Here is a 72089-nt window from a genome sequence, read left to right on the forward strand (position 1 = left end):
GTGCTTAATACCAAAACACTCTATAACTTCCCTCTATCTAAAAAATAAAATAAAAATGGTGAAGGGTAGTGTGCATGTGGTATCTACGGCCCCTAATAAACATGGATCATAAAAACACGAAATACTAAATGAACACTAAACCCTTTTATTAACCAAAAACTAGACCAATTTCATTTAAGGAAACAACGGCTCTTACAGACGTTAGGGAACTGGATAAGTGCCCTATATTTGTATAAGAACTGATAATGGGAAAACCTCTAGTTCTTGGGTTTAAAACAGACGTTAGGGAACTGGATAAGTGCCCTATATTTGGATAAGAACTGATAAAGGAAAAACCTCTAGTTCTTGGGTTTAAAACAACGTCTTTTCTTTAGTATAGGTTTAAGGTTAACTTTTTCATTTAAACCTGGGGTGACATCTGCCTTGCATCTAACTATCCACCTTAACTCACATTCTAATGTGTGGTTGATTAAATCACCACCTCTTGAGCTAGGAAAAATCTGTTGAATAACACTGTATAAAAAACTATGTGATGGACCCTTGATCTTAACATGCTTGGCTAAAGAATTGACATCGTTCCTATCCTTATGTGATACTGGTGCTCTCTGATTCTCTCACGTAGTGCCCTATTGGTCTTGCCGATGTAAAATGAATCGCATGCAGTGCATCTAGCTAAATATACAACATTACTGCTCATGCAATCCGTACCAGTATCAAACCTATACTCAAAACCATTGTGTGGATTTACAAAGCTGACCCTATTATCAATCCAACAGCACTGGTTGCATCTGCCACATGCAACCGTATTAAAGCCGTATTCACGCCTTACATGAGGCGAAATGTTTTTATAGCATAATAGATTCCTCAAATTGGGTTTATTTCTGTATGTAATAAGAGGGGATGGTCCTACTACATCACTAATATCCTTATCAAGGCCTAAAACATCCCAATGTTTATTCATTAATCCTTTCAAATAAAAAGCATCACTACTAAAAGCTGTAACTGCTCTCACATAGTCAGGCTTAACAGACGTTGTAACCCTTGTGTCAACAGTCTGTTCCGCAAAATACGGTCTTGCTAAAGTCTCACGCAACAAACATATCTCATCTACTGTTTGGTTGAATTTGGACGGTTCATATCCTCTCTCCAAAAACATATGTCTTAATCTCTCAATTTCTTCACCAAAACCAACGGCGCTCGGATTTAGTCTAGAAGCACGCATCAACTGCCCTTTCATGACATTGCTGAACACATAACGTGGGTGCATGCTGTACCTATGCAAAAAAGTGTTCCTGTAGCATAGCTTACGATGTATTGAGGTGTTAAGGAGACCAGAAGAGAGTCTCTCTATATTAACATCTAGGAAGGAAATGCTTTCACAAGAGGAAGCATGAGTAAACTTCAAATAACTCGTTGAAGCATTTATTTCAGTAATAAAACAGTCCAATCCCTCAATGCTACCATGCCAGATCATAAAAAGATCATCTACAAAGCGCTTGTAAAAACCCACGCTGTTGTTAAAAAAGGTAGACTTAAACAAAAAGGTATCCTCCCACTGTGCCATAATTATATTAGCATAGCTATTGGCACAGGGGGTTCCCATTGCTACGCCATCCCTTTGGGAAAACACAGAATCACCAAACATGAATACATTGTTGGATAGTATTGTTTCCATAAATAGCGAAATCAACTCAACCATCCTAACAGGAAGAGTGGACTTACACATCAAAAACTCTTGGAAATTTATTACTCCCGTATCATTCGGTATAGTGGTAAACAAATTGACCACATCCAAGGTTACTAGTAAGTAATGGGCATGATCATCCAAGCTCTGAGTATATTCATATAGTTGAAGCAAAAATTGCTTACTATCCTTGAGAATGTGTGTGGTAGCATTAACAACAGGTCTAGTGTAGTATTCTACAAAGTTGGACATGGGTTCTGTGAGCCACCCTTGCCCAGCTACAATTGGCCTCATAGGTGGAGCCAACACAGATTTATGGACCTTGGGGAGCCCTTGAATTATCGGAATCCGAGGGTTTATAACCTTCAAATATGAGTGTAACTCACAGGTAATGTCATCAGACCTTAAAAGGTCATCCAACAATTTATGGATTTGAAAAACTTTCTCAACAACTAAATCCATCTGTATCTCCTCATAAAACCTGTTCTCATTCAACAAGTTCATCATACTCTCTTTATACCATTCAAAATCCATCACCACTATAGGCCCTCCCTTGTCCGCGGGCCTAATCATAATCGTATTATCAGACTTCAATGTTGCTAATGCTAACCTTTGATTGTAATTCAGATTCCGCTTACTTCTGTTATACACTTCTTCATTATTTGATTCATAATGATTATATATTCCTTTCTCAACTAATTTCAGAAAAGTGTCCAAAAGAGGATGTAACTGGGGAGTATATGTACTAGTGCCCCTGAATCCTATGTTATTCTCATTCAAGGTTTGTTTCCCAAACTCTAGCTTAAGTTGTATGTTCCTAACAAACATACGAACATCTAACACAGAATCCACCAAATCACTGTTTGATGTAGGGATAAAGCTTAGCCCTCTATTTAGTACTTGTTGTTCAAATGTAGACAATTCCCTTTTAGAAATATTCACAATCAACGATTTCCTACATTCTCCCACATTTTTTTCAATGTTGGGCCTCGTTGCTCGCTGTCCGATACTTTCCTTTTGTATCGTCCCCTGCTCTGGGACCGTGACCTGCCCATGCGTTGTTGTGCTATAGGAAAAGGGTTAAAATTACCACTAGCATTCCCTCCTATACCTAAGTTGGTGGAGGGGGTTTTCCTTCTAACAGAAGTATCTGGGATAGATGCAGATGCAATGTGGTCCGGGATCCTAGAATTATCAGGGCCTCCCCCATTCACATTGTCCACCCGAGGGACAAGCAAACTTTGTCCTACTCCCCTCTGTGTCCCGGCAGTAACAACGTTATCACTATTAACATGCGTCTCACCTACTGAGGCAACCCCATCAGTACTGTTGCTGATGGGTATAGAGGCAACAATGTCATGTGTACGTAGGGCTGTTTGAACGACCGTGCTATATTCCCTGTTAATAACATTATTGCCAGCTCCGGTCGAATTCATAGCCCTATTGCTATTTGTGACTGGGGGTCTGTTAGTATTATTCACATTACCTAACACCCTAGGCCATGTAAAAACTTGATTGGTTTTAAAATCCTTAGTGTCCCTTAGGATCTTACTCTTCTTCTGTTCTAAAAGTCTCTTTTCAAATAAGGAGACATTATCAATCAACTTTTCTAATCTAGCATCCAACATTACACTGGCATATTTTGTTTTCATAGCATTATATACACAGTTTACAGATGCTCTTAAACAATCCTCTTCTTTAGAATGAAATTCATTCAATAACTTCATGTACTTAAAACTAATGTCCAAATTCAGTTGTTGCCATTTATAAAGCAACTCAGGATATGTATTACCTGACGTGGGCATTTTTAAGACTCTGAGTCCACGTGGAACAATCTTTTTGAAGATACAGGCTTCAAAGTATTGGCGTTCAATTTGCAGTTTTTTCAGCCTTAAAAAATCCAGTTCTAAGTGGTTCAGTTCATCAGTCAAATTAGTAGCCAAAGAACTCTCAATGTCATTTGTATCCGATTCCAGGCTTGGTTCATACCCCAGCAATAGATTATCCGCTCCTCTGACACAGCGTTCAAACCGTTCGGTTCTTTGCAGTCCCACATCCAAATGTGGCGTGTACGGAAGTTCAACATCATTCACGTTGTTTACGTTGGTTTCCGCCATGCTCCTCGGCGTGTGTGTAATAAAAAAGAAGATCCCAAACAACACACAAGTAAACACACAGAGCCAACGGAGCTTAAACTCTGCACAAAAAGAATAAATCACTGTTTCAACTCTCAAAAGCATATGCAGAGTCACAGCAGAAAACGAACCAATAAATGTGACCACAATAAAGTGAAGTAATCCACACAGTCAACGATCCTTAGGAATACGTATTTATTCAAAGAGACGTGAGCGCTTTCACCTTTCGGTTTCCTCAGACGTTACAAAATACACCATTCACATAACATTTAAGTAATGCTTGAATACATCTCATTGGTGTTAAAAATCACATGTCATGTCTTACTAATAAGGCATAGTACTGGCATTTCCTTCTCTATACCTTCTCCATTTAAGGCATGTTTTTCAAGTAATATGCATACATAATATAAAAAGTTTAAAACATACTATAAAATGCTAACTGTGGCAATCAAATGTATAGCGCAGATAGCAGAATGTACAGGATGTGTAACGAAACACATTTCTCATGACATAGAGGATACGGGTGGATTCTGTGTTAGATGTTCGTATGCTTGTTAGGAACATACAACTTAAGCTAGAGTTTGGGAAACAAACCTTGAATGAGAATAACATAGGATTCAGGGGCACTAGTACATATACTCCCCAGTTACATCCTCTTTTGGACACTTTTCTGAAATTAGTTGAGAAAGGAATATATAATCATTATGAATCAAATATTGAAGAAGTGTATAACAGAAGTAAGCGGAATCTGAATTACAATCAAAGGTTAGCATTAGCAACATTGAAGTCTGATAATACGATTATGATTAGGCCCGCGGACAAGGGAGGGCCTATAGTGGTGATGGATTTTGAATGGTATAAAGAGAGTATGATGAACTTGTTGAATGAGAACAGGTTTTATGAGGAGATACAGATGGATTTAGTTGTTGAGAAAGTTTTTCAAATCCATAAATTGTTGGATGACCTTTTAAGGTCTGATGACATTACCTGTGAGTTACACTCGTATTTGAAGGTTATAAACCCTCGGATTCCGATAATTCAAGGGCTCCCCAAGGTCCATAAATCTGTGTTGGCTCCACCTATGAGGCCAATTGTAGCTGGGCAAGGGTGGCTCACAGAACCCATGTCCAACTTTGTAGAATACTACACTAGACCTGTTGTTAATGCTACCACACACATTCTCAAGGATAGTAAGCAATTTTTGCTTCAACTATATGAATATACTCAGAGCTTGGATGATCATGCCCATTACTTACTAGTAACCTTGGATGTGGTCAATTTGTTTACCACTATACCGAATGATACGGGAGTAATAAATTTCCAAGAGTTTTTGATGTGTAAGTCCACTCTTCCTGTTAGGATGGTTGAGTTGATTTCGCTATTTATGGAAACAATACTATCCAACAATGTATTCATGTTTGGTGATTCTGTGTTTTCCCAAAGGGATGGTAGCGTGAATGGGAACCCCCTGTGCCAATAGCTATGCTAATATAATTATGGCACAGTGGGAGGATACCTTTTTGTTTAAGTCTACCTTTTTTAACAACAGCGTGGGTTTTTACAAGCGCTTTGTAGATGATCTTTTTATGATCTGGCATGGTAGCATTGAGGGATTGGACTGTTTTATTACTGAAATAAATGCTTCAACGAGTTATTTGAAGTTTACTCATGCTTCCTCTTGTGAAAGCATTTCCTTCCTAGATGTTAATATAGAGAGACTCTCTTCTGGTCTCCTTAACACCTCAATACATCGTAAGCTATGCTACAGGAACACTTTTTTGCATAGGTACAGCATGCACCCACGTTATGTGTTCAGCAATGTCATGAAAGGGCAGTTGATGCGTGCTTCTAGACTAAATCCGAGCGCCGTTGGTTTTGGTGAAGAAATTGAGAGATTAAGACATATGTTTTTGGAGAGAGGATATGAACCGTCCAAATTCAACCAAACAGTAGATGAGATATGTTTGTTGCGTGAGACTTTAGCAAGACCGTATTTTGCGGAACAGACTGTTGACACAAGGGTTACAACGCCTGTTAAGCCTGACTATGTGAGAGCAGTTACAGCTTTTAGTAGTGATGCTTTTTATTTGAAAGGATTAATGAATAAACATTGGGATGTTTTAGGCCTTGATAAGGATATTAGTGATGTAGTAGGACCATCCCCTCTTATTACATACAGAAATAAACCCAATTTGAGGAATCTATTATGCTATAAAAACATTTCGCCTCATGTAAGGCGTGAATACGGCTTTAATACGGTTGCATGTGGCAGATGCAACCAGTGCTGTTGGATTGATAATAGGGTCAGCTTTGTAAATCCACACAATGGTTTTGAGTATAGGTTTGATACTGGTACGGATTGCATGAGCAGTAATGTTGTATATTTAGCTAGATGCACTGCATGCGATTCATTTTACATCGGCAAGACCAATAGGGCACTACGTGAGAGAATCAGAGAGCACCAGTATCACATAAGGATAGGGAACGATGTCAATTCTTTAGCCAAGCATGTTAAGATCAAGGGTCCATCACATAGTTTTTTATACAGTGTTATTCAACAGATTTTTCCTAGCTCAAGAGGTGGTGATTTAATCAACCACACATTAGAATGTGAGTTAAGGTGGATAGTTAGATGCAAGGCAGATGTCACCCCAGGTTTAAATGAAAAAGTTAACCTTAAACCTATACTAAAGAAAAGACGTTGTTTTAAACCCAAGAACTAGAGGTTTTTCCTTTATCAGTTCTTATCCAAATATAGGGCACTTATCCAGTTCCCTAACGTCTGTTTTAAACCCAAGAACTAGAGGTTTTCCCATTATCAGTTCTTATACAAATATAGGGCACTTATCCAGTTCCCTAACGTCTGTAAGAGCCGTTGTTTCCTTAAATGAAATTGGTCTAGTTTTTGGTTAATAAAAGGGTTTAGTGTTCATTTAGTATTTCGTGTTTTTATGATCCATGTTTATTAGGGGCCGTAGATACCACATGCACACTACCCTTCACCATTTTTATTTTATTTTTTAGATAGAGGGAAGTTATAGAGTGTTTTGGTATTAAGCACCCTGATTTTTTAGGTTCCCGTATCCTCTATGTCATGAGAAATGTGTTTCGTTACACATCCTGTACATTCTGCTATCTGCGCTATACATTTGATTGCCACAGTTAGCATTTTATAGTATGTTTTAAACTTTTTATATTATGTATGCATATTACTTGAAAAACATGCCTTAAATGGAGAAGGTATAGAGAAGGAAATGCCAGTACTATGCCTTATTAGTAAGACATGACATGTGATTTTTAACACCAATGAGATGTATTCAAGCATTACTTAAATGTTATGTGAATGGTGTATTTTGTAACGTCTGAGGAAACCGAAAGGTGAAAGCGCTCACGTCTCTTTGAATAAATACGTATTCCTAAGGATCGTTGACTGTGTGGATTACTTCACTTTATTGTGGTCACATTTATTGGTTCGTTTTCTGCTGTGACTCTGCATATGCTTTTGAGAGTTGAAACATTTGCTAATTAGACTACATTCATATGAAATTAAGGCAACTATTATAGCATAAAATATACTTATAGTACTTATACTTTTAGTAGATGATCACTGAGCATTTGAAGAGATGTATTTTTAGGTTTGTCAAATAGATAACAGATGATGTGATGTTTAGAAACTGAAAGAAATGAAAGTCAAGGAAGGAGCTAAATAGGGCAGAAAATGTTAATATTATAGTCAAGGGGGGGGGGGTTTAAATTAGGTTCATAGAGAATATATATAAATATGTATGGCTATCATAAGTTATTTGCATTGCACATAATCCTGGGTGTATATATATATATATATATATATATATATATATATATATATATATATATATATATATATATATATATATATATATATATATATATATATATATATACACATACATACATACATACACATACATATACATATATTTATTTTTTGTTCTTGTATTTTATTTAGTTTTCCAGAATTCATTTACTAAGAAAGACAGGAAGAACAATTACTGCATCCATCCATTCACCCACAACCCCTTTTTCCATTTTTGCACATGGGGTATGGGTGTTACCTGAACAGTGACAATCATCTAGTGCCAGGTTTCACATCACTGGATGGCTAGCCCTGCTGTGTCTGTTCTTCTGTACCACACACTTGCACACACACACACACACACACACACACACACACACACACACTCACTCCTATGGCCAATTTACAGTGTCCACTCCACCTACTGCGTGTCTTTGGAATGTAGAAGGAAAGCAGAGCACCCAGAGAAAACCTAGGCGAACACAGGGAGGACATGCAGATTCTGCACAGAAGGTGCTCCAGACGAGAATCAAACCAGGGAACCTCTTGCTGTGAGGTGACAATGCTATCTGCTGCACCACTGTGCAACATTTAAAAATTACTTTCCAGACAGATGTTCAGGAAGAAAGATGGTTAAAAAGATGTAAAAAATACATAACATACAGTTTTACAGGAAAAGCAATTATAATAAACTTTTAAAGTCACAATTTAATTGTTCTTACTGCAAAACTATCACTTAAAAATGACATACCAGGAAGGTTTACAGGAACAATAGAATCAGGTGAATAAAACAAAATCAGTGCATTCAGCAGCATGTTTAAACAGTTATAATACAGGCAGTACAATAAGTATAATTTGATGCAAAGCATGTTTTGCATCAGTCATCTTTATGAATGTACATATTTTTGTGAAGCTACAGTACAGATGCAGAGATTTAACCAATTACATGAATTCCAATTGACGGTAGTTTCTTAAAGAACATATGCTCAGGAGAAAAACAGCGTTTATATATAATTTAAGATAGATTTTCTTTGTAATTCTATACTCTTTATTGCATGCATTTTTTTTTAATTTCCTGCAAGATGCTTGTGCACATATTTGTATTTTGTAGTGGTTGGTAAGTGATGCAGTGGATAGCATTGCTACTGCTCAGCATTTGGTTTGCCCTGTGCTTGGGTAGTCTGGTTTCCACTCTCATCTCAAAAACACGGCCTAGGTGAACTGGCATCCTCTGTATCACCTGTAGGAGTGAATGACTGTGCATATGCACCATGCAGTGTGCCGGTGTCTTGTTAAGAAATAGTTTCTCAGTCTTTGACTGTGTGCACAGATAGGCTTTAGCTCCCTAATGGACATGAAATGGACAAACGTGTATCACACAATGAACAAATGAATGGCCATACTCACTTTTCCTGTTTCAGTCATGGAATAACATTACCTAGATGTAGTCAACTCACAGGCCTAGTTTCAAGGTGTGAACCTATGCCACTGATGACCTGGAAACCATATGTGATGTGGGAGACTAGAAGGCCAACTGGGGTGGTAGGATCAAGCCACCAGTAGCAAGTTTGCCGACCTTAGATAAGAGGGGAAGACCCCCAATTCAGTGGCACTCTCAGGCAGCCTGGGGAGTGATACAGCACTGTAAGGCATTTTCTTCTAATTGGTAAGTCAAATGATGTCATATCTGGAGTTGGTGTGTTTACATAAATGCTTAATACATTACTGCACACCAACTCCCAAAGGAATACATCACCATAAGCTTAAAGGAGAAAAGAAAAACAACACAATAGGGCCAGCCTACACTTTCTCCCCTTCCCAGCAAGGGGTAACCCTTGCCAAAGTAGCTTATAGACTCATTTCTTAAATGGTAGAAATCCAGTAAAGCAATGTCACTTGTGGATATTGCCTCCACTAAACAAAATACTGAAAATCGGTGGAGTATGGAAAAGTAGACAAAGGAGCTTGGAATCAGTGGCAAGTTATGGGGAAAAAAAATTTAGACATCATCATTCCTATAATCCTCAGCATCACATCGCTGTGGTATGACATCATGAGGACATCACAGTGGTATGACATCATGAGGACTGTATCTTTCCTTGTAACTAAAATTCACCCCATCCATCAAGTTTTGTACTGGCAATTTACTATGCTCTGCTAAGTTAGCTGTAATTTTGTAGCTGATCTACAATGTATACTACACATTTCCAGCAGTTCTGCATTAGTCCATTTTCCTGCATCCAGCATATTGGAATATTCAGGTAATGGTATAGGCTATTACACTGACTAGCTTCCAAATGGATTTAAACTTTCACATCCTAACAAGGGCAAGGATTCCTTCTCTTTACCAAGAAACTACCAGTAATTAACTGCTGTGTTTATGCATTGTCGGACATCATTTCTTGGGCATTCCTTTTTTTCTTTTATAACCTTCATAAATTATAAATTATCCCAGCTATTTCATCATACTGGAAAACAGGTTAGCTAACAAACTAAAACTGAGTCTCTGACTTAGAAAAAAGATGCCTAGATGCACCATTGGTGGTCCGGGTTTATTAAGCAGAGTATCAAAAGGCTTTCCAGGAAAACATGGGATCAAGAGGTCAGATTCCAGAGGATAGCCAAGGAACCTAGCACTCTAGAGTACCTGTTAGTGATTTCTGAGGGAAGTAAAACTGAAAAACCTACATACAACTCACCACTTTTGGCAGATGTATGTTTTCATTAATGTCTCCTCCAAAGCAAGTGTGCACCTCTGTTCAGCATCATTGCATGCAGGAATTGACACTGAAGATCATCTCCAGCCTTCAGGAAACAGCCAGTGATGTGCATCCTGTACTCCTTCCTGTACTCCTCCCTTATCAGATCCATTCGGCATGTACTCCTCCCTTATCAGACCCATTCGGCATGTACTTTTCCAAGCACATACAGCAGCTACAGAGACTACAAAGGTTCCTGACTAGGAAAATCCAGAGCCTCAAACACCTGTCCTATACAGATAGGCTAAAAGCCCTGTCCCTCTACTCATTTTCATACAGACTGCTCAGAGGTGACCAAGGTCTGGCATACAAGGCCATATCAGACCCAGCCTTGATAGCGTTGCTGCATATCCGTAAGTCAAACGGCACTCGCGCAGCCAACATGCAAGGCCTTAACCTGGTCTGTGACATTAACAGAACTTGTTGGCAGGATAGATTTGTGTCCCAAAGACTCCACCATCTGTGGAATAGACTCCCTCTCCATGTCAACCAGAGTACCTCTCTAGCCCTCTTTAAGAGGAACTTGGATGACTGGATGGGAAACAGAAAATACACCCCTGGGATCCCACCTGTGTTCCTGCTGGACAGGGGAAACAGGTGCTGACTTTGAGGGAACATGGGTGAAATTCTTGGCTAGGCTTATAAGGGCCTCTGGGCCAATAGCCTAGTATCATCCTACGAACCTCTGAAGCTATGAACTTATCATGTGACACAAACTGCTGCATTTAGGGAATGGTGGAGACAAGACATCAGACACACAAGAACATGGTTTGTACATTTGCACCTATTTGGGGTGGTGGCACATGCAAACACATATCCCGTCCCAGTGGTGGTGGTAAGGATTTCTAGCCCTTAGAAAAGATCCGAAACAATTCAGTCCATTTTTATACCACCTATCATGAAAGGGAAGCTGCTTACATGCTCTTTCCATCTCTGCCCTCCACTGCTAGCCCAGCTATGGTCTAGGTTCCTTGTATCACAGATGGAAACACAGCATTTACAACAGTGAACCAAATTACTTTAACTTTCAAAAGCAAAAGCGCTATTCTTCAATGTGAACCATAGCCCATCTTTGTAAGTTTAAGAGCCAGCAATATTTTACATATTATACCAGTGTCCAGAAAAGGTACTCACTTATACTTCAATGTACATATATAGCCATTCTCCCTGAAGTGCACACTGCTTCTTAAGAACTAGCAACTTATGCACTATGTCAAATGTTCTCTTCCACTGACGGGGATTGTTTGCCATTTATGTGACTGCAATAATATCTACTAACTTTACTGATATGCTCAGGATGTCCCTATAGCAAGAAATGGGTCCAGAATACTTTTCTAGATAGTTCTAAAATATATTAAGGTCCAGACCTATGGCTAGGTGCAGTAAAAGAGAAAGAACTATAGCTTGTAGTTTAATTTTGTGTGATATAGCAAGCACTGGTTGGAGCACATAGAGAAAAGTGTACATGAAATATTGGTTAGGTAAGGAAAAAAGAAGCCAAATACAGGCAGCTAGGCATCAGAAGGTATCTGCACTGGTGATGCATTCAGCAGCAGTATGGGTACCAGTGAAGTATACGGACTAGGCAAGACATAATATTTTGTATCCCTTGTTATGCAGAGGTAAGGTGGACACTGATATGGCAGCAAGTTAAGTAGTTTACTTAAGGGTAAACATGACTGGGGAGTTAAGAAAGTATTTTTCAATGATCTACACCATAAATCCTTTTAATCAATAAACTGCTTCCTAATGCATGTCATATTGCTACCTCCCTCCTGCTTTACTATATGGTACTGCACCTTTCAAATTGTCTAATCTTTCTCCATCCATCCATAACCCTTTTTTCCTCATTTGTTGCACATGGGGTTAGGGTATCACTTTACCAATGACAATCATTTAGAGCCAAGGATTACACCGCAGGGTGGCTAGCCCTGCTGCCGTAGTTCTTCCACACCTCACACTCACACACACCTCACACTTATGGCCAATCAAGTGTGAGTGTGTGTGAGTCTTTCTAATGGAAGTTTTTCATATCTTAAAAATCTATACTTCACAACCTTGTCTCGACCAACAAAATCATTCCATAGCCACTTTAAACAGTTTAATCATAGTTACAGCTTCAAAACACAGTTTGGGCAAATTCAACCTCACCAAGATGGCATTCAGACTGAAAAGTTCAAAAGCATTTTTGGTGGACAAAGCACTGTACAAACCACCTATGCAAAAGGCAGGGTAGCCTATAGTGTCTTAATTCTATAATTAATGCTAAAATTGTTGTAATCTTTGAGTGCCTACCAATTTTTAGATTTTTGGTTCTGAGTACCAAAATTCAGAATGTCAACTCCTTTGGCAGAAATGCTATCAATATACTGCCTTACTGTCTGCTCTCTATCCAGTTCCAATTAACTCCACAGGACATCTAAGTAGATGAGATGCCATACCCTGACAAAATAAACGCAATTTAGGCACACACCAGTAACAGTTATTTGGACAAAGAAGCCTGTCCACCAACTACTGGAGAAACAATATCTAATTTCGTAAACTCTAATTATACACTGACTTAGGAATGGAGTCCATTCCCATCATGGTATTAGAAACACAAAAGACTTGGAGAAATTAAAAAGGGAGAACCATTCCTAAGTCATATAGAATAAAGGCTCACCTATTGTTAAACAAAGTCATAATAAAGAGCTGCGAAAAGGAGAGGAATCCAAGTATGGCATGGGTAGATTACAAAAAAGCATTCGACAGCATTACACATTCATGAATAATGGAATGTTCGCAGGTGTATAAAATACACCTGCATTGATCAAGTACATTGCAGTAACCACAAAACAGTCCCAAACCACTTTGCAAATGAACCATGAAATAGGGCAAATTACTATCCTAGGGATAAAAGGTCAAAGAGGAATATTACAGGGTCATTTTTTGTCAGCACTGCTGTTTTATCTTGCCGTTTATGTAATCAACTAGATTATGCTTACAGCCTAAGTTCCAGAAACCAACCTTGTGGAAAGATATCTCGTCTACTGTTTGTGGACGATTTAAAACTGTATAAACCAACCTTGTGGAAAGAGATGTTGTCTACTGTTTGTGGATGATTTAAAACTGTATAAACCAACCTCGTGGAAAGATATCTCATCTACTGTTTGTGGATGATTTAAAACTGTATAGTTCATTAGCTGAGAAAGCTGAAGCGCCAAGAAAATATCAGCTGGGGAGTGGGGAGAGGATTATAATATAAAACAACATAAACAGGAGGGAGTGTGTAAATATTTGGGAATAGATGAAGGCTTGGCAGAACAAAGGCTGGTATGGAATACTTCAGAAGACTAAAGCTAATATTGACAATTGCTTTGACATCTAGGAATAAAGACCAGGCTATAAATCAACTGGCTCTTCCTGTAATAACTTACAAATTTGGTGATTGGCCCTAAACAGCATTAAATCAGCTGGACAAGAAAAGAATGATTCATGCTTATCAAATGGTACATAGAAAACGGTGAATAAAATATTACATATCTCTTGCTCTAAAGGAGATATAAGCCTTCTCAAAACTGACTACATGTATAGGTCTTCAGTCAGAGGACTACACAAATATTTGCTGACCTCATCATATTCCAATATAATGAAAGCTCTAAAGCATGAAGAGAAGTTATCTAAGATGACATCTTTGCTTAATTTATCAGAAGTATTTCAGAAAGGAGCAAGATTGGAAATCAAACCAGCTATAGGCAATAATCAGTGCTAAAAACAAAATAAAGAATATAAAGAAAAGGGCCAAAAGAAAAGGAAAGAAAATTGGAAAGCCAACAGATGTGGTGACAAATACAGAAAACTCCTAGAACAATGGTTAAGGAGATGTGAATTTAAACCGAAACATGAAAGGACAAAAAGCCCTGAGATAGTGGGCTACATACATACTGGTTTACAAAGTCTTTATAAAAAGTAGGAGAAACAGGCAAATGCATATTTTATAAAACAGAAAGGGAAACAGTCGCACACCTTGTTGCTGGATTTGATATACTCATGGCTCTGGGTCGGTATATTGAAAGGCAAAATAATGTGTGAAGACTGTTACACTGGGACATACCTCTCAACCTCTAAGAGCAAGACATCTGGACAAAGACAGAATAACGGGGAGGAACAAAGGCCCAAAAATAGGGACACATTTTAAATATTACTCTTCTAAACTTATAAAGTTATTAGAGTAACAGGGTTTCTATTAGCATGCATTTTCTGAAGGATATGAAGTCAAACTCAAATTTATGTCATTATTTAGAGACGTCAGTCCTCAATGATTTGCCAGAAAGCTACAAATTTTAAGAGGAAAAGAAAAAAATGTGTAAAGAATTTCGACATTCTGCGAAAATCTGGACAGTTTTGAAGTATGCACTGAGGAATGCATGAACAGTACAACATTGAGTAGCTGAGAAGCATTGGAAACATTACCCACAAAGCATTATTAACAATGAAGTTCAGATCACATAGCATCACCCAATAGCAATGGTTAAGAAAACAGATGCAAGCCAACTAGATGAAGTCCCAGAAAAAAGACAAAAGTAGTGCTAATCATTGAAATTGCTAAAGCCAATAATTATTGTGCTGTACATACTGAGAGACACAAAGTCATAAAATGCCAGGACTGACAGGCAGAAATGAGGGCAATGTTGAAGAAGAATGCCCAGGCAGTTCAATAGCAGTAGGAGCAACGGCACTCATAAAAAGGAATTTATACTCCTACTTAAATATGCTACCAGTGTATGTAACCCTGTATGAGCTACAGAACAAGGCAATTCTGGATACATTGCTGGTGCTGTGAAAAGCACACTTGTAAAACATCAAAGACTGAAGCAATGCTAATCATATGAACTTTAATTGTACTCTGACGTCCATTCCCATCACAGTATTGGAAACCCAAAACATTTGGAGAAATTAAAAAAAGAATGAACTACAAAATTCCTTTTCGCATAGAAAAAGGCACCTTGTTTTTAGCCCTGTCTAACAAACACCTGCCCATGCATCTTTGTTAGGTCCAATGTTATGGCATGCCCTGTAGTAAACAGTGTCTTTATCAATTTATCTACTCATGGCATGGTGCAGATATCGATTTGAGAAACAGAGTTTAGCAGCCTAAAATCTGTACAAAAGTGAATGGTTCCCTTTGGCTTGGGTACCAAAAAAATAAGTTTACTAAATTTACAGTGGGACACTTCAGACACCCACATGCAGCTTTAACTCCAAGTAACATTTTTACATCATTACTCGTATTGTTTAATTCTGGGGATCCACTCAGTCTACAGACAATTACAAGCCTAACCAATACACCATATTCTAATGTTCTCTACAGCCTCAAACAGAGGCAGAAAAAACAAACCAGGAGGAGTTTGAGGCTGCTCATCCAATTATCTCAGTTAACTTTGAAGATAATAAGGGTACTACTCCACTTGACACGCAATGGAAGTTTGTTCCAAAAGTGAAAGATACAATGAGATATCAATATATCATGCCAACATGACTTATTTATCTGTTGATGAAAGTTTAGTACCTCTATCTGGGTATTTGAGGAACTAGTTGTTCTCTATAGTAACTGGAGGGTAAACAGGGTTGGATCTTTTATGTCTCAAAAGGATAGACAAATCTCAGAAACAGTATCTGCAGTCTGTTCTGATGACCATGATTTTTGAGACCACAGATCTTTTTAGTTAGGAATATCTGATATCTCTTCCATTTGAGTGATATGTTTTGAGAAATGCCATATTGGGCATTATATTCAATAATGGGTCTGATAAGACACAAGCAAAGAGGAATTAAAATTGCTTTAGATCTAATAGAAATGTTTTTGGAGATTAGATGAGTCAGATAGAAAGTTTTCCAAACTATTGCAGAGATATGATGGTCAAACAATAAAAATGATCAACAAGAGTGCCTAGATCCTGCACGACAGTGTCTGAATGGACAAGAGTGCCTAGATCCCGCATGACAGTGTCTGAATGGACAAGAGTGCCTAGATCCCGCACGACAGTGTCTGAATGGACAAGAGTGCCTAGATCCCACACAGTGTCTGAATGGACAAGAGTGCCTAGATCCCGCATGACAGTGTCTGAATGGACAAGAGTGCCTAGATCCCGCATGACAGTGTCTGAATGGACAAGAGTGCCTAGATCCCGCACGACAGTGTCTGAATGGACAAGAGTGCCTAGATCCCGCACGACAGTGTCTGAATGGACAAGAGTGCCTAGATCCCGCACGACAGTGTCTGAATGGACAAGAGTGCCTAGATCCCACACAGTGTCTGAATGGACAAGAGTGCCTAGATCCCACACAGTGTCTGAATGGACAAGAGTGCCTAGATCCCACACAGTGTCTGAATGGACAAGAGTGCCTAGATCCCACACAGTGTCTGAATGGACAAGAGTGCCTAGATCCCGCATGACAGTGTCTGAATGGACAAGAGTGCCTAGATCCCGCATGACAGTGTCTGAATGGACAAGAGTGCCTAGATCCCGCACGACAGTGTCTGAATGGACAAGAGTGCCTAGATCCCACACAACAGTGTCTGAATGGACAAGAGTGCCTAGATCCCGCACGACAGTGTCTGAATGGACAAGAGTGCCTAGATCCCGCACGACAGTGTATGACTGGACAAGAGTGCCTAGATCCCGCATGACAGTGTCTGAATGGACAAGAGTGCCTAGATCCCGCATGACAGTGTCTGAATGGACAAGAGTGCCTAGATCCCGCATGACAGTGTCTGAATGGACAATAGTGCCTAGATCCCGCATGACAGTGTCTGAATGAACAAGAGTGCCTAGATCCCGCATGACAGTGTCTGAATGAACAAGAGTGCCTAGATCCCGCATGACAGTGTCTGAATGGACAAGAGTGCCTAGATCCCGCATGACAGTGTCTGAATGGACAAGAGTGCCTAGATCCCGCATGACAGTGTCTGAATGGACAAGAGTGCCTAGATCCCGCACGACAGTGTCTGAATGGACAAGAGTGCCTAGATCCCGTACGACACTGTCTGAATGGACAAGAGTGCCTAGATCCCGCACGACAGTGTCTGAATGGACAAGAGTGCCTAGATCCCGCACGACAGTGTCTGAATGGACAAGAGTGCCTAGATCCCACACGACAGTGTCTGAATGGACAAGAGTGCCTAGATCCCGCACTACAGTGTCTGAATGGACAAGAGTACCTAGATTGCATACAACAGTGTCTGGATGGAGAAGGTGTGTCACCAGTATGGTACATGAAAATGTTTTATTTACCAAAATGAACAATGCTACATGTTTTCACATTTAATTTGAGTCCATTAACCTGATACCAGTTATTAACATGGTCTAACCCATGTTAGAACAATTGTGAATCAGTTGGAAGTTTGAATACCACCACCAAATTTGCAGTTGTCTGCGCACACAGATATCCATAAACCAGGAGTGCTGGCCTGTAGGTCTGAAAAATACATGTCAAAAAGGAAAGGGTCCAACACTGAGCCCTATGGTCCACAACTGGCATCTTTTTTGCTTTCAGGACTGGTACTTACAACTTTGTCTGACAGAGCTTACGTGGTTAATCAGTTAGCTATTTATAGCACAACATAAGGATTTATATTCATATTTATATGTCTGTCAATAATGTCTGCATGGGGAATAATGTCAATTGCCTTGGCCAGGTCCAGATGTTGTATATGTACTGCAAACCACATACCACTGCTTCAACTATTTTTTAAAATATATTAATGAGGTTAAAGGAGCAGGAACTTCCCTTGACAAAGCTGAATTGATGGGGGACTATGGTCAAAAGATTTTCAGTGTCCAGATTAACAAGGTCTGAGATAGTACTCTCCATAGCACTACATGTGAAGCTAGTAGGTCTAATAGTTCTGTGGATGAAAAGGGCCTACACTGGAACAGGCTTCTTAGGTCAGCAAATGATTAAATACATACATAAAATAGCGCAGGCTGGTTCCCCCATAATTATCCTCTGTTTCTGTCTCATCCACAGACAGGTTGACATCATTTTCTAGTACCACTTTGATGTAATATAATAAACATCATAAAAAAAGAACAGTTTTCAGGACATAATCCTGTATAAACAACTAATCACTGGCTTCTTGCTCAGTGGATCTGCCCAGAACAGTAGTTTCTGCCTTTTATTGATTAACTAGTGCCCAATATATGTTATCAGATTAAGCCCTGGTCTCATCTTCAGTTTCCCCACTATCCCCATAGAGATAGGTATCACAGGCCTTAGTGAAGTCCAACTACAGTACTTCACCCTTTTCAAATTTAGCACTGGATGACATTAAATTTACAAAGTCCATGCTGTATGAGTCCATTCTGTTACTATTTTTCTAGAAAATGTTGAACTGCATCATTCAACTTTGTTGAAGTCTACCAATAATCTTACTTGTAGGGGAAGTAAAGCTGATGAATCTGTAATTAACCAGTTCTTTAATGGAAAACCCTTTTGGCTCTACCACAGCCTGCAGAAAACCCTGCATAGTTTTACCACATACGCCATTTTCCAACTCTCAGCACATGGCAGCCTATTAAGATGCCTCTATATTCCCCAATCCTCTTCCTGCTTCTTCTTGAAATTGTCCATTGGAGTACACGCTGCCAGGATTTGGGATAGGCTTGCATCTCTCTGTGAAACATAACTTTCATGATGTTTTCTCCTTTTGCAGCTCAGGTTTCAGCTCAGCAATGCTCAGCAGCTCACCACATACGCAGGGGGTTCTGGTTACCCTAGTATGAATTTGTACCTGCATACCCTAGGGTGATTCCTGTCCTACACACACTGTGATTTTCAAATTTGTGAATCACAGAACATGGTTTGGGGAACTCATATGCATACCTACTCCATACCTAATTTCCTAGGCAAGTACTAGGTTAGCTGCCCTTGCAGGCCATTTTAAGCCTAGCCAGTTTTGCTTTTTGTGCTGAAAATAACCTATCCTATTTGGTTATACATTGGCCTTATCCATCTCAAGGTCAATAATTATATGTTACCCCTTAATGAGAATAACTGGGATCATGGCACAGATAATTTGAGGGGACAGATGGATAGGATAAAACATTTAGTGAGCTGCCTTTGTCCATTCATAATACAGCAGTCAGTCTGGGGGTAAATTTTCTCTTTCCCCATCTATATATCCAAGCTGTGCTTGAAAACGGACAGGGATGAGTTCTGTTTTATGTGGATGGGGAGTCCATTTCCTACTGGTATAGAGATAGTCTGGGGAATATTGATATCTGAGAAAGCTGCTGGGTTTTGTTATGTAAAAGCCCTACACAACCAAGGAGCAGTTTATGAATCTGATTTGTGTTCTGTGAATGTGTTAATCTACACAAATTGTTCCAGGGGGATGGCGTACCAATAAAATTTTGCTGATAGGTCTCTGCAATGATCAGCAGCACCTTTTCTCCTCCATGTTCCTCTCTCTGTTTAACCTTGTTCCCTTCCTTTAACACAGATCTACAACTCCTTTCACATACTCCCCCAGTTTGTCCAGATAAATGCATAGGAGTGTATGTTACCTACAGTTCTTTGTTTACCATACCTTGTGACTGCACAAAATCTAGATATTTCTCGTCCATCAAGAACACCAGGGCAGCATGTTACCAGGGTTTAGTGCATCAGTACAACTAACTTCATTTCATTTTATGTGGTAATTGCCTTTCATTTTATGTGGCCTTGCTCCTTTTTACCCATCCCTGAATACACTTCCATTTTGTCTCTCTACTACACCCTTTGTCTAAAGTTTCTTTTGTATTGCTGTTTGCACTACTAGCCACCCTGGCTGTTTCTTTGTGAGGAGACTAAAATATACACTTCTGTTTTTAAGTGCCTACCCTTAACTTATTAAAATGCTTGACAACAAAGCACTTAAACCTGTCATTCAAAATCTTAGCTCCCCTACTAGACAGAGACATACTGTTGTTACTGGAAGACTACATATTGAAAGGTGGATCTCCATTCCCTTAACAAATCCTAAACTTTGCACCAGTAGCTGAGCCACTTAGCACAGAGCCACTTAATACAGAAAGAACATTTGGGAAGGCCAACCCCCTTAAGTTTCTTAACCTTGAATTATTTTCTGTTCCTCCTTTCTCCCATTCCACTGCTGTTTTTACAGTATTTGTGTTTTCTCCTCCTGTTCTGTTACTTCATCTTGCTTTTTCTGCTACTTGTTCTCTAAAGTATTCAATTGCATCATCTCTGCTGCATTTATTACTGCTTGTTTTTAGCCTGCTTAAATTATGTTATTCTAAGCCTCTTAGCTTTGGTTTAAGCACTTGGGCTTTAAGCCTTCCCCTTAGCTCTCCCTGGCCTCTCTCCCTCAGATTCTAACAAATATGGATGGACAATTTCCTGTGGTTTCTCCTGTCAGCCTAGTTGACATGAGCATCCTGAGACAGTATAGCAACTGCCTCTTGTACAAGGACAACCATCTACTATTACCACCTAGGAACACAATTTGTGAGAGATGCAATTAAATTAAGAACCCAGAGTCTATGCTCTCTCCCTCACAAGCCAGTATATCTTGCATTGAGAAGGTTATTAACACAATCACTACACCTCAAACACCACCCACAACTACACAACACACACCCACATATGTGGAGGTTCTCAACAAAAATATACCCAAACAAAGGAGACCTCAGAGGTAAAAACACAAGCAAACTCCACAACCCTCCACACCACATACCATACATAGTCCACACATCTGTGTCTCGCAACCACAAAGTCCTAACCGTAAACCCAACATATTAGTCATAGGAGACTCCATTGTGAGACACACACAGATGTGCCTCTCACTGGGTTAGATAAGGAGCAAGTCATGGTTAGTTGTCTGTCAGGTGCCAGAATCCACCATATCACACATGTACTCAAGTCTCTCAACAATAGGTGCTGTTATGACTCTGTCATAGTCCATGCTTCTACATAGTGCCTTTTTTAGGAAATGTCCTGAGGTCGATAAAACCAACATAAAATTTCAACAAAATGCAATTTAAAGGTCATGCTGCTAAAGGATAAAAAAAGAGTCTAAACATGAAACTGCACTCATTGCAGGCATTCTTAACCCAGGAAGATGCTGACATTTGTGCAGTCACAGAAACCTGGGTCAAAGCTGCAGAGAGCACCCCAGCCTTACCTGGTTACTAATCCTGTCAGAGTCAAAGGAGGTGGAGTTTCAATATATATTAAAGACACACACACTCCTCCAGGCTGGTCAAACAGTATGACGCACAGAAGATACTCAAGGTGCAGTTAACCATTGAGAAGACCCCTATTCAAATTATAGCTACAGACCCCCAAATTTACTCAAGATGCCCACTCCACCTATCTGGACCTCTTCGAATCTATCAAGATTCAACCCTTTACCCTGATCCTAGGTGAATTTAACTACCCAACCATAGAATGGAAAAACTACTCATGCCAGAATGCAATGCCCAGAGATTCCTCGATTTTATCAATTCAAATGCCTTGAAACAGCCAGTTGATACCCTCACAGGAGGTGATTAATATCCTGGACTTGGTATTAACCAACATGAGTAACCACTGCAGCACCCTTACTACAGTATCATCCTTCCTAGTAAGATTCAACCATTAAGAGGTCACTTTTAAAGTCAGCATCTCCTCCTCTGGTAAAAAAAGAAAACTTCTCCAAAGCTGATTACAACCTCCTGAGGGATCGTATAAACAGCTTCACGTCCCCCACCCCCTCTGTTGAAACTGGCACCAATGTCCAAATCTGCACCAAAGTACTACATGAGCACTTATATACATGCATGGAATCAGAATACCTGACAGGGCAAAATCACCCTCCGCAAGGAAGAGTAAACCTGTCTGGTGGACATCTGCAATAAATAAACTATATAACAAAAGGAAAAAAATTGCTGCAAGGACCAAGAAGGAGCAGGTGCCCAACTGGAAACAATCTCTCCTTAGTCTGAACAAGCAAATAAGAGCACTAGTGGAATCCTCTAAAGCCAACTTAGAGTCAAAATTGGCCACATCTACTAGAGACAATCATAAGGCCGCCTTCACATATGTCCGCAATCTCAAAGGAAGCACCCAGATCTGTTCAGATTTGGTGGTCAAGTACACTACATACACAAATACTGTAGAGATAGCAAACCTACTTCCTGACAAATTCAGTGAAAACTTAACCCTCTGCCCCCCCTTGAGTAAATCAGGACATCCCCAGTACCTCCGCCCCTCCCCTTATCTCTAGAGAGCAGGTCATCATGGACCTCTCAAAGGCAAAGAATACAGCCTCCATGGGACCCGATAACATCCCAGGTTGCATCCTAAATGAACTCAGGCATGAACTTGGAGCACCATTAGGCACCCTATTCAACTAAAGCCTGAGTACCGGCTTTGTCCCAGCTGAGAGGAGGACAGCCACTGTCATCCCTTTACATAACGGTGGAGCATCCACTGATCCGGGAAATTATAGACCCATCAGCCTAACTAGCCTGATCTACAAGGCCATGGAATGCATTATCATGGACCTCATTAACAGGGACACTGGCAACCTCCAAACACTCAAACCCACACAGTTTGGCTTTGTCAAGGGGAGGTCATGTCTGCTAAAACTGGCCGACCTCTTTGAGACAGTCACCAAAGCCATGGATGAGGGCAAGATGGTGCACACCGCCTACCTTGACCTGGCCAAAGCCTTCGACACTATTCTCCACTTGGGCATAATAGATAAACTCTCTCATCTAGGCATCAATCCATATGTTACAGATGGGTAGCAAACTGGCTCACTGATAGAACCCACCTAGTCAAAATAGGGGAATCCACCTCAAGCAGTAGACCCATAACGAGTGGTATACCCCATGGATTGGTCTTGGGGCCTCTGTTATTTGGGATATACATCTCTGAGGTTCAGGCCAAAACCAGTGGGCTATAGCTGACCAAGTTTGTAGATGACTGCAAGCTGAGCACGGTCATCAATTCCCCAAGTGATGTGGACATCCTCCATGAGGGTTTCACCCAAACAAATGACTGGTGCAAGAAACATGGCTTCAAGCCAAATGCCAAAAAATGCATCATCATCCCCTTTGGGGAGAGTGACGTCCCCACATATTATCACATTAATAACAATGTCCTAAGCATGCAATCAGTTGTGAGGGATATGGGCACTCAGGTTGATAGCAACCTGACTTTTGACCACCATGTTGTTTCCATGGTACAGAAAGTTTTCTACATGGCCCACCTCATAAGTAAGGCTATCTCATCCAGGGACAAGGAGGTCATAATATCCCAGTATTCTTCTCTTATAAGGCTAATTATTGGAGTACAACACCCCCTTTTGCATATACCTTGCAAAGCACATGAAGCACCTGGAGAAACCACAGAGGTTCTCACCAGAAAAATCCAGGGTCTCAAACATCTACCCTACACAGATAGGCTAAAAGCCCTGTCCCTGTCCCTATATTCAGTTTCATGCAGACTCTTCAGAGGTGACCTCTCTCTGGCATACAAAGCAATCTCAGACCCCGCCTTGATGGGACTCCTGCATATCCGCACGTCAAGCTGTACTCGAGTAACCCATATGTGCAACCTCAACCTGGTCTGTGACATCAATAGGACTTATTGGCAGGACAGATTTGTGTCCCAGAGACTCCCCCATCTGTGGAATAGACTCCCTCTCCACATCAAGCAGAGCACCTCATTATCCCTTTTAAAGTGCAACCTGGATAACTGGATGGAAATCAGAAAATACACCCCTGGGATTCCACCTGTGTCCCTGCTGGACAGCAGCTTAGAGTGCTGACTTATCTAAACATGGGCTAAACTATTGGCTAGGCTTATAAGGGCCTCAGGGCCAATATCCTAGTAAGTTCCTATGATCCTATGAATTTCATTATGCAAAAATGGTTTGTATCTTGTGCCATAAAGAACCAGGGACATCAGTGGGAATATCTTGAAAGGATGTACTGCTAGGTGTGCTGGTTCAGTTCCTGTGTCCTCAGTATGGACTGAATATTTTCCACAAGTTACCTTCTTAGTAAAGAAATCTGTCTGACAGTATCATCTTAGGGATGGTAAAAAAGTAGCTTTCAGCTTCTTATCACAAATATTTTGGACAAAGCCACAAATAATTTGTGATAATGGCTGAAAGACAAACATTCTTTCAGACATTGGCAATGAACACAATATAATTCTCAAAATAAGATGATCTGTATTAACACTTTGGTTTGATGTGTTACACTAAATTATCCATATATATATAGATATATATATATATATATATATATATATATATATATATATATATATATATATATATAGCTATGTCAGATGATCGCGTTTTCTGAAACTAGAAATTCATATGGTCCAGACCATATGATCGGGTTTCGAAAAACTTGAATATCAAAATCAAAAAAAAAAAAAAAACACAAAAATCTACATTTTTACATTTTTGCAGTGGGGCAAGCCCCACTGCACCCCCTATGTGGAGGGCTGTGCTACCCATCACCCCCTGCAAATTATATATGCGAACTCCTACATTGCACTACAGGTAAAAAAAGGGTAAATTTTCTGATCCACACTATACCACGATCTCCATTCAAAAGCTTTGAGTTTTCAAAAACTAAATCACATATATATATATATATATATATATATATATATATATATATATATATATATATGGGTCCCTATATATGTTGCATTTACCCTCATTTTATGACCTTGATTATGGCCGAAAACAATTGTGGACCAGAACTTACTGAGTTAAAAAATAAATATTTCCTAAAGTGAAATTCAGACTAAAACATAATGTCAGACATTATTTGCAGTCTATTATCAACTTGTTCTGCCAGAAAAATCACAAATCTCATGAGGAATGGATCAAAATTCAGAGGAAAAATTCCCTAAAGATTAGGGAAAGTTGAGAGGTATGTTTATGAACAAAATGTTCAGGATGCCAGATACATTTTTCAGAGGCCATTTAGAAAGACAATTCTGCAGGTGATACAGAGCAGAATTGTATCACGTGACTTCCTCTGAGGGGGGAATAAAGAGAGGCTGTAGATGATCGGTTAATCTGTATTATCACATGCTCAGTGACAGCTGAAACCACCACCTAGGACCAACCCGTAACAGAATTTACATTTCTGTAATAACTAGTTATCGCTGAATAGAAGGTTGTGCTTTTTGTGGGCTGGAAAGAGTTAGCTGCTTTTGTGTTTCTTTTCTCATTCTTTCTTTCTTTGTAATTACAGATACCTTCAAGTACAGAGCTGGACTGTATGCAAACAGTCTATATAAGCACACATATACACACACAAAGATATATATTATGTCTAGAGCATATGTTTAATGCAACTGCTAATGGAAAGGCCTCAAATAAAATGATTAGGCTAGAGCATAGTGTGTGTGCGTGTGTGTGTGTGTGTGTGTGTGTGTGTGTGTGTGTGTGTGTGTGTGTGTGTGTGTGTGTGAGAGAGAGAGAGAGAGCACGCACATGAGGGAAAGGGAGTGACAGAGATAAACAGAATCAGTATTCTGATAGAGTTGTAAGAGAATTACCAGAACTGAAGCCAGGGCATAGAGCCAGCATGCAATAGGATTATATGAGGATTGCAGAAAAGAGCAACAAAACTACAGAACACCACGCATCATCCTTAGCAATTAAAAAGAGAAGGGGTACAGAACAAAATAGCAGATTTGTCAATGAGTGGCTTGTGGACTGAAGAACAGATGAATCACAGAGATTATCTGGATAATGCTCCAAGCCTAGGAAGATTGGAAAAATCCTCTGATATAAGTGGGTTGGGAGAAACTGATGAAACTAGATTGTCCAGAACTGCTAATGTGAAAATAATTTGAACAATAAAGTGGCTGGGAAAGTTACTTTCCTTCAAGCATATGTGACCCAATAGGGTTGCCACCTTTTTAAATGCCCAATGTGGGCCATTTTTGATACAAACGTCAGATTTTGCAGGGCAAAATATACTCACAGCCAGAGCTTCACTTTTTTTCCTAAATAGAATCTTATTCGTGTAACATTTTAGTTGCTTACTCTGTTTCTTATAACATTTAGGTGTTTCAGATACAGAATAACTGTTTTATGCAACTATTACATAAAATATAGTAAATAAATTTGTCCTAAAACCTCAGGACATTTGCCATTTTTACAATTTGTTTTCAGGACTCAACTGCCCAAAGAGGGACTGTCCCTTGCAAAGTGGGACAGGTGGTAACCCTATGACACAAAGAAGCAAGGTCATCAGGTGACTAGAACACTACAGAAGCAGTCCATATGAAAGCAAACTGCTCAAAATCCTTTCAATGTTTATACCCATGCAACTAAAAGGTATATGCAAAGTATATTATAAGGCAAAGGATGTAACTAAATAACGGGGAATTTAAAGGTGTATGAGCAGCACTAGCATTGACATGTAAACATAGAAGCCTTCATTTCATTGTAGGTCATCATGGCAATAGGATACAGTTGTGCAACGAATAGCCCTTTAAGCAACAAGGAGCACTTCGTGAGATGCAAGCTTCACTTTGATAAATCTCTGCTCCCACTTCTGCAAAGAGGCAAAACAAGCAGGGTTATTTAACACTTTAACAAGTGATATCTGGCTAAGGATATCAGGCCCATTCTGATTTGGAAGCCTTGAACCAACATTATGCTGTTTTCCTGTGGATGGCTATAGCATCCTATGGAGAAAGCCACATCTTACTGCCTGAACTTACACAGCAGCTCTGCTGAAAGACTGCCTCTTTTTACATAGTGTGAGCATGAGGAAATTCATATCAAAGTCATCTTGGTAAAAATGCTAATCTGGTAAGTACTCTGAAATATATAATTTGTAGCCTCACTTGTTCCTTGACTGCAACCGTGAAATATACAAATCTTTCCCAAAATCTGGCCCCATGACATTTAGCATACCTACGCCAGCTGTGAGGTTCTCTGCTGCACATTCTAGTACAGGCATTCAAGAACAATTTAAAAGCACTTCATAAGGTTAGACAGGAGATTCATATGATCAGATCTGGCCATGTGTTGTGAAGCTAGCTATTTCACCTATACCTTATATATATAAATACATTAGATATAGATATATAATACAGTGTATATATATATATATATATATATATATATATATATATATATATATATATATATATATATATATATATATATCCACATATATCTATAGTTCTGCCGTATGCAATATATACTGACAGCTGAACATTCCAGCAGTACTTAACATTTTCTTCTGACAACTAAGATTTGTGACACTGAATAGGCATTGTTCCTGCATTTGCTGATTTTGACTGCTGTCATAATGTACATTTCAGGTTCCCTTTGTGTATATTCCTTATTTTGATAGTATGAAGTGGTATAATATCAGTTAATGTGCAAAAATCTTTACCACATCAACTATAGCTCACAGCCTTAACCCACTGCCAGACCTAATGCAAAGGCATGTGGTATTAAACAGTAGGCTACACACTATTCCTCACATGGATATGTTTCGGTGGCAGGTTGGATACGTTAGTGTTGACTACAGAGCATTTGTATCAATGATGAGACTGAGCATTTTCCTAGGGCACTATTTGACCATTCCCTAGTGCTTTTCATATTGGAATTAGATTATAGGATCTTTGAGACCTAGTGGAAGGTTAACACACATTTCTGTAAGAGGTATGGATTCTAGAAAAGGTTAACTAGCTATGGATGGAAAGGGAAAAGATAAAGGGGAAATACATTAGACTCCAAGACAGAGTGGGTGAAGACATATGTAAATTTGCCTAATGTTGTTAACTCTGACTCATGACTGCCTCTGAATGATATTTCATAGCGATGCTAATTCACTAGTCTCCAAATTATATGCCATAGTGGCACTAATTCACTACTGCTCCCAAATAATACATCATAGTTCCTTCAAGCAATAGGCCACGATACAGCCTCAGAATGAAACACCATACTGATATTACTTCATTAGTGCCTCAGAATAATACGTCATAGTGGCACAACCTCACCAGTGCCTCACAATGATATGTCATATTTCCAATAACCTATTACTGCCTCAGAATGATGTCATATTTTCACTGACCCAATGCCTTAAAATGATACTGACTCATTTCTGCCACAAAATGTCACTGTGGTGCTAAATCACTACTGTTTCAGAATGATATATGACAGTGACACTAACTCACCTTAGGCTGATGTACCAGACCGGCACTAATTGTTGCCTCAGAATGATATACCACAGTGGCACTAACTACTGCCTCAAAATATGCCGCAGCAACACTGACTCTTGCCTCAGAATGATATGCCCTGCTGGCACTAACTCACTACTGCTTTAGATTGATATTTTGTAGTGGCATTAACTCACTGTTTTCCCAGATTGATAGGTCATAGTAGCACTACCTCATTACTGCCTTATGGTGTGCTGTAGTAAAATTTACTCAATACTGCTTCAGAATGATGCCATTGTAACCCTAAACACTACTGCCTCTGAATGATATGCTATAGTGGCACTAATTCACTACTATTTTAGAATGATATGCCATAATGCCACTAACTCACTATGGTCTCAGAATGTTATGCCATAGAGGCACTCGCTCATTACTGTCTCAGAATATGTTGCAGTAGCATTAACGCCCTAATACCACTTCCCCAGGATAATATGGCAGAGAGGCATTAACTCATTGCAGCATTAGAATTATATGCCACAGAAACACTCATTCACTATTGCCTTAAAACAATGTGCCATAATGATACTAAAGAAGCACTGCCTTGGAATGATATGCCGTAGTAGCACTATCTCACTACTGCCTCAGAATTATATGCCACAGAAACACTCACTCGCTGTTGCCTTAAAACAATGTGCCATAATGATACTAAAGAAGCACTGCCCTGGAATAATATGCTGTAGTAGCGCTATCTCATATACCAGAGGCAGTACTGGACTACTGTTTCAGAATGATATGCTCTAGTGCCAGTAAGTTTGTATTACCTTGGATTGATATGCCATAGCAGTGCTAAATCACTATTACCTATGAATTATATGTCTCAGTGGCAATAGTGAGTTGTAGTACTAACTCAATAATGTCTTAGAATCATATGACATAGTGACATTAAATTACTGTCTCACAATGATATACCTTATTGGCACTATCTAAAGCCTCAGAATATGTCATGGGGCACTGAGTATTGCCAAAGACTAAGATATAGTGGCACTAACTCAGTACTACCCTGCTTCAGACTGACACACCACAGTGGCACTAACTCAGTGTTACCTCAGATCAATATGCTATAATGGCAAGTACTAACTACTGCCTCAGAATATGTCATTTGCTGTCTAAACTGCTGCTTCAATATGAGAAAGTCAGCAATTTATGATAAGCAAGCCATTTGAGAGTGACATATAGTCTCAGATGTGACAATGGGCATAAGACTTTCTGACAGAAAATTGGTCTTGTACTCATTTTATTAAGGCTTTCCTTCATACACTTCAAAGGTATGTTCTGGCATGCCTCTACAGATTTCTTCTTAAAGTATCACAGGGGTGGGAGTCATCTGGCTGCTTCCAGGCACTAACCTCTTTCCTTAATTGAGGCATGGCTGTTATCTGCTGACTGTGTTTTCTAACTCGTCTCTGCACTGCCTGTTGCCATCTTCATCTGGATATTCCCTTATGCATTATTTGCATGATACAATTTTTCCAAACCTGCACTTTTAGCAAGGTAACTAATTTATTGTTCTCAGGGAGTAGTGCCAAGGCAGGTTAGAAATTCTTATGCAAAGTTACACTGTATGTCTCCATGTACTAGAACAAAGATGATGTTGTTAAAAGTGATGTTCAATAAATAAGCAGATTACACAAACCTTTTAAACAGTGATTACAAAGACTAAATTATTTATTGCGAATTAGAAGGAAAGTTGTGTAACAAAGTCTCTTCAAAGAAAAATAGCTATCTACATAGCATCTCTTCTAATGCTAATGGCTGCAGCAAAATTGCCCCATTTTATGGTTGTTTTTCTTATGCTGCCCTATGCTCGAGTCCAGACAGGGTTTTGGCTACAGTTTTGTCATCATTATAGCATATAGTATTGACAATACCCCACTTCAAAATGAAAACACATTCACAGACCTGAAAACCTGGTCTGATAATTTCCTCACCTTTGATCATCATGTAACAAAGGTAGTCACAAATTCCTTCTACTTGGTGCAGCTGATAAAGGGAATATCATTCAAATCTAAAGAGTTTGTCACCTTTTATTCGCCTCTGATCAAACTAGTGCTAGAATGCAATGCTCCATTAGAGATATACCTCTCCAGATATATCAAACAATTGGAAAGACCCCAGAGGTTCCTAATAAAGAGGATCACAGGCTTAAAAGCCATACCCGCGGTGGTGGTGCTGCGGTAGCATTGTCACCTCACAGTAAGACGCTGTCCGGTTCGATTCTCAGCTAGACCGTCTTCTGCGTGGAGACATGCGTGAATGGGTGTACCTTCGTTGAAGGTTGTGCGTCAGGCCTGGCAAGCCGGTACGTAAAAATCAACTGCCAATCATTAGCGGGCCGGAGTTCCGCTGTGGCGACCCTTAACTGGGAAATGCCAAAAGACACAAACAAACAGGCTTAAAAGCCATAAGCTACCAGAAAAGACTAGAAGTACTGTTCCTCTTTTGTGTGTCTTATAGGCTCTTCAAACGAGACATATGCCTTGCCTTCTGAGAAATGAAGAGCACAATACCCCAGAATCTCTTGTACTTTTACAAATCAAACAATCCCACAAATATCAGAACAGAGGGTCTGAACTTACTTCAGCACAGGTTCATAGATGTATACTAGGCTTATAACCAGCCTAGCCAGGCTTCCCAAATGTATCCTGCAAGTGCATCTGTCTTAGAGGTTATTTTAAGGGGCATAAGCTAGAGCAAGATTTACAGGCTGCCTCTGTCTATTAGACAGACAGTTGCTAGGCCCAGAGTATATTTCCAATTTCCCATCCACTGGTCCAGGTTTCTCTTGAATAGGGTTAGGGAAGATTTCTGCTTCACATGGATGGGGAGCCTGTTCCAGAGAAGAGGAATTCTTTGATTCACATACCAGTCCCTCCAAAATGTCTTATTTATGTCTCAAGTAAAGTTGAAATCCCTAGATCAAGTAATGCTAATGTTATTCATTTTGCAGATATGCAAAAGGTCCATCAGAGTGGGATACAAGGGTGCCTTTTAAGCCAGGTGTAGATCCCCCCTCAACAATTTGTAAGAAACAGCATAGAGACAGGGCTTTGAGTTGATATGGATAGCATGTATAGGGCATGCTATTTATGCCCAGTATTCTTTTTGTGAGGAACCTTTGTAGACATTCCAGTTGTTACATGTGCCTGGTCAGGTACACACCAAAGGGGGCATTGTACTTCATTATGGTCCTCAGAAGGGTCAAATACAGTGGAAAGATGACTTCCTTAGACCTAGATGCCATGCACTTGTTTATAAGTCTAACACTTAGAATGATTTCCTTACTACCTTATACACATGTTGGTCAAAAGCCAGGTAACTATCTACATATGTACCCAAATGCCTGACTACTAGTTCTGCTCTTAGACGTGTGTTATTGATGAAGTAATTTCCTCTAGTGGCTGGTTTCCCAAAGGGAACTATTACACATTTCCTGGCACTAAGTTTTAAGCCATGGGTTTGGCACTAGTTATTTGTCTGTTTTAGACTTCCCTTTAGGATGTTAGGGTTTTGGGGGAATTCTTTGACATCATCTAATTTGCAATTACTTGCAGACTTTGCTAGCCAGAGGCCTTTGACATTGGCCTTGACTTTCAAGAAGATGCCAAAAGGAAGAGGACCCAGCAAACAGTCCTGAGGGACTCCACTAGTGACCAGCCACTTTGTGGAAGTTGTCTCCATTACCCTAACTTCCTGGGTCCTAAGAGTCAGCCAGCTATCTAGAACATAACACAAAGGGGGGTTTGCCTATATCTGTGAGTTTGCTTACAATGCCCCAGTGCAGTATTGTACCAAATGCCTTAGCCAGGTGATTCAGTAGGCATGATCTGCCCTTAAAAAACCTGGGTTGGATCCAGTGTTTGAAGTTTTTCAATGTACTCATTAATCACTTCCCTGATATTTCTTTCTATGGCCTTGCATATGAAACTGGTCAGACTTATGGATCTGTTGCTCCAGAGATCTGTTGCTGGCCTACCCTTGTGTAGAGTGATGACTGTTGTAGTTCTCCATTTATGTGGTACAAATCCTGAAGGCTATGGTTAAACAGTGACTTCCATGGTTCCAATAGGTCATATTTTGGGTTATTTAGGAGGTATCCAGGGGATATTACTGGGGCCCATCAGTGTGGTGTTTTTGGCTTTAGAGTGTATCTTAGATCTGCTCCCTAGCAATAGTTGGGGGATTATGTTTGATGGAATTTCATGGAGGGGGCAGCCAGGGGGCTAAAATCAGACAGTTTAATTTGTTGGCTAGGATATTTGCTGTATCACCTGGCTCCATAAAAGTGGCTTCATTTACAATAAGTTCTGACCACTGTTGTGTGTTGCCTTTGAGGTTTCAGACATAGCTAAAGAAAGTCTTGAGGTTGGCCTTTGCCTGGGAGGCTATATTTACCTCATATTTGGCTTCAGTAGCCTTAATTTGCCCTCTAAATTGTTTGTTTAAATTGATGAGAGTGTTTTTACCATGCTGGCATGGCAGTTCCTAAACTTGGCTTTGACTTTTTTCTTTTGTTGCAGAACCTGTATGTCTGGATTCCACCATGGTGGTTTGTTTTTTGAGTTAGTCTGGGCTCATTTCTTGTGGGCACATCTGTCTCTATGCATTTACGGACATGATTATAAAATGCTTCTGTGAAAAATTCTGCACAGGCAGCTGTGTTTTTAATGTTTGGGATGGTGAAATGTTAACAGGTTATCATTTAGCAGTAGGAAGTTTGCCTTAGAATGGTTCCTAAACATTACAGGCTTAGCTGGGGTCACCAAATTGATTTTTATAACACAGTTGTTGGTCTGACCATACCAATGAGGACACTACACTGAGCATACAGCATTCTCCCATGTTTATGAATGCCAGGTTGAGTATGCTTTCACTTGTAGTCAGTTTAAGAACTATCTGGTCCAGGCTGTTTGAGTTTACAAAGTCCAGGAATCTGTAGGCCTATAAGTTTTAGGTGATGTTACTATCCCAGTTTATACTGGAACAGTTGAAGTCATCAATGAATATGGTATTGGTTGAATGGTGATAGCCTCCAGCAAGACTAAGTGGGTTTCTTGAGTCATAAAGGATGACCTATAACTTGCAAGGATATGATATAGGATTTTGCCTATGGAAACCTGGACATAGAGAAGCACAAGTGCATCCTCCTGTTTAACTGGTCATGTGGTGAATTTGCTGCTGACATAGATCAAGACACCTCCACCTTTGAAACTCCACAGAGTTTCTTGTTTAGGCTCCTGACATTGAGCAGTAACACCTTTAGATTTGGGTTAATTTTGCAATGTCTGAAGGTTTGTCAGTTTGGCAATGCCTAAAACATGCCTAAACAGGACATATGCAGACCATCCTTGGCAAAGCAATATGGTCTGTTGATCATATCCTCCCATGTTGATAAATACTGTACCCCCTTGGCTTTATAACAGAAACTAATCCAATTATCGAAGTCCAATCATCTTTTGTTCACATTGTTGCACCATCTTGGTGAAGGTAGAATGCTGCTCAGTGCTAGTACACACCAGCCTGGGAAGCACAGTCCAAGAGCTCCATAATGTCTGACTTCATATAGTCCAGGGAGGTATGACTCAGGTAATTTACAACCACCTGGACTTGGACTGAATCATACTGGTACTTGTGGTCTAATGACTTGATGGCATGGTGATTTGACAGATCCTGGTCCCTGACAGACAACTGACTGTGATTTTTTTTCATTATTCAGCCTGGTGAGTGGCACATTTATATGTCTCACAATGGAGTCTACTGTGACTAAAATATTGGATAATGTGCTGGCTTGCCTTATAGGCTTTAGAGTTGAGGCTGCAAAGGGTGTGGCTGCATGTGTTGTGTTGGGTGTTGTTCTGGTGGAGTTCTTTTGGGGTTGCTGAGAATTCCTTTAGTACAACAAGTGAAAAGGATGTCTTTGGCATTTAGAAGGGTTCCTTTTAAGTGCCTCAATATATGTTGGTCTAAGTGTTGGGTGACTATTATGTGAGGTGGGAATAATGTTTATGTTACTGACAACCTGATTGTTATACTGAATGATTTTGTGTGAGAGTCTTGCCTCCGATGACATTGTGCAATTACATCTCTCACATACTGTATCTGTTTTGCCAAGGATTAATTAGTTGTCAGTGAACATAAGACAATTTATTGCCGCAGGATGCCCATATCTACCAAGCTGGCAGTGCAGAAACTAGGAAAATGCCCATCCATGGTGTCAGGGCTTTTCTAGGTGAAATGCAAATGGGGTGCTACTTCAGGGGTTTACAGCAGGCAGACTTGTCTGCTGTGAAGGTAGAAACTGCAGGTAGTTTGTGTATTACTGAATTTGTGCAGCAATGCTCCTCAGGTGCACTCAAATTGCTCTTTGTGAAACTGAGCACTGGGTAAAGTTACAGGTAAAATTTTATAGGGAAAAATGTAGTTTCTAAGTGCCTGCTAAATGCTACTGAGTCATGAGCAGCAGAATTTATCGACTCAAAGAAAAGTGACTAAGCCAACTAAAAAGTGCTCTTCTCAGTCAGTCACACTTTAAGCTTCCCTGTGTATTTTCCATCTCAGACAAACCAGGCTACCTTTCTACTGCCACTAGAATTGCAGTCTCAATGTCCTTAATGTAAAAAACAGTTTAGTTAGCCAAAAGTGAAAAGGTACCAGAAACAAATTAAACAACTAGCTACAACAATTAATTATAGGGTGATAAAACAATGTGTAGAGATAGTGTATTATACTGTTTTATTTGAAAGTGAAGTCAATTCCAGAGGTGTGGAAGTCTCTGGTTAATAAATCTAAGTTCTTTCAAACTGGATCTGAAAAATTGGATGTGTGCATACATTCACTGGCCTACTAGCCCTCACTGAGAGAGAGGTACAGTTTAGGGTGGGAATTAGCAAGGAATATTAGCAAGCATAATGGTCACAAGACTGAATAGCTCTGAAATTTCTATGATTCCTATGATATAACTTCTTTCTTTTCTACTCAGTTCCACAAGTGACAGAACCGCTCAAGACTACCCTGCAAACCTAGAAGGCATAATTCCTGTGTAGTCTCTACTGTGGATTCTATGAATGACCATGTCCCCCCACATGTACTTCTTTACCTTCTCCTGAGGGGATTTAAGCTGATGTCACATTACTCCTCCCTAGGCCTGGACAACTCCAACAGGTGTCCAAACCAGTAACCATACTAAGGTCAGCTGGGTTGTACTTAGGGCTTTATTACTGTATGACAACAGAGGTGGTTAAAATGCATCTTTTTTGTGGTGGAAAAAGCTTCCTACACTTTCACACTAAGGATCCTGTGATTCCTATATCCCCTTTTTTATAAAATCAACTTCAAGTTTGCTGCAAATCTGGGAAATAGTGATTTCCAACTGGAGTGACTTCACTCAAAAAAATGACACCTTGTCAAGTATACATTGTTGCACACTTGCCTGTCAACATTCTAGTTCTCATGCCCACACAGTGATGATGTTGCTCAGAATTCTCTGAAAGATCTGATTCCATATTCAGATACTTTCACCTGAAACTCTGTGGCTCTGAGCAAAAAGCATTAAAATCTCTGACTTGTCAGAATTTTAACTAAGTTTATATCATAAACATTATATCATCTAGCAAACACAAGTTATCACATTTACAGAAAGGAAAATGTGCTTCCAGAATTGCACTTTATATCTTATGGAATAAAAACCCATCAAGTATTATAAACAGAATCTTACCATTTGTCTTCATTTAAAATTGTGAGCAACGCATCTTAGGTGACCCTTTTGTGCCATTCCCTTCAGAGAAAGGCATTCTCCCCTTAAAAAACATTACCTAATGTCTCATATTTGTCTACAGTTAGATACTTCTCTTATTCACAGCTTTCACATTTTAGCCTAATAACTTCAGCAGCATTCAGCTATTTTAAGCTTAAACTTTCCTAGGCATGGGGTAAACTGAAGATGATAATTGTTAGAGAGACATGGTCAGATACCACTATCCTTTTTATGAACTAACTCACTATTAAAGAACAAGGACAGCTTCTTCTTTCGGCTTTTTCTCAGTTAGGGGTCACCACAGCTGATCACCTGTCTACTCATGATTGGCAGTGGAATTTTACAGTGTCAAGTTGCCAGCCAGACGCCCAACCTTCCACAGAAGGCACACACATGCACACACTCACACCTAGGGCCAATTTAGAGTGTCGAACCCACCTACAGCATGTCTTTGGGATGTGGGAGGAAACCAGAGCACCAGGAGGAAACCCACATGACCACAGGGAGGACATGCAGACTCCGCACAGAAGGCACCCCAGCCGAGGATCGAACCAGAGAACCTCTTGCTGTGAGGTGGCAATGGTAACTGCTGCACCACCAAGGACTGCTGAACTCCTTAATTACTCCCACTATCAACGTACATGTATAATTCATCTCTTGTAGTCTACCTAACCATCTAAGGCATCACTTATGAACTTCTTTTATGGTGCTCATGTCGTGTCCTGAAATCATACTCTGTTATGTATGTATGTCCAATGCCTGTATGAATATCAGATTATGTTACGTTGCTATGTATTCCACTGAGGTGTTAGACTGTGTTTTAGACAGGAGATTCCCTCTCTATATCTTCTGAGCTGTGACATACTTTGCACAACTGCATTCCTATCAACATCAAAGGTGGTTATGACTAAATGATATACCTTGTGTTTTTGCCACCTTTGTGGGAGCTTTACAATAAGTAACATTGGTTACAATTAATTGCAAAAGGTACCTTCATTACATTCTGCAATTTATTTTGAAGGAAAGGTGCAATTACCCTTACCTTTTACCCAGTTGCACATTCCCAGGAATCACCTTCCTCTCATACCAAACTTTGTTGATGCTACTGTGACTCTCATGTCCTCCTCTAGCTCAGCTATCCACAGTGACAGCTGTAACCTATGATCATTTACCTGTCCTTTGAACAACTCATGTTTTGTTTCACACAGCTGCCACTGCAACTTTGTCTTTAAATCTGAACCAGGGGGCATCCTGTTCCATTACAAAAGCTAAAAGAACCTCCTGTCAAAGCCTGACTGTAGAATGTTTTATTGCACATATCCTTTGGTTAGATAGGTAGTAAGTGCCCTTCTAAAGATGACAAATATTTTGAATGACATAAATAAAGTTAATAAAGCTAACACAGGAATGTGTGCATCACATTTGTTTTGGATTGTGTACCTTTTCCAGCAAATTCTGCCTTCACGACTGGACAAATTCACCTTAATAATACTTCCTTTTGGCACCAGAAATCTCCCAATAGCTCACCAATTATATATTATTTTAGCCCTCACTAATCTGAAAAGACAGCAAATGGAATCCCACTACCATCAGAAATGATTTTAGACTGTGGTGATGTATACCACTGATAAGAGAAATATTCACGCAATAGAGGTCAGTCTTCTACCTAGATATTTAGAAGTAACTGCTCTTCAAGACTGCATTTAATTCCATCAAAGACAGCAGCATTATTTCATTACTGTTTCAGGTTAGCATTATCAACTATACGACCAGCTCCTACCAACTTTGCAAAGCAAACAACTCTTGACAAATAAGCTACCCCTGTGTGACATGCAGCTGTGACAATAAGCACAAGCACTTTAACGAAGTTGTGCACGCAATCTTTTTCTTTTCCTCCTGCTGTAACTATAAATATATACGCACACACAAGTGAAATTATCTTGGTGCTTTCACACACACACTTTAATAGAAGCTATCTTGCTGCTTACAAACACACCTCCCTTCCCCTTTAGGATATTAACTGTCAAAAAAAATATGGAAGGGCATTGTCTATCTGTCTGGTTGTTTCAAGACATCCAATTTCCCTTCTGATATGAAAGACTGCTACATCTTGTTGATTCACCCCAGGAGTCACATGTATAATTCATTTTAATTAGCTCTACAAACTGGTTCACCCCTGGAGTCCCATTTACAATTCCTATAGTAATATCTCTTGTTTACTGCAGCTAAATAATCCCTCTCTGTTTCTTGCTTACATTTGATTTTTCAGAAGTTGCATGCTTACCTGAACAGCAGGTCTGGGGTCTTCTGGGTGGGGTAACAAGACATGCCATTAAGATTTCTAATCCACACACTATGTAAGGAGACATTTACAAATGGTTTCCAAATAAGCTTCAGAATTTCCATCTGTCAGTGATTTAATGTCAATAGAAAACAGGATAACCACCTACTATTACTGCATATAAGTGGAGCATTACAGTCTTATATATATCTAAAAATAAGTCCATCATAATTCACTTATTAATCAATTAAGTAATGCAAAGGAACATATATATTTATACCATACCATAGACAGTGGAAAAAAATTGTGCTATAACTTTAAGTGTTTTTCCTCAGCATTAAATTATTTAATTGATTAATTGGTGAGTGAGGCTGAATATGCATGCACTTCTTTGCACAAAGATATAACATTTCCCAGGCAATAAGTAACAATGAAGCAGGAAAGAGTTTTTGCCTATTTTCTAGTAAAATTATTACAAAAAAGCAGATTCTATACTTTAGGTCATTAAATATTCAGCATTATCACATTCCACAGATGTTGTCGGTCTTTCAAACACCCACTTGACCACAGGGAGGACATGCAGACTCTACACAGAAGGCACTCCCAACCCAAGCCAAGAATCAAACAAAAGAACCTCATGCTGTGAGGCAACAACACTACCACTGCACCATCACAGAAGTATATATTATCATATTCCACAGATATGCTTTCTTATACAGATGGTTGGTTAGCATTAAAAGTGTCAACAAATGTAATACTGCTAGAAGTAAACGTGCAGTATTTTGCTGTGATCCATTTCTGGAATATTTACAACAAACCACATGAGATGATAGTATATTTCCAGTTGGCAGGCAGGGGGATATGTGTAGTTGAAAGCTTACTATTACCCTCAGTGCTTGAAAGCCTGACTTAGGATTTGCAATCTCAGATAATAACAAATGTTCAATTAAAAAAAAAATAGTTGCTTAGAAGACTTAAGAGTCACATGTTTTCTTAAGATAATACTGAGTGCCATTTTAAACGTATCCACAATTAAGATCTGCAGGGCATGTGACAGAAGTTGAGGAGATGGCAAAGAAGAACATTTAGGGTGTCAGAAAGTGGGAGAGAAGACCAAAAAATACAATGTAAACTTTCAGGCAGTAAAGATGGTTGCAGCAAAAAGGGAAACTTGGTATATCACCATACCCTGCAGGCCACTTAATGCTAGTACAAGGGATGACAAGCTAGTCAGTGATAAAGTCAAGTGGTAAACAGGGAGGAGGAGAAGCTGGTTATGACTGAGACCTCTTTTGCCATCTCATCATCCAAAGTGGTCAGAGACAGAAGGCTAAATTAAGTGTTCAGGCCAGAGTGGTTTGAGCAAAAGAGGTGTGTCAGAAACAGGAAAAAAAGGATCTTCAGTCTCATTCTTTGTAGGGTGAAGAGCCAAAGGATCTTCATGACAAAGCATTACTTGCTTTAACAGGAGGATTTACACTGACTATAAAGAAAATGACTATTAAGACTAAAGTTTGGGATTATTTGAAGCCATAAAAGGGTAATCTGGTGAAGTATACTCAGTTAAATGGGGCTTTTATGTTAATAAGGAAATAGGAAAGCAGTCTGCTTCACTAAGGGGGTACCAACGTCATAATATAAATAGAAAAAAGGTACACAAACAGGGGTTATAAAGAGACAATCAGTGACACAATTATGTCAAGGTTATTATCCGGGCAGTGACATGGGGCAAGGATAACGGTGAGAAGGTTGACGGCTCTGAGGGCAGTTAAGAGGCTAGGTGTTGATTGGTTCCCAATCTGTCCCTACAAGGTATAGCCACAGATGTGGCAAAGTAGAATTTGTACATTCTGTCACCTAGTGGGCTTTTGCCAGACGGGGGGGGGGCTAGTCTGGTTCCTTACTCTTTCCCAAAGAAATGCATCAATGGACTTGTGACTCATCCAGGATCATTACCACTGTATGCCAGGATAAGGACCTGCTCCCCATGACAGATGGGTACAAGTCTGGGAAGGTAAGGTAGACAGATGGTAACCATGGGCAGATGAGGAATTAACAATGTACAAACTGGGAATGGCAGTCATGGATGTGAAAAAGGATATGGTACAGGAGCTAAATAAGCTCACGGTGAGGATAGTAACATGAGCTGCTGTAGTTGTGGTTTAAACTTCTACAGGAACAATTAAACTAATGTCTTATAGAGTGGCTGGGCCTGGGACTTTTTCCAAGGACCTGTGGAGAAGCAGTCATAGTGTCCATCTAAAAAGGTGGTAGGAGAACTACCAGCTCTGTAATGCACAGGGATGGAGCCTTGACTGGAATGCATAAGATCTGAGTTTAATTAGTGGAAGCATGTCCTGTGGAGTCATCTGGGGGCAGGTTGGAAGAATATACTTTTGTCAGCTCACCTATCCCAGAGCAGAAAAATGGTTCCTATTTGGGCTGTAGCTCATGTAGGAGACCAGAGATTTCAGCCAGGACTGTACCTGGAGAACATCCATGGACATATTCATCATTAAAGTTATTTCATGCTGGACAACCATTGTGCATTGAAGTCATTACATGCTTGGCATGGGATGAGACCGAGTTTGGGACAGAACAAAAAATCCACACCATCCATGGATAATGGCTCACTTCAGATCATCTCCCATCCCATCTTGTAATATGGTTATGGCCAGCTAGAGGAGGGGCAAATGATTTATTAGGAGAAAGGATGGGGCTTTTTGAGAAAGAAATCAAGGGAGTAGACAGGAAGGTCAGTTACCATGACTTCAGCATTTCACAGAAGAAATGAAAGAGTCTTAAAATCAGTATGTATGAGATTCCTTTGCAATATAGTCTGGTCTTGGAGTTCCATCACAAATTCAAAGCAGGTAAGTCCTATCACATTAACTTGATTCAGTTCTACACCTATACCACCAGACAGATAAGCAGAAGAGTCCTACTGGATATGATCTATTCTGATCAGAGTGAAGCAGTTTGCTGCTTCACAGAGCACCTACAAGTATAATAGGGGTTACAGGAGAGGGAAAATTGTGTGGATAAGTATAGAAGTGGTTCAACAACAAGAAACAGATGGAAATAATCAGGGTCAGCCATGTAAGGGGTAAGACCATAACAGGTGTCCAACAGGGGCTATATTTGGTCTTGCCTATTTAACATGTTTATAGCTGACACAGACAGGCCGCCAAGGTGTCCAGAAACTCAGTAGTACTTTCGTACCTGTTGCAAATTGTACTTTCTGTACTGAAAAAAGTCATTGTGTAAAGTTTAATTGTGACTATAAATGCTTAAACGTCTAATTAATCATGGATTATCGGCTTGTTTCTTTGGTACAAAAGTACAATTTGCAACAGGTATGAAAGTAGTACTGAGTTTCTGGACACCTTGGCAGCCTGTCTGTGTTTTTTGCAGCAATTTGTTTCTGTGTTTTGGGCAGATGTTTATATCTGACTTCACTCAGAGCATGAAAAATGGGAATGATGTGTTTGCGTCAAGGATGGGGATATGGTACCAGAAGGCAAAGCAAGGCTGAAGTAGGATCTAAACAAGGCCTAAAGGGTGGTGGTTTCACCTTGACTGATTTAAATGTAACTGAAGTAAGAGAATGAGAACCAAGAAGTAGAATATACAATCAGTGACATTAACAAGAGGAGGATCTGCATGTTACTACAGAAAAACAAAATCATTATATCAGTGGGAAAAGCAGAAATGGAAGCCAGATGTCGGGGGACTTCTATCTAGCAAAGCAGAATCCAAATATAAGATGGTGATAATGCCCTTTTGTCAGGAACCGGTAAAGCCAGTGTTCTAGAGGCTTTATATAAAAAGGGATATCCCAGTAATATTGAATTAATATCCCACTTAAACTGAAGGTACACAAGAGACAGAGAGAGAGAGAGACTAGAATAATGAGGGAAATTGAAGGTATGACATATGAAAGCAGACTATGAGGGCATCATTTTGCATAAGGAAAGATGAAAAATAAAGAACATAAGGCCACACAGCTCATTAAGGAGTAAATATGGCAGGATTACAATTAAAAAGATGTGAATGGATGTGAGAATAGTTGGGGGAAGAAGAAGAAAAAGTAAGAACAGGGAAAGGAAAAGCATCAGCATGTAAAGGGAGCAACGTTTAAACCTGATATAAGGAAACACTTTTTTTCAGAGATGGTCGTTGACAGGTGAGATCCGTTGCCTGACTGGGTGGCAGAAGCTACTACACCTGATACCATTAAATAAATATGGGATTCATGAATGGAGTGGGAGGTAATTTATTTAGGATAAGTGTTGCACTTGGGACATCATATAAAGTAAGTAACCTTCTGTAAATTAATTTAGCTGATGTAATTAGGATTCATAGTAAATGAGTTAAAAAGTCAACAGTAACAAATGTTGGCTATAATTAAAAAAAAATACAAAACAAGCATTTTCCAGGGGTGCTTTGGACCTTCACACCCCTGAGCATAACCCTGACATTGTGTGGAAGGTAGGGGAACCTTACAAAGTATTTCAATTGAACATGGAATCCTGGCAGTAAAAGCAACATGCTCAGAAACAAAAATCAGCTAAGAACTAAAAAAAAATTGTAAACCAGTTTTACTTAAGCAACCTTCTTCAGTACAACATTTTAAGTTCTAGGATACATAGCATGATTTTCTAATAGTGGCTTAGGGGCTTGAATTGTAGATTTTAGATTACTTCAATAAATTATTTTAACAAATAGCTGCTGCTGCTTCTCTGCTGGACTTTTCTTGGTTTGCAAGGGGAACCTTCCTTACCGCCAAAGTTCTGTGACTTCACTGAAAACAATGCCTGGCGTTATAGCGTTAACAAAAATTCACATGTATTCAGCGAATTCCTGTTTGGTGCATCATAGGTCGATTAAAACCGTATATTTCATGTAATGAAGCACATTATTGTTCCAACTGCCAGCCTCTACTACTTATGCTGGCTACTCAATCCACCTATTACCTTATACATAAAAAGATAGATCGGGACTAAACTAGCTTCTCTTAATCTAGAAATCATATAGCTTCCTGCCTTCCCTGTCCTTTCCATTCAGTGTAATCCCATTCACACACACTCATTTTGCATTCACATTTTTCTTCCCATGATTCTCATCAATTTCTAGTACAAAAAAGAAAGTTGTCCGGCTCCTGTAGTCTCTTATCATACATCATTTCTGTCACCTGTACCATCCTAGTTACCTTTCTCTGTACCCTACCTAGCAGTGCAACTACTTTTCTCCCTGGCCTTAAAAACTATGTGCAGTATTCCAGAGGAGATCTTATAAGAGCCTTAAAAATAGCCACCATCACCCTGCTATTCATGGAAGCAATGTACCTTTATATTTGCCCTAATATTAGGCTTTGCCCCTACTGATTTTGCTTTCTGTAATAATAGTCCCCGAATCCCAATGCTGTCGTATCTTTGAGGCGAACCTTTCCTCTGACCATATAGTGCAGTCCTTATTTTCCAGGTGCATTGCAGTTGAAGGGCTGATGTGGCATTGCTAACCCTTAGACCATGATTCCAGTCTCTTCAGTTCGATTGTCTGGCATAAAAGCCCATGAGATGTTAGTCATCTTTGGTATCACGTATAAAGACAGTGATCAGTTTAATTTCTCCAAGTCTTTTGGGGTTCTAATACCATGATGGGACTAGACCCCATTCTTAAGTCAAAGAATGATTAAACTTCATGAAATTAGTTTTGTTTCAGTCTTTGATGTTAGCCAAAAATTCTATATCTGTTTTTTTCACATCTGGTCTTTGAATTGTTGGTAATACGTGATATAAACATCATTCTCTACAATGCTTTATGGTTCTTGTTTCCAGTGCTTTTCAGCGACTTCAATATTGTAATGTTTGCATAATTCCCAGTCCTACAGCATTTCCTCATTTTTATGCTTTCAGTATATGGGCCCTCTGCCCTTTCTCCTGTGTGTCATGTCCCATGTGAGGTCAAAAGTCAACACATTAAATAGAGCTTGGCCTCTAACAAATCCTTGGCAGACATACTGTTTGATTCAGAGTTACTAATTTAGCTATAATAGTGCTTGTTATGCACAATAAAACATTTGATATTAATTATATACAATTATAGATAAGAGTAACCAGTATCTAGATATAATCTTATATTTTTTATTACTTATTAAAGAATGTTACAGTTTTCAGGATGAAATGGCATTTTATTTGACTACATGGCATTTGGTTCAATCACAAATGCACTTCTGTTATTCCTCAAGGGCTGCCTTGATTGATAACCCAATATCAAGGCAAGTAATACATTTCTTGTACATGTGGGTCACCCAGTACAACTGTTGTACTGTAAGAACCATTCTATTTTAATTCCCCAGCTTTAGAAAAAAACATGTAGCACTGAATAATCAGATTAAATTAACAAACATTCTTAATCTTCACTACATTAAGATTAATTTTTAATTGAAATAATTTTTGTAGAGCTTCTCAGTTGCAACTGTCAATCACCATGCATTGCAGAAATAAAGTATAAAACTCTAATGTCCAGCATTATTGACTTGACTTTAATCCACAGTGATTTATCAATAAATCAAACATTCTATGAAGGGAAGAGCAGAAATATACAGCAAATCGGGGACAGTTAAGGGATGTGGGGGAGTTGGCGATGTCTTGCATTCTATCATTTTTTTTTTTGTTCATTTGATAACAATAAAATGTCTGAGATTTATTCACTCAACATAATGTGTAAAGTTATAAATGTTTCACCTCCCTAGCTCCTGCTTACACGTATCAAGAGTACCAGAACTTGCTAGAGATTTGGGATGCATGGCTAAGTTTAGAAAGGCCCTTGTGGTCATTAACTTAAAAAACACCCATGAACCTATAATGGCTGTAACTGCTGAACATGTTGTGATTGTGTGTGTGTGTGTGTGTGTGTGTGTGTGTGTGTGTGTGTGTGTGTGTGTGTGTGTGTGTGGACATTAAATACTTACATAACTTATTGCACGGATGTAAAATACTTTCTCCAATAACAATTACATATGCTACAGGAAGTATAAAAAATTAGGTAGATGAACTATTTTACATTAAAATATAAAATAGTATATACTAAAAAAAATGAAAAAGAATTTAACAAATTGCCTATTCTCTAAGTGTAATAATGCCCTCCAGGGTGTCTTTTATCAGGGAATTAATGCCCTCCCAAGGTTTGTAATGACATTCTCCTGTAGCATTGAGCCTCACAGTACCCCTAGGGATGTGGTGATTCTCTGATAGCACCCACCCTGTCAGGCATTATTACTTGCATGCAACTTCAGTACTCTGACCATAGGAAGCTAATTATATAGCTCGCGTGGTTTTCTATCAGACAAATTTTGGGTTGGGCTAAGTCCAAGATTTCTTATAAAATGGGTGTATGTCAAATAATTGAATGGCCACATTGTTGAACATCATCTCATCGACAAAGCAGTCTGTCAAACCACGCCACACCCCCCGCTAATTATGTACACCCTCTCCAAGATTACAATACAGTGGGCAAAAATGGCAAATTTCCTGAACCCTATCATAATGCAGTCTCAGTCAGAACTTTTTGACAGCCTGCATTGTCGATGAGATGATATAATCCACAGTGTGGCTGTTTAATTATGTGACATAGACCCTATAAAATATAGCACTCGATAAAAGAGAAAATGTTGAAAAGCTTACTGCTGCAGGTGATAAAATTAGACTTAATGCATTAAAGTATGTATACAATTCTGCTGATTAAAATTCAAGATCAGCCATATCAGGTATAGTAATAAGAAGGAATGATTGGTTAAGAAAGTAAATTGATCTGGAAGATGAAAAGATGAAAAGTCTCAGCTATTAGAAGCCCGGTGACTGGAAACTTGCATTTTGGTCCACCAAAAGACTACAATCTCTGACCTCGAAAAGAAAGATAAAGTAGGTAATCCTTTAAGGAAATTTGCTATACTCCAACTCAATTTCAAAAGACCTATAACCTCATACAAGGCCTTGTCATAGAAAGGGTACACCTATTTGTGAACTACATGGCTAGAAACAATACAGATTGAATCAAGCCCCAGCTATCTAGGATTCAAGTAATAAAGGGAAATATCAACACAAATTGTACACGTGACTGCATCCTTGTGTATGCTTTCCCTTCCCCATTCACCCTTCCACATTAACCCTAAAAGGAACTTTTTAGTACCAGCTCTCCTCTTGGCAGCAAAAAACCCCCCACAAAGATAAGTAAGTATAAGAAACAGCATGCTAATGTTACAGAATAGGATTTTTTCACAAACCTCAAGCCTCGTATGGAATCATATTATATCAAAGGTCAATATAATGAGTGCTACCCTGTCAGACGGGTCAAGGTTTCTATTCCAGACTGCTTGTGGTCACAAGAAAAAATAATACTATGAAACATATACTATATTTGTCAGACCTGAAGACATCCATGAAAACAAAATTCAAAATAATAGCACTGGAAATGCTTCCTTACAAACAGGAAGGATCTTGTATGTTATTTCTCAACATGGAAGATGTTTACCTACATACACCAGTAATGACATCCCACAGGAAATGCCTAAGATTTTTGATAATGCATCATCATTTTAGTTTTAGCTCTGCCAGCTGGGCTATCTATAACCATGGCGTTCTTATCATGTATATTGTTTTTCTAAAATTCAAGAACAAAACATTACCCTCTTTTTAGTTATTTGGACAATTATCTGCTGATGGCCAGTCAGAGGAACTGTTCAAGTAACACACAAGCTTAACAAGTTCCTTGATGCATTCCTTGTGGATGACAAACTCAAGAAATCATTAATGGGCCTTTGGGGTGTGTGAAATACTATATCTAGATGAAGATCCTTTTACCCAGGAAAAGAGAATGGAAACTCAGAATATAATGACATAATTCTGACAGCAGCATACAGTAAAAGCGAGGGATTGCATAATGGTCCTGGGATATATGTTATCCTGCAATCTCCCTAATGCCTTATTTGTGGCTTGACATTGGAATATCACGATATACCTGCAAGAATGTTTTGAACCAGGAAGCAGATTCCCTAGAGACCATAATTCACCTTCCTCAGTCTGTATTAAAACAAACTTCTTTATTGGACAGACCCTTAAAAACTATTCAAAGAGATGCCAGTTAATCCTCCTTCATTAATACAGTAACCAATAACAGAAGCTTTGGGTTATTCTTGGAGACTTCATTTCAAGAAGTGGCACAAAGTAAATGGTCTCAGAAGCAAACATGTCTACACATCATCCTGAAAGTAGTGAAAGCAGTGCACAGAGATTAGACAGTTTATAAGATTAACATCCTTTTGGATACCCTGCAAGTTATCAACAAGTAAGGAGGAACTAAATCTTTCCAACTTTGCAAAGAAATGTTTTTTCATCTGGCACAATCTTCGTCACTATGTAGTGCGCCTCTCAGGACTGCAGAATTTCAGCAGGTAAATAGTTCTAACTTACAAGCAGATATGAGATCAATAGACTTTTCAGGGCATTGTTCAAATGTAGGGCAGGCCAGAAGCGGATATCTTTGCTACATGCATCAACAATCAACTCCAAACATTTTACTCCTTGCTTTCTCACAAGCCTGTCTAAAGGACTTCTAATTTCATTAGACCCAAATCTTACTTTATGCTTTTTCTCAATGTCAGGAAATGCAGAAACTCATACCAAGAGTAAAACAGCACGGAGCCAGCCTAATGCTAATCACCTCTAAGACAACAATGTTTCTCTGTGTTGATAGCATAAGTCTTCCTCTATGGCCCTGTGCATTTACACAAGTACTTACTAACCCAACAGAATGACACAATATTATTTATATCCCAACCTTAAGGCACTGAAATACTCAGTTTTAGAGCCAGAATTTTGATGCCTATCAGTAATCCATCTTTCATCCAAGTCCTAAACATTCCAAAGGAAAAAAGGAAGACCTACCATAAGGAAAGGTCTACACCCACTGAACTGTCTAATTACAAGAATTCTGACTGACTTAAACCATCTGTCTGAATGCAGTTTTGGATACTCCTCCATTAGTTTCCACACAACCAGTCATGTCCAAATTGATTAAAGACCACAATAATAAAAAGTGCCCCATCTGACAGTTCTAAAACCTAAAAGTTTTATTTGCAGGAAAACTGCAATGCCCCTATATCCCTGATATGGAGCCTTCACCCCCCCCCCCCATCTTTACTTGAATACAAGAATACCAGCGTGTGATGCCCCACCACTGGACCTTTAATCATGGAGTCTCAATCCTCACCACTGGCAACAGTGGGGGGCTGTACATTTGAAAGATGACAGGTACACACACAGTATTTCCAGATGCAGCTCTCTGCATCAAGAGCAATTTCCTTTAAGAGCGCATAGAAATCACAGTTAGTTCGGGGCTGGTTTCTCCCTCTTTCTCCAGATCCCCATTAAGACTTCCCACTGGCACAGCTATAGAGTTGATATCTCAGCTGAGTGGCCAAGCCAAGACTTCCAGCACCCTCTCTGTCCAACCAGTGCTTCATGTCCTTGCCCAAGTAGCTGATACACACAAACACACACACACACACACACACACACACACACACACACACTTTGAGGTTTAAATTATAGGCACTCACACACATACACACACACACACACACACACACACACACACACACACACACACACACACACACACACCTGGGAAAGGCTGGAACAGGTTTACTAGCTATGCCCCCTTCTGCCCGGACTATAAAGTAGTTATTACTGCCACCACCCAACTCTTTATCAGCTACTTTAAGGCTTTAAGGCCCTTAACAAAGGATGTCCAATCTTACTGTGTAATGTTACTATCAATACAAATGGTAGTTTGACCAAGAGCAAGGCTATTAGGAGTGGCCTACACAGTGAAACCAAATAAATATGCAAGTACTCTCAGAACTTAAATATATCTCACAAATCGGCCAAAATGAAAGGTTTAAATATATTTAATAATAAATAATAAAATAACAAGAAAATACTCAGTATATAATCACAGTAACATCAGAGTTCAAAATCACAGGAAATATTTAAAACAACATTGCAGGACAGTCTCAAATAAATAAAGAAAAATCTAAACTATACTTCATTATATTCCTGACTAAATCTAAGAGAATTACTGCACCCTAGTTAACTTACTTACAAAGCAATAAGGCAGATGTGCTGAATGGGTCTTCCAGCTGATGCTGTCAGTTCAAAGACAAATACAGAATACTTAGTCTCTCTCTCTCAGAGACTTCCCAAATCAATATCTTAAATATTACTGCTGGGATACTTGCAGAATGATATAATTTCTTGTCATCTGACTTCAGTTCCCATGATCAAAAGAACCATTGATGCAGCTGAAAGCATTTAGCATCTAGCTGTGAAAATACATACACAAGGGCTTTTCCCTCAGATTTAGGCAGATCCTGGAAGTCATAAAACAATTACCTTCCTACACATTTCAAAACTAGTAATTATTTCACAATTGAGAAAGCTCCTTGTTAAAATATATACATTTAAACAGTTACAATAGTGTATATACATTTCTGTTCTTTTCCAGTAGGGTACACTGTGGAAACATATTTAAGCTCAATACTTTACAAACCCTTTTCAACACACATGTCTGTACAGACCTAGTTTGACATACACATAACATACAGTTCTAAAACATTTGTAACACAAGCATATGAATCATGTTGATATTCACAAATGACACATAACTATTTACAAAATTCCAGCGATCTGTACTGGCAGTATCTCCTTTTGTTACACTTCTATATAAGTCATGTTACTATTCACAAATGACATAACTATTTATAAAATTCCAGACAGCTGGGATGGCAGTATCTCTTTTTATGACACAGGGTCACACCACCACTTAAGAAAAAAGAGACTTTCAGTGCATTGACCCCTTTGAACAGTGGGGACATGTGGCAATGTCTTGTCATCCCCGCCATCAAAGTTTCTGAATTTATATCAGCCATTCCATAGATAGTAGCTACTTCATTAGTGAAACTCAGCATGGCTCTGTGATACACAGGGATGGAGCCCTGACTGTGACCTCCACCAATCAGGACTCAGTTAGTCCCTTTGGCACTTGAGTAGTCAGGAAAGGAGGCATAAGGAATGAAGAGGTATGGCCTGTTCACCTCACCTGGGAGATGAAGAAGGTTGTATGCACTTGGGACACATTGACAAGTGTGATCTCCCAAGTGAAGTCTGGTCAGACCACTGGCCATGCTTCAGAAAGAAAGAAGAACAGGGTCACAGGATGAGATGCCCCTTGCATAAGTGAAGGGACATCCTCCTCCATCAGCTCATTTTGCAATGCTCCCTGGAACTTCACTGGGTGCTTGTGAGAACTACAGCATAAAAAAACAGAAAACCTCAAACTACTCCTGATGGCTGTCTCAATGGTGGCTCCTCCTGACTGACCCTCTCCTTGATGATAGGAACAGATTGACTGATCAGTTGGGAGACGGCTGATGATCTACAAGCATTACATGTAGAAAGAGCAAAGAAAAAATCTGTGAAACCATTTGTAAAAGATGTTCTCAGTCTTAGACCTTCAATAAGACACATCTCTACTATCTGTGATTATATGTGGGTCTATCATGTCACCTTGTAATATACAGGCTACAAACACAATGGCTCAAACATTTCTTTCTTGAGTCCATCATGAGACCTGCTCAGTGATGCCTCTATTTTGCCCTTCAGCTTGTTCACTGCTTCCTCCAAAGATAAGAACCATGCATTCCTGATTCATCATTGTTCAGGGGCTTACTCAGCCCATCAGTTTTCCCTGGAAGTGAAAGTCAGTCATTAGGAAGAAGTGGGTCAGCTTGCTGTCCCAATGAATGTCCCCACCCCATCCCTCAAAACTCCTTCCCATATGTGGTCAGCAGACTTTGCAGTGGCTCTCTGGGTAGGGTATGATGTACAAGCCCATCCCCACACATCCTCCCTGACAAAATAGCACATGTATCACTACTAACTGTGCAAGCATGCCCTTGTCACTTCTTCTAGTGGTGCCCTATTGCACTTTGCTCCCCTCGGGATGGACAAGTTGGTATTAGCTGCAGCTCAAGCCCACCATTTCCTACATGAATTCTCCTGCACCTGTTCTGCTAACATAACACAATTCACCTGTGTCATACTTGGGCTTCCATTCCTCTACATTATGGTGCTATGACTAATAGCTCATACATTTCAGAATGAATCTCATTACCTTGAGTACATAAGCTTTGCAGATATGTACTTGAAGAGATGATGAATAAGTGGAAATGAGTAAACATTAAAATAATTGTTTCTGCAGGCTTGTCTTGCCCCATGCACTCCCATATAAGTGATTAACCCTGTATCCACTTTACTTATATGTTCCTAGTTTGAGGTCACACCATCTTTTGACTATTTAGTTACTTACTTATTTTATTTGTTGTTTGTTAACCAAGTAAATGGACTGGTCCAAAGACCCTTTTCAGCCATGACCTGGCTTGATAATATAAAGTTATAAATTTGGTTTAAAATTATACAGTTCAAACAAGATCAGTGTAGGGTACAAAACTGAAAATGCCATATTGTCTGCTGATCTAATACAATATTATATTAATATAGTGATGTAATTCATATGAGTAAAGACAAAATAAGTAATCACACTGACATAAAATTGCAATCATACAGTCTAAGTTATATGACTATCTAATAAAGAGGATTTGATGCTTGAAATACAGTATTGGTTATTGCTCGTACCGAATCCAATATTTGAAAGACTCCATACAGTATATACGGGTCTATTTTAATTAAACGAAAGTGAAATCCATCGAATACGAATCCATCGACACATAAATAGTGAAATGCGATAAAGCTGAACACACAAAACTGCGAAATTTAAACATCGAAACCATAATAGCCAACCCCACCACCCATAATATACTACCTACACAAACACAACAACAAAAAACACATACATACACTAACCAAAACCCTACTTCTTCTTCTTCTTTTCCCAGTTAGGGGTCGCCACAGCAGATCACCTGTCCACTCATGACTGGCAGTGCAGTTTTACAATGCCGAGTTGCCAGCCCGGTGCCCAACCTTCCACAGAAGGCACACACATGCACACACTCACACCTAGGGCCAATTTACAGTGTCCAATCCACCTACAGCATGTCTTTGGGATGTGGAAGGAAACCAGAGCACCTGGAGGAAACCCACACAACCACAGGAAGGACATGCAGACTCTGCACAGAAGGCACCCCAGCCGAGGATCGAACCGGTGTACCTCTTGCTGTGAGGTGGCAACGCTAACCGCTGCACCACAGCGGCCACCATAACCAAAACCCTACTACTAATCCTAAATTAAAGCACTAAAACCCCACTTGTAACCCTACGCTAAATCCAACACACACAATTATCTATGCACTACCCTTAACCCCTCCCTAACCCTAAGGTCCGTAACTACCACACACTTACCCTACAGAACTATACCCACACAAAGTAAATATTCCACACACATACACTTAACAAAACCCTACACTAAATCTTACATATATTGCCTATCCATGCACTTACCTTAACCCGCACCCTAACCCTAAGGTCCGTAACTATCGCACACTTACCTTATGGAGCTATACCACAGTCGGGCCAACTATGACAATTCAACATTTCCGATTTCGCTATTTAGTGCGTTCAACATTTCCACATTTTGCTGTTTATGTGTAGACGGATTCATATTCGACGGATTCCACTTTCCTTTAATTAAAATAGATCCGTATATACTATATATACATCGGACTGATGAATTAGCCCAGCTTCAGTGACAAGAGTGGAATAGTGCCTGAAATGAATGATCTTGTTATCCATTGCTCCTGAAGTAAGTATATGACATTTCATTCTGGAAATGCTCTGAAAGAGATGACTTTAACCCTGGCAGAGAGTCTTGGCCTTTTATCTTTAGTGGGAGTTGGTTCACCAGCACCAAGCGTAGTATAAAAAAGGCACTCTCTCCTGTTAACTGTATTCAAAGAGGGCCTGGAGAAGTATATAATGTCTTTTTCTGGCTGTTTCATAGTAAGCATGACTGTTCTTTTCATACCTCTCAACCTCTGAGCATTAAAAATCATAGCCCTAACCTTTAAAAAGCAAAGCAGTGGGTCAGAGAGAGGAGTGTTTTTATTTTTGACAAGAACTATATAATTATACATGACAAGAACTGAACTTCTTTGTGATTGATGTTGAGAACTGTGATTACAAAAGAGTGGCTAATCTGCAAGCACCATTTACAATCAAAAGTCTCCAGAAAAACTGTTTTTGCAAGGGCCAAGTTCCCCTCTGCCCCCCCCCCCCAAACTCACACTACTTGCATATTATCAAGTTAAACCTTTTGTTTACCGGGGTGTGGGTTAGAATTATGAATACGACTCGGTTTTTAAAGTTAATGGAACAGCTCCACATTAACAGTAAGATATATATGTGCACGGTGGATGTGATTAGTCTATACACATCCATTCCACATATGGTAGGACTACAGGCCATCAAATTTTGATTGGAAACAATTGGTTTATATGAGGGTGTATTTAATCAGTTTTTATTGGATGTGTTACAAAATGTTTTTAAAATGAACATTTTTTTCATTATGATGGTAGGTGATATTTGCAGTTGTGAGGTACAGCTATGGGGATACATTAATGGGCTTTTTTTGAACACCATTATGTGTATAACACTATCAATAATTTGTTTTTAGAGCACATTGACAGGTGGGGACACATCTTTGACAATTGTTGGTTGCTTTGAAAATCTGATTTTGGATGAGTTGAATAGATTTGTTGCTTATTTAAATAATAATAATTTAGGTTTGTCCATTATGGTTAAGATTAATTTATTTATTACTGATTATTTGGTTGTGTCAGTTACAAAGCTTCTAGATGGTTCAGTGAAGACATCTGTCTATATATATATATATATATATATATATATATATATATATATATATATATATATATATATAATATATATATATATATATATATATATACAGTCTTTCTCTAAGAATCTGTTGTTATCTGCTTAAAGCCACCACACTAAATTTATGTTAAGCAAAATATCTTATGCACAGTTTTTAATGGTACTATGTATTTGTAATGATAAATTTGAGGCTGAGATATATGCTCGTGAGTTATAACATAGATTTGAATGTAAAAGATGTGAGTCTGGGTTCATGGTAAAGGCACATAAGAAAGCATGGGGACAAAATCAAACATAAGTTTTGAAATACAAGTCTAAACAGTTGTCCAATGCCCAATCATGGTCACATTTTGCTATGGTTATTACATGTGGTAATAATATATACAAAATTTGAACTATATTAACTGTTTTACCAGAATTGATAAAATTGTGTTTGTTGAGCCTAAAAAATTTGAAAAATCAGTGATGTTGGGCAATAAGATGATGTGGCTTAATTTGGGAGGCTATAAATTCCTCCTGGTTCAAATGAAGTTTTTGGAAATTATTATATTTTTCATAGATATTTTTTTTTTGTTTAAGTTATTCAGTTGTTCACAGTGTGTGTGTGTGTGTGTGTGTGTGTGTGTGTGTGTGTGTGTGTGTGTGTGTGTGTGTGTGTGTGTGTGTGTGTGTATATATATATACATACATATAGGTTTACTATCAAAATTACAAACTTTAAAACAAAATCCGTTCGGATCCTCAAAGGAAATGCCAAATCACAAAATATCACTTAGCTGAAACGTCGAATCTACTGAATGAAGTCAGCAGATTCAACATTTTTGGTGAACATCAAATGTGATGTTCATATAGGACCTCAGATAAATTTAACTCCTACACTTCACATCAAATTTTGGAAGGGGGCAAGCCCCCTGCACCCCCCTCTGGGGGGCTGTACCTTCCACATCCCCCTACTAACTATATATTCTAACTCTGAGACTGCACTACATTGAGGAAAGGGATTAATGTCCCAATCTGCACTGTATTGCAATCTCTAGTCATTAGTTTGAGCTCATATCAACGAATGCACTGTGGCATACGCTGATATGAACTATCGAGTATATCACAGTCAGCATCACGGCAATCAGCCATCCGATATCCCGTCCACAGAGAATCTGCATTCGGGATTTTGAAAGTAAATATATATATATATATATATATATATATATATATATATATAGGCACTATGTATTTGTCATTTTTGAGTTCTTTAAATTATACGTATGCATGCATTTATCTATTTATATAATTTTTTTTAAAGAGGTTGATATTCAATTATTTGAACAAGAATTTTTTTAACAATATAGTTGCTGAATTAATTCTGATTTTAGTGTTTTATTTATATATTATATTTTTAATGTAAATGTTTCATTTTTTTAATCACAGTTCCTGCACTAAAATATTAATTGAACTTGCTCCATTCCTTATGCACTGAGGAAATCTTGCTTTAGGGGTGAAACCTAGCCTGCATTTTTGGCGATGACTTCATTCTAAATAAAAGTATAATGCATACTTCATAACTAGTGCTGTTGCTTGTTTTTATATTTATTTCAAGCCCAGGTCACGCTATCTTGGAGAATGGAGAAAATCCCTGTTTACTGCAACCTTGATATTTTGGGGAAAAGCCAGTAACTGCCTACCAGTGATTATTCAGGTGGCAGTTGACCATTCTTCTTCTTTCGGCTTTTTCCCGGTTAGGGGTCGCCACAGCAGATCACATGTCTGCTCATGACTGGCAGTGGAGTTTTATGGTGTCGAGTTGCCATCCTGGCGCCCAACCTCCCACAGAAGGCACACACACCTAGGGCCAATTTTAGAGTGTCCAATCCACCTACAGCATGTCTTTGGGATGAAACCGGAGCACCCGGAGGAAACCCACGTGACCACAGGGAGGACATGCAGACTCCGCACAGAAGGCACCCCAGCCCAAGATCAAACCAGGGAACCTTTTGCTGTGAGGCGACAACACTAACCGCTGCACCACCATGGCCACCCAGGTGGCAGTTGACCATTAGTGTCTAGAAAAGAAGGCTGGTCCCACCCCCATTTTCTATCCATATTATTGAAATGAGTGGGCACCTTTGTACAAATGTGGATGTGCATAGGCAAGTATATTAGAAAAATGCATTCATCTCTTGTCTCTGTTCTCAGTGATTTCTTTCTCTCTTCACAACCCCCACTTCACTTAGTCTCCTTCCTCTCCATTTTCATTCTTCTCTCCTTCATTTACAGTGACAAGATATGACAGATAAATTCCTGACATGTGGCCACCCTTAATAATGTATTCTTCATAAAATTATTTTACAAGATCACTCTCTACAGGTAAATCTCTGGATTTCTGTTGCTTTTGTCTCAATTAACTCAGTTCTATAGCTTTGCAAACAGCAGCATTTGTATGCATCCTTGAAATATACGTATGCTATGATCTCTGTTTTACATCACATAAGTGACATTTTTCAAACTCGATCTGTGTGTATAGGCAAAGGACAAGCCCATTTTCCCAGTTAACAAATTCAAATTAATAAATAAATAAATAAATACATTTTTTTTCAGAAAAAGATCATTTACTTGCCTTTTTTAAGAAAGGGAGACAATACCTGACCATTAGTAAAGAAACATTTGTCAAAATGTGTAAACCACTCTATTGTTGTTTGCAATGACAAGTATAATAAATCTGAAAGCACTGTTCAAGCGCATTCCACTAGGAATGCAATAACTTCAACACCTCAGTTCAAAAATGCTTGGGAGCAGCATATTTTAAAAGCTTCCACATGGACAACTAGCCACACATTCAACAAATACTGCAAGCTGGAATCACAGTCTAGATGCAGGATAGGTTTAATCTCTGATGTGTCACAGGGGATCTTGCGAATGCCCACCTCCCCAAAGGTAAGAGTGTACAGCTTGGGACTCTACACAAATATTACTATTATCTTCATACAGTGATTCTACCCTGAAGAAGACACTTCAGCTGTGAAAAGTATTTAATATAAAAATAGTTCATAAAGGAAAGGTGCTTGTAACAGTAAAGCTTACCTGTCTTTTTCATCATGTTATGGTTACTTTTACAACTTCGAATGTTAACAGTGTACATTAGTTTCATTTATTTTGGTTATACAATAGATAATTTCAGTGCTGGATCTTGTCCACTACAGGTTTGCCTTCCTGCTGAGTATTCTGGCTTGAAGAACGGAAGAAACTAAAGAACAGGTTCATCAGTAATGCACTGAGTAATGTTTACAACAAGCTATGATGTTGTTCATTGAGTAATGCTCAGACAAAGCTGCAACTGGTTATAGACATCTCAATATAAAAAAGTGATTTGTTTATGAGGAGGCAAAACAAACGCTACTCATCATGGTGTTTTTATTGGGAAGTCTTACAGTGCATGAATTAGAACTGTCAAAGGCACAAGTCTTGCATTTGGCCACTCAAGGAACAGATCCATTAATGGAAAACTCCAAACCAATTATAGCAGAAAGTGCATAAACCCAAGTTTTATTATTTCCTGTTACAATAGCATACCAGATCTTCAAACAGATGTTAAAAGCTTCATCCAGCTACACTTTATGGGGCAGATGGGGCTAGATTCCACAAGAAAAAAAAGTTCACTTTTTTGCTGAAACCTGGTTAGCTGACAGTCTGGTAGTGGTGTTAGTGTATTGATCAGACTAATAACTTTTCAACTGCAGTGATACATTTGTGTATAACAAACGATACTGTAAAGGATTTCTTAATTTTTGTAGTTTGCTGAAAGTTGACTAGTTCCTGTGTATGTTGGTGAATCAAGCATGACTTAACAACTTTTCATCTGGTAGACATACATATGTAAAACCTATATATATATATATATATATATATATATATATATATATATATATATATATATATATATATATAGCATTTTATTAACAGAACGTTATTTCATTAGGATGAGACCCATTATTCCATGTTATACTTAGAAGCACTGTGACTCTGTGGACAGAATCCCACCAAAAGCAGTAGTATTCTTGGACAACTTCCTATAGAATGAGAGCCATTATTCCACATTACACTTAGGAGCACCGTGACTGCGTGGACAGAATGCCACCAAAAGCAGTAGTATTACTGGACAACTTCCTAGCTACAACTCTTAGATGAAGACATGTGATTTGTTTCCACATCATGGTGAAGGTATATAACTGGACACAGAAGTAGCACAGAACTTTAGAAAAGGAGGAGGTATTAATTAAACGTATGCTCTATTCACTTTTTATTTCTTTTATTTATTTATTGTTTTAGGAGGAAGCATTAAATTCTATTTGTTTCCTTGCCATTTAATATTCTTGTGCTCTAAGGTGACAGTTGTTTTTATTATTTATTTATTTTGTTGTTCAGTAATATGTAATTGTGTCTGTTGCTGGCAGGAATTCAGCATGATGAGGAGTTGCTCTCAAATGCACCCTTCATGACAACACTACACTAGTTATAAAAGAGTCATTCACGGTACCGTGCTAAAAGCTGTTAAAGTTTCACATGCACACACTTATCATACTGTAGTGAAGACTGCAGTGTGTTCATAGATGCTAGAGAAGCTGATAATGCATCTCCTGACATTGTTTCTTATCAGCAGCTGTACAAAATGTGCCTCCTCTGTCATCAGAAAGAGCGACTGGGTACTAGTGTTTTATAAAACATACTGCATGTTAGCGATAGTGAACTTTTATTAAGACTAATCATATACATATATATATATATATATATATATATATATATATATATATATTATGTGTGTGTGTATTAAAAAATATACTTGGGAGGTATGCAAACATGCATGCATGTGTGCATACATGTGTACATGTGTGTGTGTGTATTGGGATGACACCACTGCTAAAAGATTCATGGAAAGATTCCAGTATAGATATATTTGCTCTAATCCAATCTGAACAGTGGAGGAGAATATGAGCACTTATTTCCCCAGTGAATCCAGGGAATTTTGCAATGCAGTTGAAATAATTCTAATCTGTACAGTCAGGGTGCAAAATTACATGGTTCTGACCTGCATTTACATAGTGCAACATGATTTTAACCATGCCATATAGATGAAAATGCTGATCAATTGATTATTTGCATGATAATAACTCATTTGCATTTCAATAGATTCCCAGTCTTAAAGGGATTAATTAATATAATGTAATTTTATATCCCATTTTGGTTGGGACAAAGAAGCAGTACTCTAACATGTTAGGACAAGTCAAGTTTAAATCCACAATGAATATTTTGTAACAATTAGCAAAAGTTAGCCTGCATAAAAATATGTACAGTGAGGTAATATGATTTGTGTCCTTTGAGCAAAAAGAAAAACTGCCTTTTTGACAGCTCTACAAAACAATGGAAAACAAGAAAAAGGTCACTCTGTCAGCTGGTAAGGCTAGTTAAAATCTCTTTGACTGGGCCTGTGAGTCATTTTGTTACTAGATAAGGTAACCTGGGACTTCTGTGTCAGTGTTTGGGGGAAAGCAGAGGAAATGACTCATTAGTGATAACTATGTTCGTTGACATGAAGCAGTTACTCAGCTGTGATATCAGAGCCATAAAACATAATGAAAAGCAACATAAAGATTATGAGCTCCTGGCACTAAATCTGCCAGGTAATTTCAGAAACTAAAATTCAAGAGATAATGAAGTGATGGGCTGATAAGCTTGTACAGTTTACATTACATCATCTAGAAAGATACATTCACACACCTACATACATGTTCTCCTGCAAACAGTCAGTATTTCCTACACAAAGCAGAAGTAAAACAAGTGATTCAGTGCATTGTTCACAGTAAAAACAGAATAAAGAGAATGTTAAACTTCAGTCTTACAAGTCCTTCAAAAAGTAAATAAATGAATGTTAAAGCACCCATATCTATAATGTTAGTAGGATTATGTAGCTATGGAATGTGATGCAGGGAGTAAATCCATAATGCTGGTGTGCTGTGCTAAATGGTACATGTGGATTAGCATGACATGGTCGTTAGCTGTTTAGGTTGTATGATGGCTGGCATGATGCTGACAGGCTGCATATTAAATGATCACAGCCACATTAATGATGACCACTGTGCTACTGCAGTGGCCTGCTATTGGTGGTGGTGGTCATGTGACCAACATGAGAGGTTCCACAAAGTCTGCTCTTCAATTTTTCCCTTGGAACTAGACAAACTTTCAACTTAAGCACTCAAACCATTCACGTTGCAGCCCGGCACTTGCTCAAAACTCATAGCAAGCACTAATAAACGTTAGCACTAGACTCCCTTATACTGTAGAGAATGACAAGGCTCTCTATTCGACCTTACCAGCCAATCAGTAAAACAGCTCACTGTACCTATCCAGGTAGGTCCAAAGGGCAGTTTCAGGTGAACTCTCCGGTCCAACTGGTGAATGTGGGCATTTTGAGGCAATGTTAAAACTGCCTCATGTACACAGACAACCCTCTCCTGCTACCACCAAACATTAATACATGCGAGAGATGCAATTATACAGCCAAACTGGAGGCTAAGCTCTCTTAACCCAAGACTGGATCAGACAGTCAAGAGGAGAAGGGAATTACTTGCATCACACCACCAGTCTCACATAGACCTATGAAACCAGCACCGGCAAAAAACACACGTAAATACACGAAAACATACTCGGAGGCTCTAAATAAAAATCTGAAAAAGCAACAGAGACCTCCAAAGCAGACATCCAAGTAACTTCCACTCCCCCCCAACACAAACCACAAAACACATACTTCACAAAACCATTGAGCCACGCAATCACAGCCCTTAAGGTAAAATAACATACCCAACACACTAGTAATAGGTGACTCTATAGTCAGGCACACTGATGTCCCACTCACTAGGCTGAACAAGGAGAAGGTTACTGTTAGCTGCCTGTCAGGTGCCAGGATCCACCACATAACACAAGCACTCAGGTCACTCCAGAACAAGTACCAATACGACTCTGTCATTGTCCATGTTAGTGTGAATGACCTGAGCCATACCTCCCTGAACTACATGAAAAGAGACATGGAAGAGCTCTCTGATCACGTAGACCCTGACCCTGATAGCATCCTGCCCTCACCAAGAATGATACCATGGTATAAAGAAAAAATTATCAATTTCAACAATTGGCTAAGCTTCTGGTGTCATTCAAAGGGGATCCAGTGTCTGTCAGTCTGGGATGACATGCTCGACAAGCCACACTGCTTTGCTAGAGACGGCTTGCACCTGTCACCCTTAGGCTTTCAAATACTGGCTAAGGCTCTTGCCACCCCATAGTGCCATTTTTAGGCAAGGCTCAAAAGACAAACCCACCACCGTAAATAGCACAAGTAACAAAAAACTAAGGGTAATGCTACTCAATGCTAGAAGTCTAAACCTCAAAATGCACGCACTCGAGGCACTCCTCAGTATGGAGAAAATCGATATATGTGCAGTAACAGAAACCTGGTTTAAGGCTCCAGAGATCACCCCAGCACTACCAGGCTACAACTCATAACATACATTTCGGCCACAAAACCTGGACCGAAATACAAAAGGTGGGACCATATCCATATTCATCAATGATACCCACACCTCCAGTAGTGGCACAGCACGATGCTTCGGAGATCATCCACGTGCAACTAACAATGGGCAGAACAACAATTCAAATTGTAACTTGCTACAGATCACCCACCATGTCCCAGGACCCCCATTCCGCATTTCTGAAAACACTGGGAAACATAAAGGTCCTACCAAACATCCTGATATTGGGTGATTTCAATTACCAAAACATTAACTGGGAGAACTACTTAAGTACTAAGCCCCTTGCCCAACATTTCCTAGAATTTATAAACTTAAATGCCCTGGATCAACTGGTCAACACCCCCACCAGAGGTGACAACATGTTGGACCTGGTCATCACCAATATGGGCGACATTCCACACCAGAGGTCAGTCCCTTGCTGGTTAGATCTGACCATAAACAAATTACTCTGGATATCCACATTCCGCCCCCACCCCCAATCAAAGAAACCACCGTGAAAAACTTTTCAAAAGCAAACTTCACGTTACTTAAGACTGAGGTGGAAAGTTTCAAATCCCCCATGCTAAAGGATAACGCTGCCCAAGCTACAAAATCCTTTTCTAATGCATGCTATGGGCACCTACAGGAATGCATGGATTGTGCTATCCCAAGCAAAACCAAGACTCACTCCTCCAAGAAAAGGAAACCAGTCTGGTGGACCCCTGCCATAAACAAGCTATACAATAGAAGGAGGAAACTAATACAGAAAAGAGTAAAATCCCAAGAAGGGAAGACATCCCTGATCAGTATCAGCAAGAAACTACAATCCCTCATAAAATCATCCAAGGCTAGCTTCAAAAGAAAAATTGCCAAGGACTCCAAATATAACCATAAGGCATTCTTTAGCTATGTCAAGAATCTAAGTGGCAATTCTCAGATCTGCTCAGAGTTAGTGCAGAATGGCACAAAATACACTGAACCGACCAATATCGCCAACATCCTGGCAGACAGGTTCAGTGCAAACTTCACCCCCCTCTCACCCTCAAAATGGCCCATAACCATGCCAGAAGAATGTAGTGCCCCTGAAATCACAGACACTCAGGTTAAAACAGCCTTCTCCAAAGCCAAAAACATAGCATCAATGGGACCGGATGGTGTCCCAGGCTGTGTCCTACATGAGCTCAAAGATGAACTAACCCCTCAAACTCAGCCTCTCCAAAGGCTACATGCCCATAGAGTGGTGCACAGCAATGGTTATTTTTCTCCACAAAGGTGGAGCCACAACAGACCCCAGGAAATATCACCCTATAAGCCTGACTAGCTTGGTCTGCAAGGCTATGGAGCACATCATCATGGATCTCATTAACAGAGACATTGGGAACCTCCAAACACTAGACCCTACTCAGTTTGGCTTTGTTAAGGGCAGATCATGTCTCCTAAACCTGGTGGACTTCTTTGAGACAGTTACCAAGGCTATAGACAAGGGAAAGGTGGTCCACACAGCCTACGTAGACCTCACAAAGGCCTTTGACACCATTCCCCATTCTGGTATTATAGACAAGCTCACCAGCCTGAACATAAACCCTTACATCATGAGATGAGTTGCCAACTGGATCACGGACAGAACCCACATGGTAAGAGTTGAGGGAGCTAGGTCTGACTCTAAACTGGTTACAAGTGACGTTCCCCAGGGCTCAGTCCTAGGACCCCTCCTGTTCGGCATATATTTCTCAGAGGTACAGGCAAGCACAGGAGGACTATGGCTGACCAAGTTCACAGACGACTGCAAACTAGGAGCTATAATTGACTCTCCGGCTGTCATAGACATCCTCCAAAAGGGTCTCACTGAGACAGATACTTGGTGTCAAAACCATGGCCTCAAGCTAAATGCCAAAAAGTGCATAGTCATCCCCTTTGGAAAAAACAAACTACCCACAAACTACCACATAGGTGGTAGCCCCCTAAATATGGAAGACGTAATAAGGGATCTGGGGACCCAAGTAGATAGTAATCTCTCCTTTGATAATCACATTGCTAAAGTGGTTAGAAAATCCTTCTGTGTGTCCCACCTAATCACAAAAGGGTTCGCATCCAGATCAAAAGAGGTCATCGTGCCCCTTTTCGCATCACTCATCAGACCCATCATAGAGTACAATGCTCCATTTGGGATGTACCTTACAAGACACCTGCAACGGCTGGAAAGACCACAGAAGTACCTCACCAAGAGGATCACTGGCCTCAAACAGATGCCCTATGCAGCTCGACTGAAGAAACTACAGCTGTACTCGGTTGATACCGCCTACTCAGAGGAGATCTCTGTCTGACATATAAGGCCATGTCCAACCCAGAATTGATGGACATGCTCCACCTAAAGAAAACCATATCCCCTCGAGCTCCATGCTCTAGGGATCTAAACCTCACCACAACAATAAATAGGATGTGCTGGAGGGATAGATTCCTGTCCCAGTGACTTCCCATGTTCTGGAACAAGATTCCAATCTACATTGGGCATAGCTCCTCACTAACACTCTTCAAGAGAAACCTTGACAAGTGGATGTGAAACAGAAGGTTTACCCTGGGGATCACTTCAGTGGCTCTGCTGGACAGAGGCACAGGGAACTAATCTAAGGGGGCGATGAAAGCCAACACATTCTGGCTAGGCTTATAAATGCCTTTGGGCAGATAGCCTAGTACATACCTATGATCCTATGAACCTATGAACAAGAAGGTGGCATACCTGCATCTAGTAGCTAATGGACTGGGCTAATCAGCCATGTGAATGTCAGTCACACAAGATGATGCTTCTGGCTCTCAGTGTGGACACTCCATGCTGACCCACCTTAGACACGACTAGCCACTGCATCTGCTGCTAGGTAATGCAGAAGGACCACTTCAAGCCACTCTTAGAAGGTGTCTTTACATCCCTCCTCCGAGCTGATCACCAAGATCACCAGTCAGCCCTCTGGGGAATCTTCCACAGGGTAACCTTTGTCCCTCGTTGAGAAGTAGGCCAGGGTGACTACAGGGGACACAGGCATTCTGCACCACAACTAACCCTGTAGACAACAGGGACCAAAAAAGAGAAAGAAAAAATTACAACACATTAGTACTCCTGTATATATTGCTTCCATATCATTTTTAAATGATTCATGACCATGTACTACACTTATTCCCATTGTCTGGACAGCATGTCATCACTTCTAAGGGAAGCCTCATGACTGAATGCTACCTTCACTGGTGAATTAATATAAAACAGTTATCAGTATAGTACACCTCTGCCAACAGAAGGCAATGGTAGATTAGACAATGAGAGATATACATGATGTTCACCAATGAAGATTTACCCTCCCCCAAGCTCTGTCGCCCCATGCTGGAGTAGGTTACTGTATCTGTGCCACCCCTCCTTACCAAAGCAGGTAAGGCCAGAGGCATAGCTCAACACCCTGGTAAGCTGGTACCAGGCATCAATTTTATGAATGGGGCCTTTGCACTGCCCCAGGAAGCTTTCCTTATAGTCTCCCTGCAGCAAATGGAGGAAGATTTAAATCTCTTATTTGTATCAGGTGGGATATCTAATGAAACTAGCACCTAAACTAATCATGTCCAAACTACAGTTCTGAAGGAAGAAGAAACTGGTAACCCCATGCATGTGGCCATATCTCCTGGACACCACATGATGCATGCTGTTGATCAGCATGACTGCACAGTGGAAAGGATCACTAGTGTTAACCAGTGGTGCTATGTGCTTCCCAGTATCTGTGCATAAGTGCACTGTGCACAAGACCTCCCAGCATACTGGTGACCTGTCCAGATTTTTGCCTCATAATTTTGGTCTATTTCTCATAAAATGTGTGTTTTTTAGGCACATCACCAATGACTGATGTCACTAAATAAAGACATACATTTGAGTTTCAGACTTTCTGTCCTTCAGAAAAGGCATGCTTACACAAATCCTGTTATTGTAACAAGTTTCTAAGTTTATACAAGCAATATTTAAATTCTGTCCCTATTTTTGGGGGTCTTTGTCCCCATGTTTTTTAGGCTTTGTCCTGATTTCTTGCTCTAAGAGGTTGAGTGGTATGCCTCCCAGTCCAAGCATGGGCACGTGGTAGTGCTAACTGTTGCTGAGAACACCTCCCCTAATAGCAGAAAATTAGAGATGATCAACAGTATAAAAAATATCTCAGAACTGCAGGGTACACACAAGGGAGCATGGAGGTACAAGGAATAAATACTGCACAGTGACTTGTGTAGGGTAACAAAACACAAGGTCATGAAAAGTGACTGTCCTGCTGGGAGAGTTCAGTCTCACTGGGAACTCAGCATAAGGTTATGACAAGTTACTGTCCTGCTAAGAGGAATTGTCTAACCATGACATGGAATGGAGCACAAGGGCATGACAGGTTACAGTCCTACTGTGTAGGGACTAAGACTATATGATATGCATACAGACCACACTATATAGAATACAAGTCCTCTTGTACTTGCATCACATAATGTGCTATCAGCTTAATAAAGATGGAAAAATGACCACTGCTGCTGTCAGTATGACACAGGGTATGAATGGTGACAGCGTATTAGCACACAGATACATACTCACCAGATGGAGGCAGGGTGACAGTGCAAAGACATTATCCATGAAGGACAGTCATACATACATACACACATCGGTCCACATGTGTAACCCATATGTTTGCAGATATTGTCATAGGACCAAAAGAACAGCAATGGCTTAAAGCATTCATCACATTCAAGACAGAGGTGGTACTTTAAGCCATATACACACATCATGTTCATACTTGAGAAGGGTAAGGCAGGCAAGGCTATCTAGAACCAGGTGTAGCAGGGATTGGTGCAGGACATCAATGCTGTGGACAGTCACAGTAGGACCACAGTACTGGTACATCACAAAGTCAATGATGTGATGCTGCATGCTAAGACTAAGGCACAGGGTCCTGCCAGGGACAGCTCCACCACAGAGGTGGACCACCAGCACAGAAGCAACTCATGCAAGTGGAAGAATTCCTTGTACCTGTCAGGGGAAGGTGAAAGCACTTTCATAAGTGATATTGGCTTGGAAGTGAAATATGGGATGGTGATTACTGCCAAGATATATGCAGGAGATGCACCATGTTAATACTAAGGTTTGCTATCAAATAATCGAAAATTAAAAGAAAAATGTAACTAAAGATCAAAAACTAACGCTGAAAATTCACAAACCCGGAAGGTTAGAACGTCAAAAATCATGGTTAATTGCCGAAAATGTCAAATTCGTAATTTTACGGCAATTACCCATGATTCCATTCTTACCTAGAAGTCCCAGACTCCTGCAAGGAACATCCCATATTTGCAGGATAACTATATATTATAACTCTGAGATCGCACTACAGTGAGGAAAGGGATGATTTTCCCTAACCGCACTGTACTGCAATCTCTGTACAGTTCTTTGCATTTATATTAGTGAATGCACAGTGCAATCGGTAATATAAACGACTGAACATTGAGACTGCAAACATGAAACATTCGAACACCTTTAGTTCAGATTTTTCATATACCTAATATTAGCATGTTCCATTACCTGATGTACAGTCACCCACTAGTGTGGATGGGCTAGTCACTACAGTATCTACGCGTTTCTGTGGCCCAGGTACATTAGGGTTGCTGCCATAAATATTTGCATCACAAGGTATGTATATACCCACAGAATATGCAAATGAATGGCATGTTGCAGTATGTGTGTCACATTTGATGGAAGTGACCAGGTCTGGCCTTACACATAGGTAAACTAGGCAATTGTCTAGGGCATCATGCTTATTTTTAGGGTCATTAAATAAATAAATAAATAAAGCATCCAACTTAAAAAAATGTGTCTGGGGTACAATGAGCACTGAACGGAGGGAGGTGCTCTAATACAGTTAACTTGATGTTCACACTTATATCACCAAATTGGAAGCTATGCACTCTCCAGCCAAGACCAGACTAGCTGGTTAAGAGGAGAAGGTCAACACCTGCACCACACCACATGGAACACATAGCCCTCCAGAACACTGACTATCACAGCTCTCACATAAAAACAAAAAACACACATCCACCTTCATGGAGGCTCTCAATAGAAATTTACCCAAACAGCAGAGACCTCCAAGACAGAAATGCACTCGACCACCACAACACAGCACAAACCACAGGACACATAGCTCCCCTCCACAGTGTGCCCCTCAGCCTAAGCCCCTAAGGCTAACCACCTTGCCCAATACACTAATCATAGGTGACTCAATAGTGAGGTACACAGATGTCCCACTCACTAGGTTGAATAAGGAGAAGGTAGCAGTCAGCTGTCTATCAGGTGCCAGAATTCAACACATAACACACACACTCATGTCACTCCACAACAAGTACAAGTATGACTCTATCATTGTCCACATGGGTGTGAATGACCTGAGATGCACCTCCCTGGACTACATGAAAAGAGACATGGTGGAGCTCTCGGCAGGCAGGTATGACACTAGCCTTGAGCAGTATCCTACAGTCACCCAAAATGATACCGCAGTACAAACAAAAAATGATTGACTTCAACAATTGGCTAAGTTTCTGGTGTCATTCTAAGGGGATCCAGTATCTGTCTGCTTGTGATGACATGATTAACAGACCTGGATGGCCTTCATACCCCTGGGTTTCCGGGTACTGACTAAGGCTCTTGGCACCCCTATAGTGCCTTTTTAGGCGGTGTTCCAAAGACCAAATTACCATCATAACAACTATAAATAAATGCAATCTGAGGGTCATGCTACTCAATGCTAGAATTCTCAATCTCAAGATGCATTCACTCAAAGCACTCCTCAAAATGGAAAACATCAACATTTGTGCTGTAATGGAGACCTGGTTTAAAAGTGGCAGAAGGCACCCCTGCACTACCAGGCTATAACTCATTCCACACCTTTCAGCCCCAAAACATGGACCAAAGCTCCAAAGGCGGTGGTGTCTCCATATTCATAAAGGATATGCACACCTCCAGACTAGTAGCCCAGCATAACGCATCTGAGATACTTCAGGTACAACTAACATTTGGTAAGACGGCGATCCAGGTCATAACCTGCAACAGGTCCCCAGCCATATCCCTAGACTCTCATTCCACATTCCTAAGCATCCTGGAATCTATCAAGGTCCAACTCAACACTCTCATACTAGGAGACTTCAACTACCCCTCCATCAACTGGGAAAACTACTCAAGCACCAATACACTGGCCCAACGCTTCCTGGAATTCATCAATTCCAATACCCTGGACCAGCTAATTCTGACCCCCACTAGAGGAAGCAATATCCTTGATCTGGTTATTACTAACATGGGCGACCATTGCTCTACACCAATAGTTAATCCCTCCCTGGTCAGATCCGACCATAAACTAATCACCATGGAAATCCACACCTCACCCACAGCCTCTGCAAAGGTAACCACCTTGGATTCCTAAAAACAGAGGTGGCTAACTTCATGGCACCCATGCCAATAGAAAATAGCTGCATGACTGCCGAATAATACACCAATGCACTGTACGAACATGTACATAAATGCATGGAACTAGCCATACACAACAGAACCAAGACGCTCTCCTCCAAAAAAAGGAAGCCAATCTGGTGGTTCCCTGCCATTAACAAACTCTACAACATTAGGAAGAAACTGTTGCAGAAAACATTGAAGTCCCAAGACTGGAAAAACTCCCTTATTAGCCTCAACAAAAAGTTGAGATCCCTCATCACATCCTCTAAAGCCAGCAATGAAAGCAGAATTGTGGCCCACACTAAAAACAATCACAAAGTCCTCTATAGTTATATCAAGAACCTCCACGGCAATACCCAGATTTGCTCTGAGTTACTGCACAATGGTACCTCCTATACTGAGACAACAGATATTACCAACATACTGGCCAACAGATTCAGTGCCAACTTTACCCCTCTCTCCCTCCATAAAGGACCAATCACAATACCGGAAAAATGCTAGGCACCCAGCATTGCTGCAGCACAGGTTAAAGCTGCATTGTCCACGGCCAAGAATACAGCTTCCATGGGACCCGATAATATCTCTGGCTGTGTTTTACATGAACTACAAAATGAACTGGCACCACATCTATGTGCCCTGTGCAGTCATAGCCTCACCTCAGGCTTTCTCCATACTGAATGGTGCACTGCTACAGTCATCCCTCTCCATAAATGGGGACCGACTACATACCCTGGGAATTATTGCCCCATTAGCTTGATGAGTCTGATATGAAAAGCTATGGAGCACATCATCATGGACCTGATTAACAAAAATATAGGAAATCTCCAAACTCTGGACCCCACACAGTTTGGCTTTGTGAGAGGGAGATCAAGCCTGCTCAATCTGGTTGACTTCTTTGAGTACGTCACCAGGGCTGTGGATAAAGGTAAGGCCACAGTGCATACAGCCTACCCCGATCTGGCCAAGGCCTTTGATACCATTCCTCACTCAGGAATTATTGATAAACTCACCAAACTAGGCATCAACCCTTATATCACTAGGTGGGCTGCAAATTGACTCACAGATAGAACACACAGTGTGAAAGTAGCGAACTCCAAGTCAGACTGATGACCAGTCATGAGTGGAGTCCCACAGGGATCGGTCCTGGATCTTCTCCTATTTGGCATCTACTTCTCAGAAGTCCAGGCCAACACAAAGGCCTGGCTGACCAAGTATGCAGACAACTGTAAGCTGGGAGCTATTATAAACTCTTTGACCAAAAACCAGGAAAGAACCAACAATTCCTAAATGAAACAAACAGCTACAGGATCCACAGTTAAATCCACACAGCAGCAACTTGAAGAAACTTGAAGTAAACATTCCATGCAATAAATCCACAAAGTACCAACCGACTGTTTAATGAAGCACTTTTCATCTTACAGATTGCAAGAACTTCTTCAGCTAAAATAATACAACTTTACACTGGGTTTAAAATTCACTCCACTTACATCATGTGTTCACTCTGAACCAAACTGCAACTTGAAATAATATATTTCCGTGAGTGCATAAAAGAAAGAATAGTCTCTAAGGGACTGCGTATCTGGCAATACCCGACAGGTCTTGAGGAGAGTTCAGTGTTCCATCAAGATTTAATTAAATTTTTCAACAGACATGGACTTGAGCTACTAAAGCTGATGCTAAAACACTATCAGATTGCCACAGATAATTTAGCAAAAGATATTGTAATCATGGACAATGAAATAAAAGCGGATGCTGACTTTGAGCAGTACCCGCTTTGTGTATAACAGGACATTCAGTAGTATAGCTCAACACATGAAGAAACTACGTTTTACAAAAATCAAAAAACTGAACAGGGACAGGGCGGACTACTGTAAAGGTTCAGGCTACCCTAAACTGCCATCATTGCAAGTATGGAATTTGATTGGTCAAAACTGGCAGCAAGGAAGAGCTAATTTAAATACAGAAGCAAACATGGCGATGGAGACCATCGTTATCATAAATGGCAACCAGGGCTCACCAGTTCTACCACAATGAAGTGAAAGGATTAATAATAGGAATAACCAAGCATCTACATATGAAAATCATCTAAACAACATGAACGGTCAAGGACAACATGCTATAAATTTCACAAGGGAAGAGAGGGCACAAGGAGGCAACAACAGACACACGCAGAGGAGGTAAATACTGAATTTCACAATGCAAATAGGTACTGTAACATCAGAGAGAATGAAAAGAAAGACGTTAAATTCTACAAATACTCTTGTTTCTCGTTAGAGCCCGAATTAGTGGAACTTTTAGTGAAAGGACAGACTTTTGTACCTGCAAGTAATGCAGACATGGCAAAAACTTTATTAGGCCTTAAACTTTTTGTGAGGAAAGTTAACCT

The sequence above is a fragment of the Protopterus annectens genome, chromosome 7.part0 (assembly GCF_019279795.1).
Source record: "Protopterus annectens isolate FY-2018-M chromosome 7.part0, PAN1.0, whole genome shotgun sequence".
Classification (NCBI taxonomy): Eukaryota; Metazoa; Chordata; order Ceratodontiformes; family Protopteridae; genus Protopterus; species Protopterus annectens.